The sequence below is a fragment of the Apium graveolens genome, chromosome 11 (assembly GCF_009905375.1).
Source record: "Apium graveolens cultivar Ventura chromosome 11, ASM990537v1, whole genome shotgun sequence".
In the NCBI taxonomy this organism is placed as follows: domain Eukaryota; kingdom Viridiplantae; phylum Streptophyta; class Magnoliopsida; order Apiales; family Apiaceae; genus Apium; species Apium graveolens.
In genome coordinates this window covers 76,382,562-76,454,650 of record NC_133657.1, presented here as the reverse complement: position 1 = coordinate 76,454,650, position 72,089 = coordinate 76,382,562, and the positions used below count along the sequence as shown (strand labels likewise).

The following is a 72,089-nucleotide window of genomic DNA, read 5'->3' as shown; positions in this document are numbered from 1 at the left end:
TGAATTTCTTTGTCAAGGTTTCGTTCAGTCCAAGAATGATTATTCACTTTTCATCAAAAGAACTAATTCTGATATAACTATTGTTGCTGTTTATGTTGATGATATGATCATCACGGGTTCTGATATCTCATGTATTCAGCATCTCAAGTCTCATCTTCACACTATTTTTGGAATTAAAGATCTTGGTTATTTGAATTACTTCTTAGGTTTTGAGGTTGGTTATGTTGCTGATGGAATTACTCTGACACAAGCCAAATTTACTAAGGAACTGCTTCATGATTCTGGCATTACCAAATTTAAATCTACCACTACTCCTTTACCTCTTCATCTTAAACTCAACAATGATTCTGGCCAGCTTTATTCTGATCCTTCTTTTTACAGGACCTTGGTTGGAAAATTGAATTTTCTGACAAATTCCAGGCCTGATTTAGCATTCTCTGTTCAGACGCTAAGTCAATTTATGCAAGCTCCTAGAATATAGAATTTTGAGGCTCTGCAACATGTATTACAGTATGTAGCTTCCACTGCTGGTCAAGGAATTCTACTTAATGACAGAGATTCTCTTGTTCTCAAGGCATATTCTGACTCTGATTGGGCTGCTTGCCCTAATACTAGGAGATCAGTATCTGGTTATCTGTTACTTCTTGGTTCCTCTCCTATTAGTTGGAAATCAAAGAAATAGTCTACTGTTTCTAAATCTTCTTCTGAGGCCGAATACCGTGCTATGGCTGCAGCAGCCTCAGAAGTTACTTGGATGGTTTGTTTGCTCAATGAACTTGGCCTTTCCGATCTTCAACCTGTCACATTGTATTGTGATAATCAGTCTGCTATGCATATTGCCCGCAATCCTGTGTTTCATGAACGCACAAAGCATATTGACATTGACTGTCACTTTACTCGTGATAAGGTTATGGAGGGTCTGTTACAACTTTCTTATCTACCCTCTGACCAACAGCTTGCTGACTTGTTTATAAAACCTTTACCTTCTCCTGCATTTCATTCTTTGAAATCCAAGCTTGGTCTCGTTTCAACACCAAGCTTGAGGGGGGGTGTTGATCATTCTGATCATTCGACATCCAATGTGCTCACATCAGCATAACATCTGACATCAGCATATCCAGCTGGTTCCACCTTTCTGCCAGCTGGAGAGTTTGTTATTTATTTTGTGTGTATAAAAGTTAGTTTTCTCTTCCCTCTGAGTCACTCACTTAGAATCTCTCTCTCTGTACATTTCTACATTTTTCAGTATATAAACAAAACGATTGTAAATAAACTTTGATGAGTTTTAATGGAAGATTGTGATCATTTCAACTTGATCTCTGGTAATTTGCAAACTGTAATATTGTCATCTCGGCCGGAGTAGAACCTCTAAGACAATGACAATTTCAAGACCAAACTGGAGCTCATTAGGACCATAATATTGTTACTTTCCAATCACCATTTGGATCCCCCAATATTTTCATATTTTGTTTTCCAACAACTGTCATAAACTAATAAATCTGCACATCCCCTGCTGTAAAAAAATTAGTAACACATCATACCTATTACTATTACAACCAGCTAGCACATCATACTTATTATTAACAGAAGTCGAACTCACCTCCTTTATCTTCGGTGTCCTATTTTCCTTGATCATGTACATCCTTATTTCATTACAATCTCGGAGACTATCAACAACTCCCACTGAGATAAACTGTTTAACTTTAAAAGAGGACGACTGCACCACCTTGTTGCACCTGTCTTTTAAGTTCTAAAGTTGAGTCCCCGTTCAACTGTAGATTGAAACCTTTGAGAAAACAAAAGATGTGCTATCGAATAGCGTAGTTTTTATTATAACCGCAGAAGAGATATTTAAACTGAGTACACATAGAAAGCAAGCAACTATCCTAAAAGTAAGCAACTACTTCACACCTGTAGATTGAGTCTAAACGCATGAAAATAAAATATAGCAAAACAAAATAAATACAAGTTTAGATTAAAAGAACCAACAAAATTCCCCCGTAATCTAAACTTGTTCGGCCAACTCTTTGACACCAAGAAGTCTGCGCATATTCTCGAACTTGATCAATGGAAGTGCTTTAGTTAAGATATCAGCTTGTTGTTTGTCTGTACTAACATGCTTGACAATGATTTCACCTTTCTCAACACATTCACGGATAAAATGATATGAATGTCAATATGCTTATTACGTCCGTGAAACACCGGATTTTTCGCCAAATCAATTGTAGATTTGTTGTCAATATATAATACCACTGGACCCGTGCTCTTTCCAGTAATCTGAGTAAGAAGTTTTCGCAACCAAATAGCTTGGCAAGCTGCAACAGTGGCGGCCATAAACTCGGCCTCGCAAGAAGATAATGCAACACATCTTTGTTTTTGAGAAACCCGGGTTATCAGACTTCATTCAAGTAAAAAATCATTCCCCCTGTACTTTTCCAATCTTCAATTTGGCCTGCTAAATCAATTTCTGAATATCCAGTCACCACATTATTCCCATTGTTCTTCATGTAAACTAGACCAAAATTTATAGTACCCCTGATGTAACGCATAATCCTTTTAGCAGCATCAAGATGTACTGATGTATGCTTCTCCATGAACCTGCTTATTATTCCCATAGAGAACGCGATATCTGGTCTTGTATGAACCAAGTATCTTAACCCCCCAACTAAGCTCTTAAATTGAGTTGTGTCTACAGGCTGACCACCCTCGTTTTTGCCAATGCTTTCCTTGGGGTTCATAGGATATTTGACAGGATTGCAATCGTCTAGTCCGGCTTTCTCCAGTATTTTTCTAGCATACGCCGTTTGTCTAATCTCAATGCACCCAACACTCTGTTTTACCTCCATTCCAAAGTAGTTGAAAATATATTGAGCAATGGAAATGTGCCTAGTGCAGCAGTCAACATAGTTCAGAAATATGCAAATCAAATACAAAAGAAGCTACTCATAGCTTACCAAAATAGGAAAGTCAAAGTTAGTTAGTAAAGTCAATAGTTAGTTAGTAAGATTTGTATTTTGCATATCAAGTATATATAGACTATCTGAACATTGATTGTAAACATTCAATTTAGTGAAATCATAACAAACTTTTCTTCTCTCTCTCATCTCTCTCTATCCTTCTCTCTTATCTCTCTCTCTACTCTCTCTCAAATGATCTGCAACTGTTCTTGTGTTCATGAAGGAGTTTAGTGTAGATACATGATAGATTCGAGATGCTCGTACTCTTCATGGTATCAGAACTACTGAAAGTTTTGATTCAAAGCTTGCGATCACTACGTTGAGCACGATCTTGATACTTTTAGCGATCTACAGGTTTTTTTCATAATTTCGCATCATTTTTTATCATTCTTGATCGTAATCGTATAGTTGTTTACATACTTGTGTTCTTGGTTAAGAGTTTGTGATTAAGAACCGATAGTTTGATTGTTTCTTGCTTAAGAGTGTATGGATTGATCTGTTTGAGTATGTTAAATCAAAATTTGGGAAGATCTACTCGTGTTACGTATGCTAATATGGTTACGGGCAATATAGATCATCAGAATCATGATAATAGAGCAGAGAATGATTCTAGGTCACAGAATATCAATGATGAGATTTCTGTTGAATCGAATCTTCATCCACTATATCTTCAGAATATAGATCATCCATGTCTAGTTCTTATTTCAAAGAAGTTAACTGGAACTAATAACTTTGGACCTTGGAAACGATCTATCACTATTGCTTTATCAGCTAAAAACAAGATTGGTATTGTTAATGGCACATATGCTAAGCCTGAAGAAAATTCGCCTTTAAGATCACAATGGGACAGGGTAAACGATATGGTTATAAGTTGGATTCTAAACGCTGTCTCAGATGAAATTAGTAATGGCATGGATTTTGTTACATCTGCTCAAGAAATGTGGACTGAATTACATGATCAGTTTTCTAGTGTAAATGGCCACAGAGTTTATCAGGTGTTGAGAGAAATACATGCTCTTGAACAAGGTGATAAATCTGTAGAGATTTATTTTCATAAGTTGAAAAATCTTTGGGATGAATATGCAGCTCTGGAATCTGTTATTGCCTGTAAATATGGTTGTAAATGTGGTTCTTATAAGCTGATTGAGGATAGAGAACAGAGAAAGAAGTTGCTTCAGTTCTTAATGGGGTTAAATGACAGTTATGCAGTGGCTAGAGGTCAGATTTTGATGATGAATCCTTTACCTACTATATCTCAGGCTTTTTCTTTTATTAAGCAGGATGAGAAACAGAAACAAGGATATCATACATCTATACCTTTCGTTGGTAATGTCAGTGACACATCTAAGGCTGGTAACAATGTCTTTAAGGGTTCTGGTGTCACTCAAAGACAAAAATCAACTCTGAAGTGCACTTATTGTAACATGATAGGTCACATCAGGGAGTTTTGTTACAAACTAATTGGTTATCCAGATAAGAAAAAGGGAAAATCTAAATAGGCTGCTCAAAACACTGGTTTTAGACCTTTATCTCAGAATGGTGCTGTGAATCATGTTGACACTTTATTACAGAATATGAATGCAGGTCCCAATGCTATTAGTCAGAAACAATCAGCTCAATCAGGATCTGCTCCTTCTCTTGAACAATTACAGAATCAAATCTCTCATATGAATCAAATGATGATTCTCATGATGAACAAGAAAGGCAACTTCAATTCTCCTGAAGAACAAGTTTCATCATCTATGGCAGGTATGGCTTACTGTCTTCAAGCCTCTATTAGTATTAGTAATTGGTCATCTATATAGATTATTGACACATGTGCTTCTAATCACATGTGTTGCAATAATAGTCTTTTTAGTCATCTTACTTCTTTATCTAAACCCTTCAAGGTGATATTACCAAATAAACACATCATAGACATTCATCAGATTGGTAATGTTCAACTCAATTCTCACATCATTTTAACAAATGTTCTATTTGTTCCAGATTTTAGTTGTAATCTTCTTTCAATTTCTAAATTGACACAAGATGCTGGCTGTATTGTTAATTTTTCTTCAACTCATTGTGTCTTTCAGGACCAGATTCAGCAGAAAGTTCTAGCTACTGGTGAACATTATGCTGACTTGTATTACCTCAATTCTTCTCATCTTTCAACTTCTCCAAGTATCTTTTCCAATGTTGGCACTGTGGCTTTTGTCAATGCTATGCAATCTCAATCAATTTCTTATGTATCTAGACTATGGCATGTTAGGTTGGGATATCCATCTGATGTTGTTATGAAGCATATAGCTGATATTAAAACTCTCTCTTGTAATGAGGATTGTCCCAGTTGTCCATTTTCTAAACAATGTAAATTGTCTTTTCCTAAGCAAAGTAAATCTCATTATTCTGCTATTTTTGACTTGGTACATATGGATGTGTGGGGGCCTTATGGCACTTCTACTATCAAAGGTGCTAAGTATTTTTTAACACTAGTTGACGATCATACTGAGGCCACCTGGATTTTCTTAATGCCAAATAAGCAACATGTGCTTACTATTTTCAGAAATTTTCATGCTTATACCATTAGTCAGTTTAATATTCCTATTAAAGCTAATAGAACTGATAATAGGAGTGAATTTTTTAACTCTTCTTTTAATGATTTCTTGGCCAATCTTGGCATTATTCATCAATCTTCTTGCCCTTACACTCCTCAACAAAACTCTAGGGTAGAAAGAAAACATAGACATTTGTTGGAAATGTCTAGAGCTTTAAGATTTCAATCAGGTCTACCTTTAAAATTTTGGGGGGACTGTGTTTTAACTGCAGCCTATCTTATAAATAGGTTACCAACTCCTATACTTCAGTATAAAACTCCTTATGAACTTTTGCATCACAAGCCTCCCGATTATTCATAATTAAGGGCATTTGGTTGCATATGTTATGCTTCAGTTCATGATCAGGATAAATTTTCATCTAGAGCTATAAAATCCATTTTTTTGGGATATCCTTCGCATCAGAAAGGTTATAAATTGTACAATCTGGAAACTCACTCTTTGTTTACCAGTATGCATGTCATTTTCCATGAGAATTGCTTTCCATATCAAAATTCTTCAAAACCTGCAGATTCTGCTTCAAACTTTTTAGATTGGTTAACATATAATCAATCTTCTCCTTATATAAATAATGTTCCTCATAGTTCAAGTCCAGACTTGACTTTACCTGAGGTTACAGATACTAGATCACTTCCTGATAATCACATTGATGAGCCAAGTTCTATTACTGAACCAAGTTCTAATTCACCTGATCTTAGAACTACTGAGAGTGCTCCTCACAATTCTTCAATTACTGAAGTTCCTACCAGACAATCTACTAGAGTTAGTCACAAGCCAAAATGGATGACTGATTATCATATTTCCACCATCAATAAGTCAAAGGTGCATTTAGCTAATGCTTTATTATCCACACCTGTTGTTTGTGAACCACAACATTTCTTTCAAGCTGTTTAACATCCAGAATGGATTGAGGCAATTCAAAAGGAATTGCATGCTCTAGAACAGAATAATACTTGGCAATTAGTACCTCTGCCATATGGTAAAAGGACAGTTGGCTGTAAATAGGTTTACAGGATCAAATATCATTCTGATGGCACCATTGATAGATAAAAAGCCATATTAGTGGCAAAAGGCTACACACAATCTGAAGGCATAGATTTTCAAGACACTTTTGCTCCAGTGGCAAAAATGGTAACCATTAGAACTCTCTTAGCTATAACTGCTGCAAAAGGCTGGATTGTTGAGCAACTGGATGTCAATAATGCATTTCTCCATGGAGATTTGCATGAAGAGGTTTACATGACTCTTCCTCAAGGTTACATTCAAAATTCTGGTATACCTAACCTTGTTTGCAGATTGATAAAATCCATTTATGGCTTAAGGCAAGCATCAAGATGCTGGTTTGAAAAGTTGGCTACTAGTTTACTGCAGGCTGGTTATGTTCAATCCAAAACTGATCATTCCATGTTCACTTACACTAAAGATGATATTTTTCTTGTGACAGTGATTTATGTTGATGATATCTTGATTTCTGGAAATAATCAAGAAGGTATTCAGGCACTGAAACACTTGTTGGATGTTCAATTTAGCATCAAAGATCTAGGAAGTATCAAATACTATCTTCGCCTGGAAATCATCAGGAATTAGGAAGGTATTTTTGTTACTCAACAAAAAATTATTCAAGATATGTTGGCTTCTGTTGATATGGTGGATTGTAAGCCCTTATCAGTTCCCATTGATCCTCATTTGAAACTGTTTGACAGTTCTAAGTCTGGTTGCTTACTTGATAATCCTTCACTGTATAGGGCACTAGTTGGAAAATTGTTATATCTAAATTCTTGCAGACCTGACATCAGTTTTTTAGTTTAAATGTTGAGTCAATATCTACATGCTCCCAGAAAGAAACATATGGATGCATTAACTAGAGTACTCGGGTATTTGAAATGGACTGCTAGTCATGGTCTCTTCTTTCCAGCTAACAATTCTCTTTAATTATCAATCTATAGTGATAGTGATTGGGCAAGGGATGCAAATGATAGAAAGTCAGTTGGTGCTTATTGTTTACTTCTTGGAAATGTAGCTGTTTCTTGGCGTTCTAAAAAGCAAAATGTTACTTCAAGGAGTTCTGTGGAAGCTGAATATCGAGCTATTACAGATGCCTCATGTGAAGTCATTTGGTTTCTGAATTTTTTGGCTGAACTCAATATCAAAGTTTCAGCACTAGTGCCTTTGTATTGTGATAATAAAGTTGTAGTTGACTTAACAGCTAATCCAGTTTATCATGCTCGTACAAAGCATATAGAACTCGACTGTCATTTCATTAGAGAAAAGATCAAGTTGGGTATTGTTCAGGTGCTTCAGATTCCTACTTTACAGAATACTGCAGACATACTCACTAAGGGACTTGGCAAGGTTCTACATTGGTCTTGTGCATCAAAATTGGGAATTCTCACTTTTGGATCCATTCCCATTTTTAGGGGGATATTGTGGCATCTGTCACTAGGTGGACTGAAAATATATTGAGCAATGGAAATGTGCCTAGTGCAGCAGTCAACATAGTTCAGAAATGTGCAAATCAAATACAAAAGAAGCTAATCATAGCTTACCAAAATAGGAAAGTCAAAGTTAGTTAGTAAAGTCAATAGTTAGTTAGTAAGATTTGTATTTTGCATATCAAGTATATATAGACTATCTGAACATTGATTGCAAATATTCAATTTAGTGAAATCATAACAAACTTTTCCTCTCTCTCTCATCTCTCTCATCTCTCTCTATCCTTCTCTCTTATCTCTCTCTCTCAAATGATCTGCAACTGTTCTTGTGTTCATGATGGAGTTTAGTGTAGATGTAGGATAGATTCGAGATGCTCGTACTCTTCAGTAGTATGAGAGCTTTCCAAGATCACTCATCTCAAATCTTCTATTCATTTGCTCCTTAAACTTGTTGATAACAGTAACACTTGTACCTGTTATGAGTAAATCATCGACGTAAACTCCAATAATAAGAATTTCTCCTTCAGTTTTGTTGGTGTAGACAACGTGCTCGTGAGGACATCTTTCAAACCCCAGTTCTTCAAGACATTTATTTAACTTCTCGTACTAGGCTCGGGGTACCTGCCTTAATCCATATAAAGCTTTTATAAGCCTGTACACCAAGTTCTCCTTTCCAATCTGAAAAAACCCATCAGGCTGAGACACATAAACTTCTTCCTGAATATCGCCGTTTAGAAAAGCCGTTTTAACATCAAGATGATGAACTTCCCAGCTATGTTTGACAGCGAGAGTAAGGAGTAACCTTATATTTTCAAGATGCGTGACAGGTGCGAAGATTTCTTCGAAGTCCACACCTTGTTTTTGGACGTACCCTTTGGTCACGATTCTTGCCTTATACTTCTGAATTTTCCCGTTTGCATCTCTCTTTATTTTATATATCCATTTCAAACCAGTCACCTTGTGCCCAGCTTGCAGTTCTGTAAGCTTCCAGGTTCCGTTCTTCTCAACTGCATCAATTTCCCTTTGTATTGCATCCCTCCAGTTACGATCCTTCACAGCTTGTCCATAATTCACGGGTTCATCAACATCCATAAGAAGTAACTCATCATCTTCGAGTTCAAACACCTCAGTATTAGCATATATGTCACTGAGACTTCTGTAATTTCTAGGCTCACTACTCGTTTCAGAATCTGTAACTGAAACGGAAGAACTCGATGTATGCATAGGCTCAGTATTCATCGAATTAGAGTTTGTGTCACTATCAATCTCTGTATCAAACGAGATATTATAGTCATGTTCTGTTGCATTCCCTCCTTCAACATAACTACGTGCTCCAAAAATAATGAATGTCTTCATTTGTTCTTTTGCAACTTTCTCATTTCCATCCCAGTTCCAGTGCTTTCTTTCTTCGAAAATAACATCTCTACTGACATGAACTGATTTGTTGACGGGATCATACAGCCTATAAGCCTTTGTTCCAGGCTCCTTCCCAAGATGAATGACTGGCTTGCTTTGATCTTCAAGTTTTTTAATGGAACCACTTGGAAATATCATGTATGCTAGGCATCCAAAGACACGTATATGACTGATAGATGGTTTTTTCTCAGACCAAGATTCAAATGGAGTCATTCCAGAAACAACACGTGTGGGTAGACGATTTAATATGTAAATCGTATGATGGACAACTTCACCCCAAAAAGTACTTGGCAAGTGCATTTGTTTCAACATACTTCAAGCCATCTCGATCATGGTTCTATTTCTCCGTTTCACAACACCATTTTGTTATAGCGAGTAAGGCGCTGTAAAATGCCTCTTAATGCCAACTTCGTTGCAGAAGTCTGTGAATTCTTTCGAGCAAAACTCGCCACCGCGATCCGTCCTGAAAGTTCTGATTCATTTTTCTGGCCCATCCTCGATTTGAGCTCTGAAGTTCTTAAATGCTTGAAGTGCTTCATTCTTTCTTTTTAAGAGATATGCCAACATGACCCTGCTATAATCATCAACCAAAAGGAATATATATTTGTTACCTGTTGTCATGGGTGGTGACAAAGGACCACATAAATCTCCATGAACCAGTTCTAGAAATTTCTTTGCATCAAAAATAGATAGATGGAAAGCTTTTCCTGATCTGCTTTGTCATAATGCAATCCGTGCATACATCTTTCGGGTGAGATAACTTTGGCAAAACATGCACCATTTTATTTGAATCCATTAGCATCATCGCCTTAAAGTTGACATGACCCAATCGGGAATGCCAAAGCCAAGCATCGTCATTCGTCTTAGACAGCAGACACCGTGGCTCACAGATTTCAAGAATAATTTTATACTACCTATTCATAGACCTCTTGACTTTTATAAGAAGATTTCCGCAATTATAACGTACCCACATATAGTCACCACTAATTATGATTTTATTACCTTATTCTGAAAACTGGCCAATGCTAATTATATTGCTACAAAGTGAGGGAATATAGTATACCTCTTTCAATACTCGCTCTTCTCCCGTTTTGCACTTGATTACTATAAAGCCTAGTCCCATTATGTGGACCAATGACCCATCTCCAAACTTCGCTTGCCCCGTTATTCGTTCATCCAAATCCCTGATTTTTTTTCGCTCCCCAGTTATGTGGTTACTGGCCCCGTTATCCAAATACCATAGGTTTGATTCTATCCTTTTTCCTTCTCCATCTTGAACTAGTTTAGGTGTCACCTTCTCTTCATTCAATAACATCATTTTTTTCTCCTTTGCCTTCACATTCTGTTAAAAGCAATGCTAGTTCATCTAGAATTTCAACAATGTTAGCCTCCTCCTTACTTTCTTTGTCACGTCGCGGTTTCCTGCAATCTGCAGCAAAATATCCGAGAATGTTGCAATTGAAACACCTTACGTGGCTCCTGTCACGTGTGCCTCGATTATATTCTCGTCCTCAAGACCTTTGTTCTGTTCCAACTCTATTTGATCGCCTGGCCCACTCATCTCTAGTGAGCAACAACTTGCTCTCCTCCTTCTCCTTCTTCAACCATTCCTCTTCAGTGAGAAGCAACTGACTCCCACTATTATCGCCCTGTCCTTGAAGCCTTTCCTCACGTGCTTTCAAGGAACCGATAACCCCCTCTATTGTCATTGTATCTAGATCACCAAAATGTTCAATGATGGACGCAATCTATAAGAACTTCGGGGGTACTGCTCTTAATATTTTCTTCATGAAATAAGCTTCAGCTACTGCCTCTCCAAGTGCACGAATGTTTGCCACCATGCATGTGATCTTCAGACAGAAATCATCGAGAGAGTCTGAGTCCTTCATGCTTAGTGACTCGAATTCAGCCTTGAGCGTTTGTATCTTTGCATTCTTCACACGTTCCGCACCCTGACACATTACTTTAATTGCCTCCCAAACTTCTTTTGCAGTTTCTTTCTCAGCCAGTGAAAGGAGAATGTCTTCTGGAATACTTTGATAAATGGCTGCCATAACGATTTTGTCCATCTTGTCATCGATTGGTGCCTTCGTATATTTAGGTACCACTGCATCCCAGACGCCATGGGCTTGCATATATACCTTCATTTTCAGAGCTCATGCTGTATAATTACCTCTCGTCAACATGGGGTAATTCAAACTAACCGCAACATCTTTGTTTTTTCCTGGTCCCATTGTCGACACTGCTTTTGGCATGTACTTGGGAATCAACTGTTTGAACCAAGAGCTCTGATACCAGATTGTTGGTTATACTTGTTGTGTTTGTTATGAAAACTGAGAAAAAAAATGTGTTATCAAATAGTGTAGTTTTTATTAGAACTGCAGAAGAGATATTTAAACTGAGTACACAGCGAAAGCAAGCTATAAACTAGGGAAATAACTAAACTCCTCTTAAGTCTCCACTACTGAACGTTATTCTTCTAATCTCTTAAAAGCAAGAAACTATCCTAAAAGCAAGCAACTACTTCACACCTGTAGATTGAGTCTTAACGCATGAAAACAAAATATAGCAAAACAAAACAAATACAAGTTTAGATTAAAAGAACCTACATAATTCAAATGAATCATCTACAAAATATGCACAACCATTCACCAACTTGGCCTTTGCATATCGGTGTATGATACTAGAAATATAGTCATCAACATATTCCGAGACTTTCCAATCATCTGTACTTAAACTATAGACACAAACATAGTATCTATATGAAAAAAATACAAACTTGAACACCTTGTAATCATTATCGTGATACCCAAATAACAAATAAATATTTTGTGAATACTTAATTTTTCTCAGCGGAGGAAGTTTTATCATAAAAATAGGATTCCATAAAAGTATTTTATAGTGAAATTTTTAACAGTTCTCGGTCGATGACAAACAAAATAATCCGTCACACATTCCATAATACTCGTATTATTTACCAAATATATAACAGTATATAAGGGTTTCGCTATCGACGAGATTTTTTGATTTGGAAGCATTTTGGAGGAATTTTTTTTTTGTTTGGGGTAGTGGAGGTTCTTTGTTGAGAAAAAAAGAGTTGAGTAAAATACTTACTGCTAATGATCTGATGCCAAAATTTGCAGACAGCTCTCAATATCACGAGAGTTTTCATGGGTTGTACTAATAATATAATCAACAACAATTCTTCCGGCAAGTCATTAAATGCCAACCCCATCAAAGTTAAGATATGAAGTGATGGAATGGCCGTAGGGCAGAGATTGATAGCGCGCGGCTTTTTGCCCGAGTTATTCAGATGGTCTATTTTAGGGTTTTTGTACTCGTGAACAATATTATATTTGCCCGTGTTTGCTATGCATAATGTTAATGCCTTTATCCCATATTTTTTCTTACTTATTATTTAATTAATTTGTTCAATGTTCAATTTTGGACTACCTTATAATAATGCTTATTTAATTTTCAAAATCATTTCATAAAGTTAATATTTTATTTATCTTCTTCTGGAAAAAATAATTATTCATCATAAACGTTCTTAGTGAAATAAATGACAATAATTAAAAAGTATCCATATTTTGTAGAAAAATAATCAAAATAACTAATTTTAGGAGTTCAATTATTAAAAATGACTGAAATCGCTGAATAGTGTCCAAAATAAACGTGGTATATACATGATAGACATACATATTCACCATTTTAGAAAAATTCAAAGAACATTTTTTAAGAATAGTAATGTTATAGATTTCAAAATAATTCTCAAAATAATTTTAAAAAATATATAACATATTTTAATGAGTGGAGTTTATATTAACACACGTGGGATACTTTACATTTTCGAGAAAACAATCAATTGAAAACTGACACCCTATATTTTGAGAAAAATTTGAAAAATATTTTTGAAACCTCTATAATTACACTTTTAAAAATGCGCATCCACTAGAGGACAAAACTGAAGATGGATTATTTATAAACTTTTGAAAAATTAAATATGCATCTCCCCTCCTAGATGCACACTTTGTCAGTATTTTGGACGGAAATCTCGCATTTAAGTATTTTAGACAATTGAGCCCCAAAAGTAAATATTTTGATATAAACCCTATTTTTGATAAGCAACTTCTAAAAATCGTAAGACAAAAGAAATACAACATATACGGAAATAATGTATTACAATATTGTATATGTAACATACAATAGATACTACAATCTCTACTTTTGTCGATTGATATGAGATATGAATTCGGTCTTATATGGATATCGCACATATTAAATTGGTTCGATAATGAAAAGTATAATATAAAATAAATCTTATAAACGTACTTCTAGAAATTAGTAATCTTCTATGAAAAAAGTATGGATTGTATCCAAAATATGTAGACTTGATTTTATAATCTGGACAAGTTTAGAGAGTAAAGGCTTGTCAGGGATATATGTGAGGGCAATTTAAGATAGATATCTTGTTACAGCCTGACTTTCCAGACTATTAATCTAAATACAAAAATTTAAATAGATTCTTTATTCGATAAATAAAATATCCACCAAAGTCAGTACAACGGTCAAATTTATTAAATCAAAATCATAAAATCGGAGTCGCAGCTCCACAAATCCGATAAATAAATGTCTAACGGATAATCAAATTTATTCGATAACAACGATAGTCTTTATTCAAAATAAAATAGCACAAATATCCACACAATTCACATCCTTAACTTCCAAAGCCTAAACCTGAAATTTGTTAAAACAATGAGCTGTAAAGCCCAACAATTAACCATCGATTCCAAAATATATTTTCAATAAATTCAAAAATTATGAATTTCTAAATTGATCAAAGAATCTCAAACAGTGGTTAGTTTACGCCCTCTTTAAGACAAACTTAACAATACATCTATGTATTTCGGAACGTTCGTAAAATCAGTTCTAAGTTCAATGTATCACACTACTCGGTGATTGGGTTCTGTGATTCAATGCATAATCTAAAATTGGGGAAATTCTTCAAAAAATCTTTTCTAAATTCTATGATCGATATCACAATTTTGAAAATTAAATGGATCAAAATATTTCAAAAAACAGATTTAATAATATGAGCAACGAAAGTTACTTACCTCAAAATTGACACTAAACACCAAAAAAAGTAGCACGAACAGATCCTAAGATATTTATCTAAATAACACGAATTAACAGGTTGACTACGATCTTATATACTTATTCGATATTTTCACAAACCATGATATAAATTACAGATTCAGAATTACCGTATCGACACAACATATATACAAAGATATATATACTATAACACATAACAATATCAAATATATCATCACTTATCCCAGTTTTTGATAATCAAATATACACGCATAACACACAATTTTGAAAATACTAGAAAGATCCATTGAAAACTTACCTCAAAATCTAATCAGATCTGAAATTAGCCTTTTTAACTTTCTAAACGATATTTTTTTGGAAAACACGAAAAACAAAAATTTATAAAATGAAAAGACCTTTCCGAAAAGTTCAGAATCAACGAATTCCGGCTTACGATGAATTTTCAACAAATTTTACAAGACTGCTGATTTTTATGACTTTTTACCCTACAAATTTTGGTACAAAAAGCGAAGTAGGTGAATATGATGTATTTATAATGTTTTAAAATCCCTATTTCTTAACCTACAAATTATTCATATTAAAATCTGATTTAAATTTTAGGCCCATTAGTCCAAACCAATTTTAAATCTTAATCTTTATCAAAATTTAATCTTTTTTATTATACTATTGTTATTATTATTTTAAAAATTAGGAGATATTACATAAGAACCAACAACTAATGTGTACCAAATCACTAGCTTTTTTGGACTGAACTGTGGTGGGTTGTTAAGTCCGATATACATTCGGTTGTGGGCTTAAATATTATAAATGATATCAGAGCTCTATCCGGCCGGAAGGGCAGAGGCACTGTCCGGAGTCCGTATGTGTGTTTGTGAGAATGACGAGATGTTCATCCTATAAGAGGTGGCATTTGTAACATTCCACATCGATAAGAATAAGAGTATTTGGGGTCTTTATAGATAGAAGACAACAACTAATGTTTACCAAAATCACTAGTTTTTTCGGACTGACCAGTGTGGGTTATTGGGTACAGTATACATTCGGTTATGGGTTTGGATGTTATATATTCTAAAGTGATGACTTGTGTCAAGAATCCTACTGATAATACTCAATATTTTTCGGTCAAGATAGGATTTCAACAAAAATCATCTTTAAGTCTATTTTTATTCGCAATAATAATTGATGTACTTACTAGAGGTATCCAAGATGATGTACCATGGTGTATGATTTTGCGGATGACATAATAATAATAATTATTATTAAGATAAATTTGTGACTAATGAGAAGTTAGGAAAATGGAGAATTACATTAGAGACATCGGGCTTACGTGTCACCCGTTCAAAAACTGAATATTTGTGGTGTAATTTTAGTAATGAACTAAATAAAGAGGGATTTGGTGTTTGGATTAGGGAACAATTGTTAGTTCTGAAAGAAAGTTTCAAGTATTTGGGTTCTACTATTCATATTAAGGGAGGATAGATGTTGATGGTACTCATCGCCTTCAATCAGGATAGTTAAGAATTGCCTCAGAAGTATTGTGTGATAAGAGATCCCTTTAAAATTAAAAGAAAGTTTTATCGATTATCGATTAGACCAGTTTTGTTATATGAGACTGAATATTGGGCGCTAAAGAAGGTATATTAATTATGACTGGAGGTAGGGGAAATGGGGATGTTGAGTTGGATTTGTGGTCGCATCATGTTATATAGATTGTCGATTGAATTTTTCAATAGACAACTACAAATTGCATCAATTATAAATAAAGTAAGAGAATGTAGGTTGCGATAGTTTAGACATGTCCAGAGGAGACGTATATCGGCTCTAGTATAAATGTATATAAATGTACATTTATAATTGATGCAACTTATATAACCGTAGGTTATTCTATAAATGCATCAATTGTACATTTGATATTTTATCTGATAACTAGCTTTATTACCCGTGCAAGGCACGGGCTAGCTTTATTTATAAAAAATTGCTATTTTTTGTGTACTTTTACGATATTTGTGAGTTATTTTATACAATATTGTAAGGACTACTGTACCGACGAACATCCTTAAATTTATATTGTGCCACGAATGTAAAGTTTAGAGTGCACTCTTACCATTAAAAATAATGGTTTTCTATCAAGTCTCAATGATTTTTTCAACTGGAGATACCAAAAATATTATAATGTTTAGGTGTCATGTTTATCAAAATATGGGGGTAAAATAGTAAATTTTTTGCACGATCGAACTCGAACTTCAAATTACTCGACTCATAAGGTTCACGAGTCTTATCGAGCCGATATTATTTTTTAATAGAAATATATTTTTATCTAAATATTTAATATTTTATTAATATTTTATATATTTATTAGAATCGAATTCGAGCATAACCTATCATATTTCGAGTTTTTGTCAATATTTGGTGAAATTAATTCAAGTTTTCGAGCCGAACTTGAGGCTACTGGACTATTTACGACCCGAGTTTCATGTTGATTTAAGATTCAGGTGAAACCGAGCTCTCGAGCCTGAACATTTTTAATCGAGTTCAAGTATGAAAGTTTTCGACTTGGCTCGGCTTGATTATACCCTTAGTTGTTGTAAAGTTGATATTTCGAAGTGAGTTAATTACCCAAGTCTCAATATTTAATCAACTATTATTAAATGGTAATATATTATCAATAAGTTAATATGTTAATATAATATCAACAAGTTATTTATTTAATATTTGTAATTTTTTTATAAATAAAAAAAATAATTAAAATAACGTGGTTGTACATGATTATAAAGTTAGTATATTGTAGTGAGGTAATTACTCAAGTCTCAGAATAATTTTATTATATATCAATATTAGATTATATAGGTTTAGCCATCCAATATAAAGAAAAAAAATATATAACTCGGTACTTGATGTTATCAAAATATAATCAAATGAGCCTCTAGCTCAATCGATTGAAGTCAAATGTTTGGATATAGGTGTCACAGGTTCAATTCTACAAGCCAATAATATTTTTCCATATATATTTAAATAAGGACGCAAAATATTAATTTTGAATTATATGTTTTCCCTGCAAAATTTGAACCTATCGAACTTTTAGGACCTGAATTTCGAGTTTAAAATTTATAGTTCGGTTGAACTCGAGTTCGTGCTCGAACCCGAACATTTTTAATCGAGTACGAGCCTGACAGTTTTCGGCTCGACTCGGATTGATTATACCCTTAGTTGTTACACTAGTATAAAGTTAGTATCTCGATGTGCGTTAATTATCCGATTTTTGATAATTAATATATTATTATTATATGGTAAGATATTATCAACAAGTTAATATGATAATATATTATCAACAAGAAGTTATTTATTGAATGTATAAATTAAAAAAAAATTATAATCCCGTTGTTGCACATGAGTGTAAAGTTATTATATTATAATCAGCTAATTAACCAAGTTTTAGAATAATTTTATTCTATATAAATATTGAATTATATAGGTTTAGTAACCCAAAATAAAGAAAGAAGTATGTAACTCAATACTCGATTTTATCAAAATTTAACCAAATGAGCTTCTAGCTCAATTGGTTGAAGTAATATGTTTATTATAAGTGTAAAGTTAGCATATTGAAATGAGTTATTCAATCAACTCTCAAATTATTATGTTTTATATAAATATTAAAAAATATATAAAATTTAATATAAGGCAAGACACCTCGTGTAAATAAGTAAGTTCTAACTCAATACTTAATGTTATAAAATTTTAACCAAAAGTGTCTCTAACTCAAGTGGTTGATGTGTTTAATTTGCAAATAGTTCGCATAGGTTCGATTCTTATTAGTAACAACTATTTTTAATATTTATTAAAATACATGGGCAAAACAGTAATTTCGAATAAAATATTTCCCCAAAAACTTGATATTGCAGATTATAAAGATAACAAATTTTATATAAATATTAAAATAAATATAAAATTTAATGTAAGGTAAGACACCTCGTGTAGATAAATAAGTTCTAAGTCAATACTTAATGTTATAAAAGTTTAACCACAAGTGTCTCTAGCTCAAGTGGTTGATGTGTTTAATTTGTAAATAGTTGGCATAAGTTCAATTTCTATCAACAACATCTATTTTTGATATTTATTAAAATACATGGGCAAAACAGTAATTTTGAATAAAATATTTCTCCAAAAACACGATGTATAAGTTCTAAGTCAATAGTTAATGTTATAAAAGTTTAACCACAAGTGCCTCTGGCTCAAGTGGTTGATGTGTTTAATTTGTAAATAGTTGGCATAGGTTCGTATCGACAGCAACTATTTTTGATATTTATTAAAATACATGGGCAAAATAGACCGAGACGAATTTGGGATAACCTACTTTTACTAGATTTACGAGTTTAAGGGGATATATGATATCAGATAAAAGGTCTTACAGACACCGAATTAGAGTGGCTGATTGACTTATGGATTCGATGACTCTTGTATTTTGAGATATAGTTGCATATAGTCATTATATTATTTTATTTTCATTTTGTTATTATGATTAATTTATTTATTATTATCATATGAAATGCATGTATAATTGTCCGTTGTAATTGTATTTTGTGGTAGATAAGACTTGTTATTTTTGAACATGAATTCATTTAATTTTTAAAGCAATAATTTTATTCGAGTTCTTAACCAAAATTGAGTTCGAAATATCAAAGCAAGGCTATTCAATCTTTTGGATTATGGTAAGATTGTGCGTATATCAAATCATTCCAAACCCTGTCTTATGCAGGATATACAAGGTACATTTTTATGTAATTTGGTTACAAATATTAGTTTGTATTTTACTAGAAATATGAAGTTTTATATTTAGCTAAAAAAAAGGAAATTTTGTCATTTAAATACACTTTAATTTAAAGTACCACTACAAGTTTGAAAAAAATAATTAAAATTATTGCTTTGTATCTAGTGGTTAAAATTAAATTTATCACTTAAATACACTTTAAAATGAAAAATAACATTGGCAAAAATAAAACAAAATAAAGACGGGAAAACTAAATTTTAGGTTCCTAAACCATTGGTGTTTTATTATCTTGGTCCCTGAAATAAAGATTATGTATTTCGAGTCACTTAACTTTTCTGTTTTCTGATTTAAGTCCTTTCGTCAAAAAGATTTTAACGACTTTAGATTCAGAAACTTAAGTTTCCTGGTGTTCATAAGGATCAAATCAATTTTTAAGGTGTTAGTGATACCCAAATTTAAAATTCAAGTAGTCAAATTTGATATTTGAATCACCTGTAACACTCATATGACGATAATATTCACAAATTAGGTCTGATTTAAAATTTCATAAATTTAGGCCCCTAAATTCGATAAAGCACCCAAAATATAAGGTCCAATTAATGGTCTTTTTATTTGGACCTAATTTGTGAAAATTGTTATCATATGAGTATTTGTAACAGCCCGCACTTCCGGACTATTAACTCTAAACCGAAAGTAATACAAAATATAATTTACTAATTCAAAATTCTATTATAGAGTTGACTACTACAAACGCGCAGTTAACGGAAGTCCAAAAGTCAGGCTACTTCAAACCTAAGGCCCTCAAACACTAATGCTATCAAACTCGAATCTTAGACTGAACCTGGAAATCGTAAGTAATGAGCTACACAGTCCGGCAAGAAAACAATTCATCCAACTAGTAGACCAAGTAACACATACACATATAAAAAAATACGATAATCTATATGATACGATATACAAAACAAATATTTGTAATACATATTTTTATTCTTATTCGATACACATAATACACATACCACATAAATAATAATAATAATTCAAAACCCATAATTCATGCCACGACCACTACAACCCGGTGATAACGGTCCTAAATTTTCTGAAAACTGTCACTATAATCCGGTGACCGCGATCCTAAGTTCTTATTCGGTATTTTCACAAACCATGACACAAATAATATATTCAAAATTATCGTCTAGACACTATAGAGATCCAACAATACGTATATTGTAACACATAATAATTTTTAAATATTTAATCACTTAGCCTAAATTTTGATAATCAAATATAAACGCACAACACACAATTTTGAAAACAGTAGCAAAATCGATCGAAAACTTACCTCAAAACCTAATCAGATCTGAATTTACTCTTTTTGACCCTCTCAGCGACGTTTTATTCAAAACTACAAAACACGAAAGTTGAAGAGAATGAAAAGGCCTTTCCGGAAAGTCTAGAATCAACGAATTCTGACTTACGATGAATTTTCAACGAATTTTACAAAATTGCTGATTTATATGTATAAAGCCCTACGAATTTTGATATTAAAAACGAGTAATAGAATATGGTGTATTTATAATGATACAAACCCTCTATCTTAACTTACAAGTTATCCATATTTAAGTCTGATCCTAATTTTAGACTCGTTAGTTTAGTTCAATTTTAAATCCTAGTACTTGTCTAATTTTAATACTTTTTTATATTATTCTAGTATTAATCGAATTTTAAAAATTACGGAATATTACAGTATTGATTTTGATTCAAGATTCAATTTAACTAGCTGAACTTTAAATTTGGATATTACTAATACTTCGAAATTGTTTTGATCTCTATGATCACCCAAAATACTAGTTTTATGATTTTAACGTGGTTCAAATTTTTTTAACGAAAGGATTTAAATCAAAAAATTGAAAAATTAAATAACCTGAAATATAAATTATTTAATTCAGGGACTTAAATAATAAAATACTAATAGTTTAGTGACGTATAATTTGATTTTCTCAAACAAAGAAATACATCTCCCACCGAGAAAAAAACCCGACCCATTTGCCCATTTTCCAACTGTTTAAACCACCCCACCCCCAATTTTCCCGCCACCCCCAATTCCCACCACTTTGAACATCTCCATTTTCTTGTACACTAGTCCTTAATTCTGCAACAAACATATACATACACACCCACATTATACACACATCTTTATAATTCCCAGACCCAAGATTTCTCTGATAATCTTTCACCAACCATGAATTTCTTTTCTTCAAGAACCCCATCAATCATTTTCTTGATTTTCTTGTTTTTTCTAAAGAACCCATCTTTAATCTCTGCCCAAATCACCAACTTTAACTTCCCCTCTTTCGAGTCTCACGAAAGCATCAGTTTTCTGGGAGACTCTTATCTCCGTAATGGCGTGATCGGACTCACTAAACAACTCAATGTACCATCATCAAGCTCTGGCACAATCATTTACAATCACCCAATTGAGTTCTCTAATCAAGACTTCACTCACATTGCTTCTTTCGCAACGTGTTTCTCGTTTTCGATAAGTAATGTCAATCCGGCTTCGTTTGGTGATGGGTTAGCTTTCTTTATCTCGCCTAATAATCAGACTTTAGGTAGCCCTGGTGGGTATTTAGGCCTTGTGAATTCAACTCTGCTTACTAAGAATAAGTTTGTTGCTGTCGAATTTGATACGAGATTAGATTTGCATTTTAATGATCCTAATGAGAATCATATAGGGTTAGATATTGATAGTCTTAATTCAATCAAGACTGCTGATCTTTTCTCAATTGGGATTGATTTGAAAAGTGGGAATTTGATTACTGCTTGGATTGATTATAAGAATGTTGATAAGAGTTTAAAGGTTTTCTTGAGTTATTCTAGTGCTAAACCTGTAGAGCCAGTTTTGGTGGTTGATGTTGATCTTTCTGAGTATCTTAGGGAGTTTAGGTATGTGGGGTTTTCAGCTTCTACTGAAGGAAGTACAGAAATTCATCTTCTTGAAAATTGGAGTTTTTCGACTTATGGGGTTAGGCCAAGTAGGCCAAGATTTCCTCCTTTTAATGTGTCTGATAATTCTGTGACCAAAAGTCCTCCGAGAATGCGTGTTTCTGGTTCGGGTAGTAAACATCATAAGAGGCTTGGTTGGGGTCTTGGGATTGCTGGACCAGCATTATTTTGTGTTTTTGTTGGATTGTTTGGTTATCTTTTTGTAAAAAAATGGAAGGGGATGAGAATGGATAAGTCTTTCGAGGCTGAGCTTGGTCCTAGACAATTTAGTTACAAAGAATTGAAGGCTGCTACTAAAGGGTTTCATGCTAGTAGGATTGTAGGTCATGGAGCATTTGGGACTGTTTATAAGGCATTTTTTACATCATTAGGTACGATGTCTGCGGTTAAAAGATCGAAGCATTCTCATGAAGGTAAAACTGAATTTCTTTCTGAGTTGTCGATTATAGCTTGTCTGAGGCACAAGAATTTAGTTCAGCTTCAGGGCTGGTGTGCTGAAAAGGGAGAGTTATTACTTGTCTATGAGTTTATGCCCAATGGGAGTCTTGATGATGCGTTGTATCCAGTATCTGACCAAGGGTTGACACTAAAATGGCCATACAGATACAATATCGCTCTTGGATTGGCCTCTGTTTTGACTTATTTGCATCAAGAATGTGAGCAACAAGTGATTCACAGAGACATCAAGACTAGTAACATAATGCTGGATGCGAATTTCAATGCCAGGCTTGGGGATTTTGGTTTGGCGAGGCTAATGGATCATGACAAGAGCCCTGTCTCTACACTGACAGCTGGAACAATGGGGTACCTTGCTCCTGAGTATCTTCAGTATGGAAAAGCAACTGAGAAAACTGATGCTTATAGCTTTGGTGTGGTTATACTTGAACTGGCCTGTGGAAGGAGGCCTATTGATAAAGAAATAGAGGGTCAAAGGATGGTCAATGTGGTTGATTGGGTTTGGGAGTTGCACTCTGAGGGAAGGCTTGCTGAAGCTGTCGATAGACGCTTAAATGGCGTGTTTAATGTGGAAGAAGCTAAGATGTTGTTGCTTGTTGGTTTGAGCTGTGCTAATCCAGATAGTGCTGAGAGGCCTTCAATGAGGAGAGTGTTTCAGATTCTGAATGGTGAGGCAGAGCCTGTGTTGCTGCCAAAAATAAAACCAACTCTCTCCTTTTCTAATCATTTGCTAAGTCTTGAGGACATTGTTTCTGGTAGTGAAAGTCAGACCCCAGATCACATGTTCGAGATCAAAGTTGTGTGACCAAAAGCAAAATACAAGTGTAATAACCCTTGTTCTTTTAATTTTTTTCCCTCATATTTGCGTAGCTAGTATAAAAGTTGAAAGATTATAATAGTCCTATGGTGAAAGTTCAATGTGTGATCGAACTGTTTGTTTTGTTGTTTATTGTATCTTGAATACTTGCACTGCAAATTAGTCTCAAATTATCTTTATTTTGTTTACATGGCAATTTTTCTGTAAGTATATTCAACGCAAACCATATATCTAATGTTTGAGAAACTGTAACAACTGCTCTGAGGCACAAATGATGATGATAAGTTTTTGCATATTTTACTGGGATTTGTCTTCGGAAAATATAGACTTAACTCAAAATTTGTGTAGAAACACCGTGCATTATTAGAAACTGTCTTTTAAACTCATACTGCAGTAGTCTGACTTCTGAGCACCCTGTCGCCTAGCCAAGGATCTCTGGAACATTGCAAACCTGACCTACGTTTAGTTTTTGTTAAGTGACCGAGGATTTAGTTATACATTGCTTACAACAGGGCTCAAGTAAAGTTTATATGTTAGGAAAAACCTAAAGGTAGCAGAGTCCTTGACTTGCTTCTTGAACGAATGATGCAAAGCAGAAGTGCATATAGGCATACTTCTCAGACGCAGAAAAGAGTAGGGCATAGCCTGGCGATTGGTAGTGATCTGGTATTATCATTCAGGTACGTGGAGATCTACAAGACAAAGAAGAGATATAAGGGAGTTATGTAATGATAAATACTCACACTGTCATCCAAGTTTATGCAGCAATGTGAAACGTTATTTAGCAAAAGAAGAGAAACTACAATATGAAATGTGGAGCCAAAATCAACATAGTGAAAACCTCAAGGAAAAGAGAAAAGAACATAAGGGCTTTGCATGCAATTATAGTTGTTGCAAAATGGATTTTCTTAGACTAAATAAAGTAGCAGCAACTCTAATCTGGACATGATTCATATGCTTATTTTATTAACATATGTACATTTATGCAAATCCGAGATACTATAAGACCAGGAAGGAGAGTAGCGTTGTACACGAAGCGGAGATGGATGGATATGGCGATAGAAGAGAATGAGCACAGTCCGACAATAAACTAACTGTATAGCTTAATGGCAAGTCTGTGCTCTTTCTCTTCTGTCAACATGTAGAATATCTACCCGGTTCCATAGATCTCTCCTCTCCTTCCCTTAGTTCCCTAGCTTATATGTGTTAAATCACACATTGCACAAAATCATGAAATGCGCATATCTTATTCATCTTATCGTCACGTTTTCAGACCTATTAAACATGCACAATGATGCAAAATAGCTTTGATCAATGTGTGTGTGTGTGGTGAAAGAAGGAGCTGACAATATGCAGTACTGAAGAGGATGAAGAAACTAGTACACATGCTGCCAATTTATAGGCATAAAAGAAAGAGAAGATCATGAACAGCAATGTAGTACTAGTAACACATGGTTTGCAGCTTCAATTACCTAATACTAATTAATAGAAGGGAATCTGATATGTTCTTTAGTTGGAAAAATCTTTCACTTTCATATATTATGTTGCTCCTACTTTCCATTACTAAAACCAGCATCAAATCCTGCAAATGCTGTGACCATTATTGTATCATGAAAGCACAACCATTACTACAAATCTACTCTGTGTTAGTAAAAGTTCCAGTGTTCGATACTGACCATACATATTATGTAAAAATTTACACCATTCCTTATTCAGTAAGTGAAAATTGAAATTCGATGGCTCGATAGATAAAATAATATTCTAACTGTCAAGGCAAATGGGACAGTCTCTTATGCAAATGGGACAGTCCCTTTACAAATGAGACAGGGTATGGGACAGTCTCAATTACACTGCAGAAAATAAATAACAGAAATAAAATGCAGAATGCTGAAAACTGAAAAGTAAAAACACCAGAAGTTTTCACTTGGTTCGGCCCCTACACCTAGTCTATGGCCTACATCCAAGTCCCCATGCCAACTAGCATAGAGAATGTATTATATCAACTTTAATAAAAGAACTTACAATCTTTTCCTTGATTACAAATATAGCACCTGAAAGAAACCCTTTCCCAAGCTACCTTGCTACCTAGCCCACTGCTATTCCTTAGCCTTCTAGCTACCTTGCTATACTTTGAAATCAAGCTTGCCACAACCCGGCACAAAGTTGATATGAATACACAAGGATAAGAATAAACAAATTGATTACAACTCAAACTAGGTTTCTTGTTTTTCTGGATATGAATATCTCGGGTATGAAACAAGAAAATGATTTCAGATGATGAAAGATTCTCGTGAAAGTGTTAGCTACAAATCTGAAATGAAGAGTTGTATTTATAAGCAAAGTTCTAACAGATTTATTTTCAAACACAAGATAAGATTGGAAGATAAGTTTGTTTGAAAATATTTGAATGAAACTTTGAAACTAATCTGTTAGTACATTTGAAAAAGATAAATCAAGTAAAGAGATAAGGCTTGAGAAATTTAAACTTGATTTATAAGATAAGGTGGTGAGTTTGTTTGAGATAAGGTTTATCCAGATAAACAAGATTTACACAAAACCCTAACAAACCTAATCCTGAGAAATAGCCACTGCTGGAAAATCTGAACAAACTGCAAAGCTTGAATCTCGTTTACTTGCATTCTGTTTATCTTCTGTTTATCTGCAATCATCATAAACCTGAGCATCTAACATTCTCCCCCTTTTATGATGATGACAAAGAAAGCATAAATGCTCCCCCTATCAAAAACACTAAAGGCCTGTAAAACAAAGTTAGAACCAACAGAATATATTGCAGTTTATAATACATGCAATTATATGAGAATGAGACAACTAAAGAGTGAATGAGACACCAGAACAATATGCATAAAACCGTCTCAATCATTAAATACTAAAAACGTAACAACCCATCCCTAAACCAGGATGTCCAGTTGTAACAAATCCACAAATCCAGAATATCAGTCAATCACAAAGTCATCCACAAAACATCCATCAAAAAACACCCATTCAGAAACATAGTCTTAACCAAATAAACCCATCATCGTCTAAAAAATATAATATCAAACATCTTAAATTTCTCCCCCTTCATCATAAAAGGGTCCTTCAATCAGAATCGTCAACGTTAACTGGAGCTTTCCCCTTGCCTGAACCAGAAGCTCTGTTCTGGGATGAAGGAAACACCGGAGCTGAGCCATACTCTGAAAAGAGCTTGTCAAAAACATCTTTAGCTGGTGCCTTCCCGTCCCTTTCACGGAGCCAGTCAAAAATCTTAGCCTTGTATTCTTCTCTGGTCATACCAAAAACTGAAGGTGGAGGAATGGCAGGGAGTGGCAGAGGAGCAGTGATTTCTTCTAAAGTACAATCTCCAATCCAGTCTCTTTTCTTGTGCCAATACATCTTGCTCTTGTCTTGCATGGCTGACAACTGCTGAGATAGAAATTTAGTCTCTGACCCAAGCTTAAAAAACAACTTAACAAATTCCTTTTCCCATGCCTTAGCAGAGGAAACCATCCCTTCCTGCAGAGTCCCAAACTCAAAATCTATGGTCTTAGACAACTTGACATCAGAAGTATGCAAAACAGAGAGTTTAGCATTGATATCATCCAAAGATGAACAAACATACTTCCTAAACAACTCAAAAGAAGCATTTAGAATACTAACTTTAGAAGTTAGTGATCCAAGAGTTTTGACAGAAGCAAAATGCTGATTAAGATTAGCCAAAGCAACAGAATTTTCATGTAATTTGATCAACAGAGAATTAAGAAGAGTATTGGTAGGCTGATCAAAGGGGTCTGAGGCATAATTAGGAGACTTAGGAATACCACCAACATTCCTAGAAGCATCATCAAACAACAAATCATTTGATTCAGTAACTACGAGACCATTCGCAGTTAACACAGACAAGTCAAAAACAACATTCAAACTTTCTGATTTAGCAGTCTCAAAAGGAACACGAAAATACTGAAAAATCTTTGTTAACAAAGCAGGGTATGGAAGATGCATGGATTCATGTTTAGCACAATGATTCATGTTGGAAATAATCAATGAAGCCAAATTACAAGGGGTTTTCTTAACAAACACTGACAGAAGAATAGAATCCTGAAATGTGACTCTATCACGACCAGATTTACGAGGCAAAACATTCGAATGAAACAGTTTAAACAATAATAAGCACATAGGAGTTAAATCAGTTACCAATGGTTTGACAGACACAGAAACAAAGTTGTCACCGAGAATAGCTTTGAGTTGTTCCTCATATTGCAATCCAGGAATCTCGTCAAACGCCTGATGAGTGGTAAACGGGCAGGGACCTTGATCGGATATGGCTGTGAGTCTGGCCAGTAAATCCGCCTTAAAACAAACTGGACTACCTTTCACCGAAGAGAACACAATATTGTCGGCCAAAATCGAAAAATTCGCATAGAACTCCTTCACCAAATCTGGATAGATTACATCTGACGGCGATAATAACCCAGCACACCCAACAGCTTCAAACAATGATGATACGCCAATCCTGGAGAGAAGATCAGTATCACACAACCTTTCTTTTAGAATGGACTTGTTCCATGCCTTAGTAGTGCTTTCCTTTGCATGGCGTTCGGAAGAATTAGGAGATGCTTCACTAGATGCTTCGGAGACGACTGTGGCCATACGACGACGCTTCGAACCAGACGGACCAGGGGTCGGGGTTTGGTTAGCGGTGGATCTCGAACGGCGAGCCATGGAAGAAAAAAAAGATTTTAGGGTAGAATTTTGAGAGAATGAGAGAGTAGAGTGAGAAAAGAAAATGAAAAGATTAAGAAAGAGAGTTTAAAAAGAAGTAGAAACTGAAGAGTTAGAGATGGAAGAGGAGATGAAGAGGTGCAATACAGAAGTGATGTATTGAATGAATGATACATGCACGAGTTTCAAGGAAATGAAAAGTCTAATCAAAAGATTTACAAAATCTAATGCTATATACACGCATAAACACACGGACAAATAAAATAACAAACCACAAATTTATAAACAGGAACCTAATAACTCAAATAATAAACACACAACATATATTTAAGTATTATGACATAATTCATATTTAAACACATAAATTACATAAAATCACGTAATAAATTACAGAGAACACATACCTAATTCACGACGCATTTTACAAAATCTATCTTCAGCTAAAGGCTTAGTGAAGATATCTGCACGCTGTTTCTCAGTAGAAATATAAATAAGCTCAATATTACCTTTAGAAACATTATCTCGTAGAAAATGGTGACGAACATCAATATGCTTAGTACGAGAATGCATAACAGGATTTTTAGAGATATTAATTGCAGAGGTATTATCACAATATATAGGAATATTTGAGTAAGAAATACCAAAATCCTGCAATGTTTGTTGCATCCACAAAATTTGAGCACAGCAACTTCCAGCTGCAATGTACTCTCCTTCAGCTGTAGAGAGAGCTACTGAAGTTTGCTTTTTACTATGCCATGCAACTAAACAATCTCCTAAAAATTCACAAGCACCACTTGTGCTTTTTCTATCAACCTGTGACCCTGCATAGTCAGCATCTGAAAAACCGATTAAGTCAAAGGAAGAGGAGCTTGGATAAAATAATCCCAAGTCACTCGTACCTTTCAAATATTTAAAAATACGTTTAACGGCATTCAAATGAGATTCTTTAGGTTGAGATTGAAAACGAGCACACAAGCATACACTATACATAATGTCAGGTCGTGAGGCAGTTAAATATAACAATGAACCAATCATACCTCGAAATTTAGTGACATCTACAGGTGTACCTTGTTCATCCTTAGTGAGCTTAACTGAAGTACTCATCGGAGTTGATTTAGGTGTGACATGATCAAGTGCAAATCTTTTGAGTAAATCCTTTATGTACTTGCCTTGGTGAATAAATATTCCTGCATAAGACTGATTAATTTGCAAACCTAGAAAGTACTGCAATTCACCCATCAAACTCATATCGAATTCCTTATGCATGCAATCAGAAAACCACTTACACAAAGATTCGTTAGAAGATCCAAATACTATATCATCAACGTAAACTTATACTAAAAGAAAGTTATCACGTTTATGAAAAATAAAGAGAGTTGGATCGAGTGTACCACGAATGAAACCATTGTTCACAAGAAATTGACTGAGACGTTCATACCAACAGCGAGGAGACTGTCTCAATCCATAGACAGATTTCTTGAGCTTGTAAACATAGTTAGGGTACTTCTCGTGAATGAAACCTGGAGGCTGCTTCACGTAGACTTCTTCCTTGAGATAGCCATTTAGAAAAGCGCTTTTGACGTCCATCTGATAGAGCTTGAACTTCTTGTGAGCTGCAAAGGCCATTAAGATTCGAATAGCTTCTAAACGAGCTACTGGAGCATATGTCTCGTCGTAATCGATTCCTTCCTGCTGGTTGTATCCCTGAGCAACCAACCGAGCTTTATTTCGAATGATATTTCCATCTTCATCTTTCTTATTCTTGAAAACCCAACGAGTTCCAATGATCTTGGCATCCTGAGGAGGTGGGACGAGTTCCCAAACATCACACCGCTCGAACTGGTTCAATTCCTCCTGCATTGCAACAGACCAGTGTTCGTCTGCAACTGCTTCTTGAGCATTCTTTGGTTCGAACTCAGCAACAAAAGCACAGAATGCACATAGATTATGAAGTCTGCTTCGAGTAGAAATCCCTTGATCTAAATCAGTGAGAAGATTATCTGGTGGATGATTCTTCACAGTCCTAGAAGACTTAGGAAGTTGAATATTACTCATTTCTTCCTCATTATAATTGTCTGCCTGGAAATGAATAGGAGTTGTCTCATTCAAAAGAGACTGCCTCATTTCCGCTTGTGAAGATTTATCCAGAGTAACATAATTCAAATTTGAAACACTATCGGGAGTCTTTGGAGAGCCAGAAGATTCAACTGAAGCTTGAGTAGATCCTGCAGAATTATCAGAAGACTGAGATGGACCTGGAGAGTCTTGACTGTTTGATTTGTCAGAATGAGACTGACTCTTTTCAGAATGAGACTGTCTCATTTGGGAATGAGACGCTAGATCCGCAGTGTCTTCATCAATTTGAGATATATTCCTTGAAGATTCATTGAATGAAATATTGATGGATTCTTCTACTTTGTTCTTGACTGAATTATAAACACGATAAGCTTTGCTTGTTGTAGAATATCCCAAGAAGATTCCTTCCGTAGATTTCGCATCGAACTTGCCTCGATTATTTTGAGTATCTAAAATAAAACACTTGGAACCAAATACTCGAAAATAACTAATGTTAGGAGTCCTTTTCTTAAGCAATTCATACGGAGTTTTAAGCAAAATAGGACGAATAAGCACTCTATTTAAAACATAACAGGAAGTGTGTACCGCTTCAGCCCAAAATTTTCTTGGAAGCTTACTCTCATGCAGTAGAGTTCTGGCAGTTTCCTGTAGAGTCCTGTTCTTGCGTTCTACTACTCCGTTTTGCTGAGGAGTTCGAGGAGCTGAGAATTCATGAGTGATTCCTCTTGATTTACAGAAGGTTATGAAATCCTTCTCGAATTCACCTCCATGATCACTACGAATAGTCTTGAGCTTAAATGAATACTTAGTCTCAAGGTTAGTAATAAGATCCTTAAACTCAATAAAAGCTTCATCCTTAGTTCGTAAAAATAATACCCAAGTGAAACGAGAATAATCATCAACTATAACAAAAGCATAATTCTTACCTCCTAAGCTTACATACCTTTCTGGACCAAAAAGATCTAGATGAAGGAGCTGCAAAGGAACATAAGTTGATACTTTATTCTTAGCAGTAAAGGAAGTTTTCACCTGTTTTCCAAGTTGGCAAGCTGAACAAGGTTCTATTTTCTTGTACTTCAGCTTTGGTAGACCTCGAACCAGATCATGAGAAGATATCTTCCGAAGAAGATCCATGTGAACATGGCCAAGACGTCGATGCCAAAGATACTGTTGATCTTGAACAGTAGCAAGACAAATTTCTTCTTGCTGTTCATCAAAATCTAATACGAAAATATTTCCTTTTCTTTTGGCAACTAAAGCAAACTCGTTAGTATGAGTACCAATATAGCATACATCTTTATCGAACTTAACCTTATGACCAGCATCAGTAAGTTGACTTACACTAATAAGATTATATTTCAAACCATCAACTAAACGAACATTAGAAATGGCAAACCTGTCATTACCAATGGTGCCTTTTCCAATAATTCGGACGGTGTTTGAATCTCCAAGAGTAACTAAGCCACCTTCCTTGGCAACTAGAGATAGAAACTTGGATTTATCACCTGTCATGTGACGTGAACAACCACTGTCGATGATCCATTTATTTCGCGGAACATGGACCTTCAAACAAACCTGCAAGAATTGCTTTATCCCTTAGGTACCCACTTAAACTTGGGTCCTGGTTGGTTAGTATCACAAATCTTATATAAATGTCTATCTGATTTCTTAATCCACATCTGAACAATATTAACAGAAGTATTAGCAGATTTATATCTAGTAGAAGATTTATAAGATGAGTTAGAAGAGTGGCCCTTGATACCACATAATCTAGATTCAGATGTAGGATGGCCAGCTTTGCCACAATCTCGACATTTCTCATAAGGCATCTTATATTTCATAGGAGCTCGCTTATAACCGCCTTGAAATGCACGTTTCTTGATTGACTCACATCCTAAACCTCCTTTATCAAGAGAAGATTTTTGTTCACCAAGAAGAGCATTCAAAGTTCCTTCTCCATGAAAACATTTAGCTAAATCTTTTTCAAGCTGTTCGACTTTCTGCTTTAATTCAGGAACAAGGGGATCAGGAGCACTGTCTTCTTTAACGGTTTCTGAATCAACAGATATTGACTCTTTCTTCAAGGCTTCAAGGCATACATCCTTCATCTCAATCTCATTTTTGAGATATTGATTTTCTTCAGTAAGTTTTGAAACCCTTTCAAGCAATGATTTGTTCTCAGCAACTAGGGCTTCTTCCTTCATGGGATCATCCATTTCACTAAGAACTTCACTTAAAGCTTGCTTTAAATAAGCATTCTTTTCTTTTAACTTTTTAACCTGGACCTGCAAATTCAACATAGATGAAGATATATTTGAATTATACTTAATATTCTGTACCTCGTCATTGTCACTGGAGTTGTCCTCTAGTCCAGCAAAGCAAAGTTGAGCAACTTCATCGTCTGAATCGATCTCCACGTCAGATTCATCATCACTCCAAGTAATTAATGCCTTCTTTTTGTTCTTCAGCTTGTAACAGTCCTTTTTGAAGTGCCCTTTCTTTCCACACTCAAAGCAAGTATCTTTGCTTTGATTCACTTTAACCTCCTTGCTCGGATTAGATTTGAAGTCCTTCTTCATAAACTGCGATTTCACAAGTCGTTTGGAGGCATTCCGTTTGGCAAGAAATTTATGAAACTTCTTTGTTAGAAGAGCAATATCTTCATCAGAATCGTCAGGAGACTCATCTGCATCTGCATTAAGTGCAAGAGTTTTCTTACGAGGAGCTTCATCTTCTTCATCATATCTACGTAGCTGATTTTCGAATTCCTCCAATTCACTGAACAGTGTTAGAGTATCCATAGTCGAAAGCAGTGTTGAATCCTGCAGAATGGTAACCTTTGGAGCAAACTTCTTTGGCATTGCTCTGAGGATTTTTCTATTTATCTCAGATTGAGGAATGATCCGTTCCAGAAGTGAGATGGAGTTCATCAATGTCAGAAACCTCCCTTGAGCATCTCGCACGCTTTCATCTCTTTCCAACCTGAAACCTTCATAGTCACTCATTAGCATACTTAATTTTACTTCACGTACCTTAGACGTGCCTTCGTGGCTGACTTTGATCGTATCCCAAATCTGTTTGGCAGTAGTACATGCTGAGACTTTTCTTAATTCTGTAGCTACCATGCCATTGAGAAGTGAATTCATAGCTTTAGCATTGGAATTCATTGCGTTCACTTCTTCGGGAGAGAGATCCTTGAGAGATTTTGGCTTCCCTTCTTTCATAGGAATTGTGAAACCATTTTCTACAGCATCCCATTCAAATGCATCACGCTGGAGAAAGATTTTCATTCGAAACTTCCAGTCATTGTAGTTTTCAGCACCATGAAGCAGTGGTGGATAATTGTTTGAATACCTATCTGGTTGAGCCATGGATCGCTAGCAAAATAAACACTAAAAAGAGAATTAAATGCACCTGCTCTGATACCAAATGAAATTCGATGGCTCGATAGATAAAATAATATTCTAACTGTCAAGGCAAATGGGACAGTCTCTTATGCAAATGGGACAGTCCCTTTACAAATGAGACAGGGTATGGGACAGTCTCAATTACACTGCAGAAAATAAATAACAGAAATAAAATGCAGAATGCTGAAAACTGAAAAGTAAAAACACCAGAAGTTTTCACTTGGTTCGGCCCCTACACCTAGTCTATGGCCTACATCCAAGTCCCCATGCCAACTAGCATAGAGAATGTATTATATCAACTTTAATAAAAGAACTTACAATCTTTTCCTTGATTACAAATATAGCACCTGAAAGAAACCCTTTCCCAAGCTACCTTGCTACCTAGCCCACTGCTATTCCTTAGCCTTCTAGCTACCTTGCTATACTTTGAAATCAAGCTTGCCACAACCCGGCACAAAGTTGATATGAATACACAAGGATAAGAATAAACAAATTGATTACAACTCAAACTAGGTTTCTTGTTTTTCTGGATATGAATATCTCGGGTATGAAACAAGAAAATGATTTCAGATGATGAAAGATTCTCGTGAAAGTGTTAGCTACAAATCTGAAATGAAGAGTTGTATTTATAAGCAAAGTTCTAACAGATTTATTTTCAAACACAAGATAAGATTGGAAGATAAGTTTGTTTGAAAATATTTGAATGAAACTTTGAAACTAATCTGTTAGTACGTTTGAAAAAGATAAATCAAGTAAAGAGATAAGGCTTGAGAAATTTAAACTTGATTTATAAGATAAGGTGGTGAGTTTGTTTGAGATAAGGTTTATCCAGATAAACAAGATTTACACAAAACCCTAACAAACCTAATCCTGAGAAATAGCCACTGCTGGAAAATCTGAACAAACTGCAAAGCTTGAATCTCGTTTACTTGCATTCTGTTTATCTTCTGTTTATCTGCAATCATCATAAACCTGAGCATCTAACAAAAATGAACCAAGATCAAGTATAAATGACACACATGTATGTATGTATTCAGCAGTGTGCAGAGTTATCAAGCAAGCTTATACATTTATGATTTATTAGGCTAATGCAAAGCTGTTGGAGCAATACAAGTAGAACAGCTAGCTTTGAGACGTACTCATAATCAATTTTGTGCTGAAGTTGTATAGCACAACCAAAAAAATATTTAGGCAATTTGGGTACAAAATAAAAATAAATAATAAGACTATAGAATATTAATTATTTCGCCTTTTATTCCAAAGGACTTATTAACTTTTAATACTCCCCATGTTCTATAGTCTATAATATAAGTAGCTTGACAGGTATTTGAATGTGCACTGAATATATAGTTAAAATTACTATTTTTTCTTTTGTTTTTTCTGAATAAAATATATATGTCAAACTTTAATTTAGAATAGAAAATTTTATGAAATATTAATTTTAACTATATATTCAAGTTATTTGAAGGAAGTGAAAAAAGAAAAAAAGTCATAACGTCTATGGACCAATGGGGGCATACCATAAAAAAATCTATTATTGCATTGTAATATTCCTATATATTATTATCATTATTATTGATATAATCCTAGATTATAACATTTATATAAGAACAAACAAAATTAAAACTGCTAAGACTTATTGCCAAAATTAAAACAAAATAAGGAAAGTGCCTCCACTCCTCCACTCGCTCACAGTTAGGTAACTGCCAAATTCCCACTTCCTCCACTCCCTAAAATTCAATAACCCCTCACTCCCCACTCTCTCCGTACTCTCCTTATATATACCACATGCACCCTCTACTTTTCTTTACTCACCTTTCACTATTTTTCTCTGCATTTCTTGCTCATAACAAAGCTCCATTCAACCACACCCTATCCCAATGGCTCTCTCCAACTCTAAACTCATTTTCTTCCTCAACTTTGCTATTCTTTTCTCTTGCGTCTTTTCCTACCAATTCGAAGTTGGAGGCGATGAAGGCTGGATTGAGCCTTCCTCTGCCAACTTCACTAGTGATATCGATGATCCTTATAATGTCTGGGCTGCACAAAACAGATTCCGCATTGGCGATTCTATTCGTAAGTTTTGTCAATTTTACTCCTTTTTGCCCCTGTTAAATAGATGTTACTTGTCGAATGCAATGTTACAACACTTTTCTTATGCAACTTAACTTGTACATTTGATAGTTAGCAAAAAAAAGGAAAAAAAACTTGTACATTATATTGATTGTGAAGTTTCTGCATCTTTCAGATTTCAGGTACCAGAATGACTCTGTACTGGAGGTTGCCTACGAGGATTACCAGAACTGCACTACGACAAACGCAATCTCTGAATTCGACGATGGAGACACCGTTTTCGAATTTAAACGGTCCGGGTTCTTTTATTTCATCAGTGGCCAACCTGACCACTGCACAGCAGGACAGAAAATGATCATTGATGTAATGCATCCATCCCAATCCACTCATTCTCCTCATCAGCAGCCTCATCCACCTGAGTCCGCGCCATCGCCTGGTGTTCATGCTTTCGGGCCGTCTAGTATTTTTCATAGCTCTACTACCAGGATTGAAGTAGTTTCAACTTTTGTTGCAGCTGCTCTAGCCAGCCTTCTGGTCATCCTCTCTTTATTCATCTAGGAACCATGTAGTTTTATGATTCATTCTTGTTAGTTTTCCAGTTTTTTCGACATTTTATTTGTTGCTTCATTGTTGAAGATTAGTTTGATTTCGTTTGCTATTGTGTTTGACATTGCTAGATGATTTGTTTTTTTAGTACTATTGATCTTGTGTGTTGTTCCATTAATTACATCACAGTATTGTTCTGTTTTCGTCTATAGAATGAACGAATTACTAATCAGATTATAATTACTTTCAATTGGCCCTACCCTTTATAATTAGCTCTTGCCACTCATTTGCATAAACAACACCATTACTCCTCATTAATCAATTTATTAGTATATTTTTCATGATTATTGGAATTATGCAAAGATAAAATCGAATATAGATGGAAAAAATTGAGAAGTATATAATTTCTTAACAGAATTTAGAATCAAAATAATTATATATTAATTTTGTAATATAAATTTGAAATATATTCAACCAATACTCCAAATAATTATTTCCACTTTTTAACACTTTTACCATTACAAAATAAACTCAACATATAAATTGTAAACTGCTATAATTGGAATTTAAGTAATTATTATTGACCTGTTTTTCTAAATTATTTCATTATTTTTCTGTAATATCAAATTTTATTCATACATTATAAACACTTCAGTGTGTGTATCTCTTCTTCCCTGCGAGGCCATTAATGGATATAAATTAATATTTTTGTTTATAATTTTGGTGAAGAAGTGTAGATGAAATGATGTTTACACACAAAACTTGTTCAATTGCCAAAAGATTCAATCTTTTTTCTCCAAGAAGCCCCAAGTTTCCAGCTTTATCTCAAATGGGCTTTTCCACAAATTTCAAGAACTTGAAAGAAAACAATCCAACTGCAAAACCCGACCCACAAATCTCTGGTATGTTCTTTTTTGTAATTCTTAATAGCCCATTTCACAGATTTATTAATTTTTTCTTGTAATTGTGTTTGATTTTAGTTTATTTGTGTGTGTAGGTTTGGAGCTTGAGAATAGTATTTATTCAGTTCTTACAGTTAATAGGTGGGAGTCTTTGAACTTTATGAACTATAAAATGTCTTCACTTAGGCCAGTTCATGGGAGGTTAGCTTTGAAATTTCTTAAATGGTTTGTTAAGCAACCTGGTATTGAACTTAGTCATGTTACTCAAATGTATTGTATAACTGCCCATATTCTTGTTAGAGCTAGAATGTATGATTCCGCCAAGTCGATTCTTGGACATTTATGTGAAATGGGTATTGGGTCGCATTCGGTTTTTAGGCATCTTATGGGAACGTACTCGCTTTGTAATTCGAGTCCTGCAGTTTTTGATGTTTTGATTAGGATTTATGTTAGGAAATTGATGGTTGAGGAAGCGTTGGAGATTTATCGTTTGGTGGGGAAGAGGGGGTTTAGGCCATCAGTGTACACTTGTAATATGTTGTTAAGGGCGATGGCGAAGAGCGAGTGTGGAGGGTCTGCATGGTCATTTTTTAGAGAAATGCTTGCGGGGAATGTTTGCCCTAATGTTGTTACATTTAACATACTTTTGCATATTTTGTGTGTTGAAGGAAAGCTCAAGGAAGCTGGATATCTCCTTAAAAAGATGGAAGATAGTGGTTATAGTCCTACTGTAGTTACCTATAATACTTTGCTCAACTGGTACTGCAAGAAGGGAAGATATAAAGCAGCTTTTGAGCTTATTGATCAGATGGGCCGTAGGGGTCTCAAGGCTGATTTGTGTACATATAACATGCTTATAGATGATCTATGTAAACACTGTAGGAGTTCAAAAGGTTATTTGTTATTAAAAAAGATGAGGAAAAAGATGTTATATCCTAATGTAGTCACCTATAATACTCTCATTAACGGGTTTGTGAAGGAAGGGAAGGTTGGTGTTGCTAATCGAATTTTTGAGGAGATGTTGGAATGCAATGTATTACCTAACCGTGTCAGTTATAATTCCTTGATTTATGGGCACTGTCAGGAAGGCAGATTTGTAGAAGCGTCAGAATTTCTGACAAAAATGGAATGCCGTGGTTTGAAACCTAATGAAATTAGTTATGGGAGTGTCTTGGATGGGCTATGTAGGCATGCAAAATTAGATTTAGCAAAAAGTCTTTTTGAGAGGATGAAAGTGAATGACATAAAAGTCAATAAAATTGTGTATACAATGTTGATAGATGGGTTATGCAAGGGGGGATTGCCTGAGGAAGGTGTTCAGTTGCTTGTTAACATGTCCAAAGATGGTCTAAATCCTGATGTCATAACATATTCCGTACTTGTGAATGGATTTTGCAAGGCAATGAAAGTAAGTAGTACGAAGGAACTCATATGCAAGATGTATAGAACTGGAGTTGAACCTAATGGTGTCATATACTCCACACTAATCTACAATTCTTGTAAGCAAGACAGCTTGAATGAAGCAATAAAAGTATTTTCAGTGATGAGTCATAGTGGTCATCAGGCAGACCTTTTCACGTGTAATGCTCTTGTTTCTTGCCTTACTAGAGCTGGAAGGCCAGGAGAGGCAGTAAATTTCATGCATCACATGAGAGAAATCCATCAGGTTCCAAGTGCAGTCACTTTTGATTCTATTATAAATGGATATGCAAATGAAGGCAAGCCATTAGAAGCAATTTCCCTTTTTGATGAAATGATAAAATCTGGTCATCACCCTAGCCTTTATACATACGGAGCTCTACTAAAAGGACTATGCAAAGGAGGAAACTTTAAGGAGGCTTTGGAATTCTTCTCGAAAATTCAACACATTCCTGGTGTGGTAGATATTTTTGCGTATAACACGTTAGTGGCTGAAACTTGTAGATTTGGTAACCTGCGAGTGGCTCTGATGCTTGTAGATGAGATGGTACGAAATAATGTGCTTCCTGATAATTATACGTACACCAGTATTCTTGCAGGATTGTGTAGGAAGGGGAGGGTGGTCACTGCAATTCGCATGTTCGAAGATTTGATAAAAAAAGGATCTTTCTTCCCTAATCAAGTTATGTACACATGTCTAATGGATGGACTTTTTAAGGCAGGCGAGTCAAAGGTTGCTGCATATTACTGTCAGCAGATGATAGAGAAAGGCCTTTATCCTGATAATATTGCATTTAATGCGATGATAGATGGCTACTCAAGAATGGGGAAAATGAATAATATGCAGGCCTCATTTTCAATGATGAAAGGTGGATATTCATACCCAAATTTGGTTACATATAATATTATCTTACACGGATACTCTCAACAAAGAGATATATCAAGGTGCCTTACAGTTTATAATACCCTTGTCAGAAAAGGGTTTGTTCCGGATAATTTGACTGCTCATTCTCTTATAAATGGGCTTTGCAAGTCGGGCATGCTAGACATTGCAATTAAAATTTTGAAAAAGATTATTACTGAAGGTACACTGGTTGATAGAAGAACATTTAATATGCTAATAGCTGAATGTTGTAATAAACATGACATGGTGAAAGCCTTTGATTTGCTAAACATAATGAGTTTAGTTGGAGAGTTTCCTAATGAGGATACTTATGCTTCATTACTTCTTGGGTTCAATAAGAAACAAGATTTTTTTAGGTCTCATAATATATTGCATGAGATGCTAAATAAAGGTTTTACTCCAACAGAAAAACAGTATGTTTCTCTTATTACCGGTATGTGTAGAATCGGAGACTCTCAAAGAGCATTTAAACTGAAGGATGAAATGGAAGCCCTTGGTGTTGGCTCAAGAGAGGTAGCTGAGAGTGCTATGGTTAGAGGACTAGTGCAACGGGGTAAGATGGAAGAAGCAGCATTTGTTCTCGATTGTATGCTTAGGGGTAAACTAGTTCCAACTATTGCTACTTTTACAAGTTTAATGCATCTGTTCTGCAAGAAGCATAAATTCAATGAAGCACTTAATTTGAAAGATGCTATGGAACTTCATGGTGTAAAGCTTGATGTTGTTGTTTACAATGTAATTATTACTGGGCTTTGTGCCATCGGAGAAACTGGGTATGCTATTGAGCTGTATGAAGAGATGAAACAAAGGGGTATGTGCCCTAATACAACATCTTTTTATGTTCTCCTTAAGGCTGTTTCCGAAGATAACAGTTCTTCTAAGGGTGAAATGCTCCTGATGGATATGCAGAAAAGGGGATTGATATATGAAGATAGTAGTACACAAGGTCTGCAGGAAGGTTTAGTGGTTGCCATGAAGAAGTTGCAAAGTTTAAGGCGTAGAAGACGGATACCTAATGCCAAGAGTGGGTAAGAAAACTGTGTCATGTTACAGATCCGGTGTTAGAACAGTTTTTTTAATTCCTATAGTTTCTCGAGTTACTTGATGGGATTTCAACTACAAGCAATATCAGGTATTCTAAGTAGACCAGTTGCCTTATTATAATCCAAATCTGTTATCTTTTACCTTTGTACTCCCTCTCTTTTCATTTAATAGCGTCTAAGGTTGGGACACACTATTATGAACAATCATTATTACACTTTAACACCAACATTGCATTTATTATAGTAGTCCTTTATATTTTTACCCTGAATTTTATAAAGGGTCTTGATTTTTTATGAATAGTGTTGTGTTAATAAGTTAAGTAATATAATTAGGATGTGTATATGAATTAATTTATCTAGTACTCCTTGAAAGTTCTGAACGAACTTAAAAAGAATAAAGTTCTGAACGACATGTATATAAAAACAAACACATTTTTTTCTAAAATGTTTTTTTTTTTGAAAAACAGAGTGAGTACTATTTTTGATGGTTTACCTTAACTATTTCCGTTTAATAGTGTTTTTCTTTAAGAAAAAAGTTTAAATGATCTTCATGCCTGTGCAGCTCAATAAATGGATATCGCCAGCATCGTGAATTTCTTCAGTTCAAATTGTGATTTTGTTGCTTAGCATTACAATGCCATGAGCAAGATTAAGGCAATGTTACAATAAGCTTGCTGGAACGAGAGAATACACATGCCAAGTAAGGTAATGCATTTATGTATCATATTTGCTCTATATATACTTGTAAATAGGGTTGTCAAAAAAATTTGAAAAATCCGATATTCGTCCGAAAAATCCGCATCCATATCCGAGAAAAAGCGGATATTATCCGTATCCGAGAAAAAACGGATATTATCCGTATCCGAATTCGGGATATTCAAATCCGAAACTAAATACATATATGATATTTAAATTATATAAATAAAAAATTATATATAATTTAAAATTTATTTTTTTAGTTTATAGTGTTTGTAAATGTATTAAATAATACGTTTATACAAATTTTATGTAATTGTACACTTACTTTATACATATATAAATATATTATGTGTATTTAATAGTAGAAAATGTTCTATAATCATCGTTAAAACGGTAGGGGCAACAACAAAATTTTAAAAATCCGATATTCGTCCGAAATATCTGCATTCGTTTCCGAGAAAAGGCGGATATTATCCGTATCCGAAATAAAGCGGATATTATCCGTATTCGAATCCGATGATTGCGGATACGAATATAGGCATATCCGTATCCGAATTATCCGTTTGACAGCCCTACTTGTAAACCTGCCAAGATGAAACCAGCATTTTTATTCACGTGTTAATGTCAAAGTTTGTGTACTTTCCCAAAACAATCACCTATAGGCCCTCCTATCTCATAAGAATTTGTTGTTATTTTAATTGTTGTCGAGTCATGAATAAATAGATAAATTGTATTCCTAGTAACTGCACTTGTTTTGGAACAGGTTATCTGTTTATACCTATTGACAAACTGAAACATACAGAAATTTTTATTCATTATCTCTGAAAATAATCGGTATCTTTGTGTATTCATTGTGTTACATGTATTTAATCATGTGATTTTGGTGAAACCGAGAAGTTGTAAGACATGATATAAGCTTAAGAAGCGTTGCAAGATAATACTTTCTCCTTCTCCATCTCGTATTATACTGTATAACTAATTTTAATCATGTTGCAGAGATTACAGTATGCCAAACGTATTTCATATGATACTTAATTATTTTTAAACATAATTAAATAGTAGTATAGCATTTCAAGTAATACCGATAAAAATAGTAATTTGTAAACATGATCTTATATATTTGATACTAATAAAATTAAATTCGATAGAAGTGTTGCAATTGTTATCAGCAGAATATAAGAAAGTTCCGGAACTTCTTAATCCTTGTCACAAGAATATTGTTTTGTTAGACAACAGCAGTCTAGTTAGTCCACAGTGAACAGTATATATGGTGCACTGGCCTTTTTACTCCATTTTCTGTATGTCCGTTGATCACTCCAGTTTCATGAAAAATGTTACTGCATTGCTCAATAGATGGGTGTGCCATTGTCTCCGAGTGAGGCTACTGCATTGCTCAATAGATGGGTGTGCCATTGTCTCCGAGTGAGGCCAATATTCATATGACGGTATCTATGTTAAAGATGATAATGGTATGCACAGCAAATGAGTAAACACGGTTCATGTGTGGATATCCTTATCAGGTTGCGGAAAATAACAGATTTCTTTATTTTCATGTGCTGGTGAAGAGTATTAGATATCAACTAGGTCTTCTGTTAAATGTCTGATATGGGAGGTTTCATTTTTGTAATTATCTTTTTCAGTGTTCAGGAATCGAGGGGAATGTAGCATGGAACATGGATAGATGAGCAAAAAATTGTTCAGACAATCAGACCTGAAAACAGGTCATATACACAGCCGTATAATCAGATTCACTTTGGCACTGAAAGTTCAAAGTGACATGCAACTGAAAGGTCAAGCTCTTCCTCGTTAATATAATGTATATGTGTAAACGCATAATTGATTAACCCATCCAACCATTATGCATCAGATTTTGGCACTGTAATAATCTGCATATATGCTCTGTTATTATATCTTATTATATGAAATCTTTTATTAAGCTGACTACCTATAGGAGGCAATTGTGGATCTCAGATGTTACAAATTTGCAAGAGATATTGGAGTCTCATGAAAGCTGGTGGATTGGCATTTCAAAATGATCAGTATTTACAATTACATAGCTTGATGGTACTCGTGGTACATAAAGATTTAACGAGGAATCTATGCTCACTCTCCGGGAAAACAGACACAATTTCAGTGCCTAGATAGTTATTATTATGGTTTTTGCAGATCTAGTGCTCTGTGAAGGGTACATTTCCGAGAGGGGTGACCTATAAATTTCAAGAATCAGCACCCATCAAGGGAGGCACAAAGATTAAGCTGTCTTGAAAGAAGTTCTAAATGGGGGATATTCTCATGATATTGGTTGGTTTCTTTCATTACTCTGAATTAATCTATAGGATTGCCATCCGCATGGCAGACAGAATATAACAATTTTATTAGGACTTGGCTTCCTTAAGTTGACATTGGAAGGTATATTTTTAAAAATTTGCTACCATAAATTGTATTCTTCTGCCATTTTTTTTTATTTTTTGTGTGTTGTTGTCACCTGCTCGTAATAATTCATAGGATTCCTATTTATCTGTAGTTTCGTTTTTATTGTTATTTTGCTGATGAGCGTCCTTGTTAGCTTGATCATTCTCTACTGCTGTACTGCATGTTTATATTACTTACTGTTTGTTTGATTTACTTCAACTAAATATCCTTTTCTCACAAAAGATATCTCAGAAAATGTAGCTCTTTGTATAACAATATACACTACCCCAGTGTTTCAGAAACTTTTTTTGGAAAGAAAAGAAATGAAATGTAAAGAATATATTTTCAGCTTGTTCCTGAACAACTTTTATGAAAGAAAGAAAAAGAAAGCTACAAATTTTGGAAGAAGTTTTTTTTTAGTTTTATCTTCAAAATCTTCTTCTCACTTTTGGAAAGATTAGAAAAATTAGTTATTTTCTTTTCTTTTAAATAAGTGATAAGTTGATAAATACTTATAAATTTTATAAGTATTTGGATAAATTTACTTATAAGTCAGATTTTTTTTTACTTAAAAGGATTAAAATAAATAATTATTAAATACAATTATATAAATTCATGAATTTTAAATTAAAAAATATTTTAAAATTTTATTTTAAACTCAAATTTTTTTAAAAAAAGTGAAAAAATACAAATAAGTTGAAAAAAAGTATGTCACTGCTAACATTCAACATAAGCTGTTATCAGTTTATAAGTTGTAAATTTAACTTCAATAAGTTGTTGCGGATATAAGCCAATAAATTAACTTATTTGAATTCCCAAACAGGTCTAATAATATTCTGAATCTCTGCTTAATTGCTTATTTACCTTATTATGTTTATGTATGTTATGCTTTATCATTGATGGAATCATGGAACAGCCTAATAATAAACGTCCATCCTGATTATTCGTGATGCATATAAACTTAATTATTAAAAAAATAGATTAAATACCCGCTCCATTGATAAGAGCGATTTTTTTTTGTCACTTTTTCATTAATATAAGTAAATCATATTTTTGTATTATATAAAATTTTAAATAGTTATTCCATTCTTATGTCCTTCATTCCAGCTATGCCTAGCTACAACACGAAAAATGAGAAATGCCAATGGGATTTTTATTAAACATTATAATTAGAAGTCTTTGTTGTGAGTCAGAATCTGTAAATGGTACAGAGATGTAATTAGACATTCTTTTTTTTTCATGCTTTGTAATAAAAAAATTATGGTATGTTTTGTATAATTTTTATTTATTTTATAACTTATATGTTTAAAAATTAGCTCTGGTTCAAGTTCATTTTTCAAATGGCACAAATATTATGATAACTTATTTACAGAAAAGAATAGCTGTTGAAATTAACCAAAACCCCAAAAATAAATGACTAAAAGCCACCTTGAATTTTGTTTGTTGACCTAACATCATACTACATCAACTTGTTTTTCCCCTTCACTACCTTGGCCTAATTATACAAGTACAGATTTGAAAAGTGGATGCCTCCTCCAAATTATTATATCAAGTCAGTAGTCATAATTATATAGATTTTTAAAAATCAGAACTAATATGTACCGATATGTTCAAAAAAAAATATCGGAATATTAAATTGAAATAAATATCAAATAAAATTTTATATTTTAATTTTTTTTTAATATATTAGCTTGTTTGTAATGGAATACATAATTTCAAAATGACTCATAGTCATAACAATAAATCAGATTTTAAAATTGAATCCATCAAATATTATTTAAAGACAATTCGGCAATTTATTGGGAGTGATTTGCAGAACAGTACACTATTTTAATTTTAAAAATACAAATTTTCTAGCATGTACACTTGCAGGCATATGTTGAGATTATCTCCTACCCAACATTTATTCTGGTGCAAAACTTTTTTCCAAGCCAACTTTAACAATTACAAGATTTTGGCGTCATATAAAAAATTACAACAAATTTGGTATCAACGACATGAAATTTTACGAATATTTAATTTTTTTTTATATTACCATGTTGTTTTTATATTCCTTTATTGAAAACAAGGTTGTTCCTTTGTATCCCACTACTTTATTACTTTTAACTTTATTTTCGTATTTTTAATAATAAAATTTCTTAAACTATCTTGGTTAAGAATTACATCAAAATAATATAATATGTTGGATATACTCTACCAATCTGTATTTAATTAGTTGTTAAAATTTTATAGATGGAGAGTTTATTAATAACAGTGGAGAAATCTTATCCAATAAATTTTTGATAAATTATCAAATACGGATTCTCGTGTGTCATTGGACACACATTAAAAAAATTATTATAACATATTTCTCTTTCTAATAAGTCCGATAATTTTCTCTTAGAAAATGTAATTAGATACTATTATCTTTATCCCATTAATTTTATTACGTTACTTTTTTTAATACTCATTTAAAATATAACTCTACAATATTTTTTTAAAATTTTTCCCCTGAATAAAAATTTGATATTTAAATTTTATTTAAAAAAAATTAAAAAATATTAAGAAACTATACTTTATAAAAATTTCCAACGTTCTTCACGATTTCTGAGCAAGGCTTGCACACTTTGCTGTACATATATACAAAATACATACACGTCTCTCCAAGTCTCCATTGATTACTCTCTCATCATCTTTTCTCTTTTTCTTGTTCTCAGCTACTGCGTTCAACTTTTTTTTATCTTCCCAAGAAAAAGCAAACCCCCCTTCCTCTCCTCCTACAGATTCATGTCGGTATGTCATCTTTTTTCTACTCCTCTAATACACTCTTTTTTCTTTCAGGAACCCTTTTTTTTGCTGTTTGTGATGCTTTTTTTACTTGTTTTTGGACTTTTTAGTATTAAAGTTTTGATCTTTTGTGTGATTATGTACTAATTAACAAAACCCTGATCTCATTTTTTTGTATGTTTGTGATTTTGTTTTTATGGGTGTTTCTTTTTTGATTTTTTTTCAATTTCTTGCTTTTATTTCTTGTTCTTGACAGTAATTTGTTAATTGAATAAGTATGTTAAAGTCTTATTTTGGAGTTTTTCTTTTCCAGCTGTAGTTTAAAGTTTGATTGATGACTTAAAAAATTGTTGCTTATTACCGATTAGTGTGTACTTGATACTTTATCGGATCTTCTTTGTTTTTTAGTAAGGCTCAAAATGTTATAGCTGTATGATACCCAATTTTTCATGGTACGAGATGTTGAGGGTTTAAGTGTACTGCAATTTTATAGTTCCCACTTAGTATTGTCTTTGTAATAAGTGAAGGTTTCAGAGTTTAAATGGAAATCATGTGTTTTGTTATTTCATTATCCGTAATTATAAGACATGTAAAAGGTGAAGGTGATCAATTGATGATTTGTAAACACTTGGTGCATTACCTCAATGACTTGATTTTGTCCTACTAGGTTTATGTTGTTCACAAAAGTCTCATCTTGGTGGTGTAAATGTATATTGATTGCATATTGTTTATATAGGGGCGCATATACATGATATGCATTTGGTAGCAAAGACAACAAGTACTGTTTTAAATGTTTATTAAGATTTTAAGAGATTATTTTTTTGACGGATTGATAAATTCAGAAATATTTGCTTTCAAAGTATATGAGAATTATGTTTGCGTAAAGTTAAGTGAAGAACAAGCAGGCTTCCACAAACAATATTTGGAACTCTGCTAAGCAGTTATATATTTGAGTAAAATTTCTTCCAAAAAAATATATTTGTTGAGCTCATTTATTTAAACCCTCTAACTTTGTAACTTATATCACATATTTAAGATTATCTTCTTTTGTTTTGCAGGAGAAGGGCAGACCATTGCCGAAGTTTGGTGAATGGGATGTGAATGATCCTGCTTCAGCTGAGGGATTCACTGTTATATTCAACAAGGCTAGAGATGAAAAAAAGACTGGAGGAAAGCCCGATTCACCCTCCAAAGCAGATCCAAACATTAAGTATGCAGTGGATCCTTCGAAGCCTCAGGTTGTAAGCTTTCTCTCTCTTGCTCCCCATCCTTGGCTCCCACACCGCACACATAGTGATGCTTCACTAATCCTTGTTTGATGTAACATGGCTGTGAATGAAATTTAAAAGAAACTTTTATATTTATTTGTAGATACTTGAGTTGAATTTGTTTAGATATTTATGTTTATGTACTTAGTTTTTATATGATCTCTGGTTGGTTATATATACAGATGTGTGTGTGTGTGTGTGATAATTTTTATTAGATTATTGATTTTAGCTCACTTGTTTTGGGCCCTAATGCATTAAGGTTCTATTTTCCTTTGTGGATAATTATTCTCTGCTCTTGATGTTATATGCACTCAAATCACTAGGACCACACCATTCTTAAGACCAATCCTGGACCTCTACAAGTCCCATATTTGAGAGGAAAGCCAATCCACGACTCTTTTGTAGGTCCTTACGTACCTCCTACCTATATCCTTAAAGAAATAAAGATACGTAGAAACACAGTATATCAACCCACTTATTCTTAAGACAATCTAACCAACTTATTAAATCCATCTGATAGTGAAGATTACAACTCTATACATTCAAAGACACAGCCACCCTCACTAGCTTCCAACTACCATAACTTTAAAATAAATATCTAATCGTAAATCAATTAAATTGCTACATTAACTTACCTGCTTGCAAGTAATTCATCCCTACACCTAATTATATAATAACCAAAAAAAATAATATTTTGGAATTTGTGCCCCTATGCCCTATGAAGTACCAAAGAGCTCCAACACTCCTACCTACCCCTTAAAGAATTGACACATTTGATACACATCACCATTTTTAAATTCTAGACCAAGGTCGGTTCTTATATGGAATTGGAGAAATCTTGCTAGGGAGTGAGATAGATATGAAGCTGGAAATATTGTCGGGAGATGAGATATGGGTTAAAACTGACTAGACACATTTTTGTTGCTAGGGATTTTTCGAGAAAAATATAAATTCTCTAGGAACTTCTAAAAGGATGAATTATTTTAAATTCACCTAGCTTTTAAATGGAAATTCGCACCACTTTGTCAAGAATTTACATCTTTTACATGTTGCTTTTTGTCAAGTATATTGAGAAATCAGGTTGTGTTGTCACTATAGCTTTGTGCCTTTGTCTACAACAAAAGCTTATACTTGTATTAAATTCTCTCGATTTGGTAAGAAATAGCCAAATCAGCTATCCATCCCTGCCTACGAGAAATGTAGTAATTAGTAAGAGACCTTACATTCTTAAAAGAAAAATTAATTTTCTTTTGGTGAGGAGTACGAGTGTAGTTTAAAAAGTGAGCATTTAAAATAAATAGTTTTCTTAACCTAAGATCTAAAATAGTTCAGCAGTAAGTAGGGAGTGAAGGACCTTTTTTCCGAAAAAATTTTGTGGACAGAATTTGGACAATATTAACTTGAATATTTGTCCAAAATTACTGATCTATTTCTTTAAATTGCTTGGTGAAGCCTGAAAAGTTTAATATGTAAATATTAACAAGTGCCTGCTCGATGTTCATTATTTTTTTTACATGGTTTGGCACCATAATGATGTGGCATAATGGAAAATAATATAGGAAACTGCATAAATGTGTCATGTTATGTCTGTATCAGTGTATGCTTGTGTGTTTTTGTACAAAAGATGTAAAACATAGATAATACATTGTTATGAAGAAAATACAATGCCTCCAGAAAATTGACTCTAGGTGAATACCATATTCTGAGACCCAACCGACCAAATACACTAGGAAAATAATTGATTAAGCAGAATCAACATTTGTACATTAAATGGACCAAAACAAGCACGCATATGCCAGTAATACCCCAAAGTTTAATCACTTCTTAATATATTTAGTAATAAAGAATGTTTACTATAGTCGAACTCATAGTTGGTTGCCACTTGTAGATGCCAATAGATAATCATCTGTAAAATAGCACTAAGAATTATTACAGGGATATATCTTTGTTAAAAACCTCAAATTTACGACTTCCTTGTACTAGTTTATAACTGATACTTCAACTTCAGAGTATAGTAATGGTTCTGATTTGTTAATATATAGTGGTGTACGGATTTTGTTGGTTTTTAAGGGCAGTGCTTACTACTTAACAAGTTGTTTGAGTTGGAAATATTATATGTATGCATTCTCTATCATACTCCTAGAGTTGTTATTAAATGATATATGAATGAATGAAATTTCTTGTGGATATTTAGTGCTGTGACTCATAGGTACCAGCTGTTTCTCTCTAAAACCAGCTGTATTTTGGTACAGAGGAAAGTATTATATATCCAAAAAGATTCCCCTGACCTGTTTTGTGATTAAAATTTACTTGGTTGATTAGTTTCCTTGGTTGTATTCTCACAAGTCTTTGGATCTTTAATTGGATGTAGAAATTAAGGTAAAAGGACACCCATCTCTGGTTGTAAATAGGCTATGTATTCTGTTGCTTCGCCCCCGTTAAAACAGTGGAAGATCTCTGCCTCTCGGATCCTCTAATGTTTAAGACATCTCTTTTTAGTTGTCATCTGATTAATCCTGCCAATACACAATAACTGGAAAATAGCTCTAGTAGCTATTAAGTGGCATAGCTGATTTATATTTATCTTTATTACACACCTGCCTGTTCATAGTTGACTAATTGGTTTTACCTGCATGCAGAAGAAGTGGTTTTGCTGCCTAAATACCCCACGGGCAGAATCTTGATCCGACCGAGCTCCAAGAAGAGAATAGCTCATGCAGTAGGAGCTGTAAAGTGGTAATGGGCACTCGTGGGATCCATATATGTGTGTCGTAAAATTTGATTTGTTGGGGAAAAAAAGATGATGGAAGACCGATAATACTTTTAAAGTATACTAGTTTTGCGGGTTTTTTACTCAAGCCCTTGTTTGTCTCCTGCCTTGTAAATTATCCTGTCACTACTGTGTTTTTTCGCATAACACACAAATTATATGATTGATTGGGTTTGCAACTGTGCATGTGCTTCTCTATTTTTGGCTCGAAAACAAGTGAATTGCTGCTAGAGTACAGAGAGCATAAGGTAAATATAAATGAAAGTCGTTAGTAATTAAGTTCAAATTGTTAAAATAAAGACCAATTGACCAATTACATCATTCCTAACTTTCCAAATTATATATATATTTTAAAAGTTGATAGCTTTTGAATTACTTACACATTATTAATTGAATTGTTAAAATGAAGAACAAATGACTAATGAAAATATTTATATATTAAAAATGAATTAGATTCCGCCGATCAACAACAGCAACACACAAATTCATGATGAATTATTTTATTCTCTTGCAGTAAATTCAATCAATGAACAAAAGCTTCCATTAGGATGTTTCGATTCACAATTTTATAAAATAGGCTGCATCTTTTCTCCGAAAAAGGTTCTTTTTAATTTAAATTATACTAGCTTACGCCCCGTACGATGCACGGGTCTTGATTAATATTTATATTTTTTATTTTTATTTTATATAATTTTATTAAAATTCTATAAAAAAAATACTAAATAATGATTATATTATTATGCTTTTTATTATGTATAATTCCAAGTTAAGTTTAAATTGTATATCATTGATGAGATCTTATTCATAAATAATAATGTAAATATTTGTTATTGATGAGATTAGAACCTCAAAACTTATATGCATATTTATAAATATTAATATAAATATTTGTTGTTAACGGAATTCGAACCTAAGAATTTATATGTATCTTTATAATAATAATAATATAAATGTTTGTTGTTGACGGGATTCGAACCTGAGAACTTGTGGAGGGTATTTTTTAGTATTTAAATCTGACGGCTCTTATTATTTGATGAAGAAGATCCGACGGTCGTGATGGAAAGAGATAACCAAAATAAGGGGTTAACAAAACTACAAATTATACCTCATTCCGGTTATTACAGTATAGTATAGATTAAATTTACGGGGAATTAAATGTCAACCCATAACTTTTTTGATTCAATTTGTTAGCTTCAGTTCTCCACCCAAAAGAATTTTTGTCAGGTCCCCAAAATTTTTTTAGTTGGCTTGTCCCTGCTATATGTTTCCGAAACATAACATTTTATTACGATGAGTACATGCGTGCCCAATGTATTTTCACCACTTGGTTTCACGGGTGAAGCTACCTAAAATGCTCAACATTTTCACCTAGGAAGAGGTTCCGGAAGTTCAAAAAAAATCAGCTAATGACGATGCCAGATGAATTTGCTTGGAGGTGCATGTAAATCCACAGAGGACTAGGAAATGCCATAATTTCAGTAATGCCAATATGCCATTACTACATAACACATTCTATGTATCATTCCTCTGCTTAATAACTTACAAGTGAAATGTGACATAAAATGTTAAAAACCAGACATCTCCAGCCTCCGATTGAAAAGTCGACGTAAGAGATAAACTTGGAGACCACTTGCACCGATAAGACCTGCTGATTCAAACACAGCTTTGTACATTGCTCTCTTGCCCATTTTTTCATTCACTGCATTTTCCCATTTCAGATTCCACAACTTAACTATTTGATGAAAGAAACAGGACTTCATTCATAACGATATATCTCTAATATTTGGTACTTCACAATGCCGAGGATAAATTCAGTGATAATATTTGGTGTGACAAGGTTTTTTTTGTTTTCTAAAAGGAACTCAACAGCAGCAACAGATTGCTCACATCAAATGTTTTATGTTTGGTCAAAACCTTAAAAATCTGGCGATTATTTGCTAGATTCAATAATAGTATGGTTAAAATATTAAAGAAGCATAGTATCTTAAAATGAAAGCTAGTAGTCATAATAGAAATCTAAAACTTACCTATAGCCTGGCGATCAGTCTGAGCCCATAGCCAATGCTGTTCATATCGAATCTTATACAAAGCATCCCGTAACGTTGATATTGCTTCCAAGAGAGGCTTAAAATGCTCTGTGATTGCATATGACAATCGCAAGCGATTTTGAAAATAAAAAATAAATAAATCAGATCTATATATAAGAAAACAGAAAGCAAATAAGACAACATCTGCATAAGCCTTGTTACCATCTTTTGCGTGCTCCTCATAATGAAAGAAATAACTTGAATGGACGTCAAAGTCTATGGTTTCGTAAAAAGGTGATTTGTTAGTAAAGCAGAAGCGGTAGACTCCATCTTTATTAGACACAAACTCAAACATCTCGCTTGTCTTGTCACGAAAATCACGAATCTGCTCACCAGATGGCCCTGTTACCTGTTGATATCAAAACACTTTGTTTCTACATCGATTTCCCTTCAACGAACAAATCACTATGCATGTTCTAACCTAGGATTCGCAAGACAAACTAAGAAATATAGATTTTGCAAACAGATAAATGTGTATTTATTAGCCTAGGTAGGGATTACATTCTTACCGAACAAAAAGTAATTTTATAATTTTACTGTGCTGAGGGATGAACAATTATTTGATAGCAGGGATGAACATTTAACATAAACAAGAAGTGAAGATTCCACTTCCAGACCCCCTCCCCCCTCATGTCCCGTAGTAAGAAAATTAATCGTATGTGGAAGCTTTAAAGCCAAAATCATATCAAAATATAAATCGGGCTACATAGAAGATTTCGGATTTTGAGTATCATCACAATTCACAACCATCAGGTTTTAGACCTTCTCAAAATCAGAAAAAAGAACCTTGTATCGATGTAATTGAAAGATCACTACTAATAAAAGCTAAAAAAACAATTCTATGTCGAAATGTTCTTTTAATTTCAGTTAAAAATCTAATATCCTGGTGACCAAACATCAAATGTAATGCATTCATACAGTATGAAGACAGATCACAGATTTTTACTCACAACAAGATCAGCACCAGCATTCATAGACTGACGCCAGCCATGAACCTTAACAACGACAAAAGACGCGCGAACAGTAGCTCCATGATCAGCCTTATGTGACAAACACTCTTCTTTCTCCAACATAAATCTCAGTCCAACCACTCCTCCCATAATTTCCGATAAAACCATTACTATTACCGCCACCCCGGCAATTTGCTCAACAATCTTCCCCATCTGATCAACAAAATCAATCGAAAATCGACAAAAAGTGCATTCATTATTACTATCACAAACAATTAATTCATACAGGTGAAATGAAACACACTCAACATCAACATCAACATCTTAAACAGAGATTAAAAGAAAAAAAAATCATACCTACAGTTGTCTGATCAATTCTACCAACACAAACTAATGCTAACAAGAATTGTTACAATTGAGAAGAGAAAAAATCACAAATTTCTAAACAAAGAATTAATGAAAGAAGAAGAAAAATGTAACCGAATGAAAATAAAAGATTTATAGTATCAGGGAGATTATCACATACAAAAAAAAAGAGATTTTATTATCAATACCTTTTCGGGATTTTATTATTCTTCCCTTTTACGCTTTAAGAACAGGAGTAAATTAGTACACTCAGTTGTCTGAAACTCTGAATTACTGAAATTACCAGAAATAAATATTAGTACATCTTCCCTAGGAATATGCCCCGCACGGATTGTGTGTCCTGTCCTCTTTTTAAGGTTAGTAGATTTTGCTGACTACCTACCCCTTAATAATATCTATGTATTAATTATGTTAAATTAAATCCGATACTCCCGTCCTATACTCGAGTTCCGGTTAATATTTAAATATTTTTAAAATTTTATTTATTTATTTATATAATATTTTTAATATGTCTATATAAATATATAATAATTATAGATTTAAAATAAAAATAATAAAATAATTAGTAAGAAAACGTGTTGTGTTATTAATTTAGCGGAATTAGTTGGGTCGTAGTTTAGCACGAAAAAGAGACTCTCCTGTGTCTTGTAGTTTAGCAATTTATTACTTTTACATGTGTATAATAATATTTATTTATTTATTTATTTTAATAATCAAAATAAGGGTATAATATTTGAAACAAAATATATTCCATTCCGGTTATTATATTATAATATAGATATTTTTTTAAAAAAACACAATATCACCTAGGAACAAAATTTTAGATATCATTTGATTGTGCATATTTTTCTTTAGATTTTAATAGTTTTTAAATATATTATCCAATTTTAAAATAAATGAACTGTGTCGGTTATTAAATAAATGAGTTCGAATTCAGGTGTTTTTAAACGAGTCGAGCCGCTTGTTTAAGATAAACAAGCTGAATTTACGAACGAACTCTCGTTTAAGAGAAGAACCTACTCGAGTATACTCACGACTTAAACGAGTCAGGTTTAAACGAATCGCGTCGAGGCTCGCGAGCACACCACTTAAAAAATAAAAAAAATAAAAAAAAATCAAAGTCAAATTCAAATTTAAAGAAAAAACGAGCCGAGTTTTCGAGTTTCGAGCCTTTGCACTCCACTGAGTTCGTTTAGTTAAACGAGCTCAATCTCCGTTAGTACGAGCCCGAGCAGAGCCGACCTGAGCGAGCTGGAGCTAGAATTACAGCCTTGGATATGAGTAGTTGCCCATCATGTACTATACTTGAGCAGAGATGGCATAGATCCAGAAGTCGAAACTCTGGTTGTTTAAAACTTTGCGTTGTCAATGAATATGTATGTTACGCGACAACTTTTCCTCTGGTTATAATCCTTCACATTGCTCCGTTAAATCCATGCGAGGACATTGTTAGAGCTACTCATTCTTCCGGTGATTTTGTTGTCAAGTCAGGGATGCCAGCTCAGCAGATGGATATCTCAGTATGATGACTCAGCAAGATACAACAGCTCAGCAACAGCTCAACAAAGTTGTCAAGAATTTGTTAGTCTGTTAGGATCAATATATATACTCTGCTATAACTTCTCTGTGATATAACAAAAATAATTTTATCTCTCATTTGAAATAGATTCTAATTTCTATCATGGTATCAGAGCTTTATGCTCAAGTTATGACTTCATCTTCTCCGTAAATCTACAGTCGTAACACATCTTCTCTTCGGATTACTCTAATTTCATCAGTTAATTCACATTTTCCGTAAATTTCATCATGACTTCTGCATCGTATTCATCAGCTGCTACTGGTTCAACATCGTCGTTTTCGACTACTAGTGTGGATGTTAATCATCCATACTATCTGCATCCTTCAGATAATTCAGGAATGCAGATTATAGCTATGAATCTCAGTGAGAATAATTACAATCAATGGTGCAGATCTATGGAAATTGCACTTTCGTCTAAGTTGAAGCTAGGGTTCGTGGATGGATCGTATCTCAAACCAGCAGCAAATTCTCCACTACTTGTTCACTGGACTCGTTGCAACAATATGGTAACTTCATGGATTCTTAACTCGGTTTCAATTGAAATTCGAAATAGTGTTGTTTACATGAAAACTGCATTTGATATTTGGAAAGATCTAGCAATTCGATATTCTCAAAGTAATGTTCCTAGATTCTTTCAACTTCGATCCGAGATCTCGCATTTGACTCAAGTAAATCAATCAATTGCTAGTTATTTCTCTAAGTTTCGTGTTGTTCATGATGAATTGAACTGTATGAGTACTAGACCTAGGTGTACATGTACGTTATGCACCTGTTCTGTTAATAGTAAACTGGAGCTTTATGAACAAGATATTCAATTGGCACAATTTCTAATGAGATTGAATGAGCAGTTTACTGGAATTCGAGGTCAAATTTTGCTTATGAAACCATTACCTTCCTTAAGTCAGTGTTATTCATTACTTTTTCAAGAAGAGAATCGGCGTTCACTTGCTTTAGCTACACCAACTCCATCTGAATCTCTAGCTATGTCTGTTAAGGCTTCTGGCAATAAGTTCAGTGCTACTAAAGGTGTACGAAGGACTCAGGAAAACAAGGATCAATTAGTCTGCGATTTTTGTCACATGTCAGGTCATACCAGAGATCGATGCTACTGTATTCATGGTTTTCCTTCATGGAACAAATTATTTGGTAAACCTAAACCCAAACCTCGTCTCAATACTGGTTCTGGTGGTAGTGTGAAGCCTTATGCAGCTCAAGTTGTTGGTGATGTGACTAAGGATCAGACTTTATCTGTTTGTGATATGATCCAAGGTCCTAATATAAGTGCACCCGAATCTGAATCTATTACTCTAATCAGAGGACAGTGTCAACAGCTTATTCAATTGCTTAAGCAATCTACTACTTCATCAAATTATGTTCCTGAGGTGAATTCTACTAACTGGTATTCATCTATACATGGTACACAATTTGCCGGGACAAGTTTGCATCTTGCAAATAGTGTTTATCCTGACAAGGCTTATGCAGTTGATACTTGGATTGTGGACACAGGTGCCATAGATCATATTACACCTTATGAACATCTTTTATCAGATATTGCCTCATTCACTTATGTCTTACATTTTCCCAATTGAGCCACTGCAAAGGTTACGCATATTGGGAGTATCAAACTAAGCTAAGAGATTGTGTTAGCTAATGTCCTTTGTGTGCCATCATTTGATTATAATCTCTTATCTGTCTCAAAGTTGTTAAGTGACAACAAGTGTGTTGCTACATTCACTCCTGATTGTTGTTCTTTGAATGCACCTCATTGGCACAAATCTCTTGACATAGGAAAAGAGAGTAATGGTCTTTATTTACTTAGTTAAAAGCAACTAGCTATGCACACTGCTTATGCTGCTTTTCAAACAGTGACATGTGCTGGTAGTATCAATAAAACTCTTCTCTGGCATAACAGACTTGGGCATGTTCCTCCTGCAGTCTTAAAGTTGTTACCTATGGATGGTCTTACTCATGATATATCTCCCTGTGACAGTTGTTTGATGGCCAAACAAACCAGACTTTCATTCCCTAACAGTCACACTACTTCTTTAGCTATCTTTGAGTTGGTGCATATCGACTTGTGGGGTCCATATCGTTATAAGACACATGGTACATGTACTATGTTCCTTACCATTGTTGATGACAGGTCCAAGGCTACTTGGGTTTCTTTGCTGTCTGATAAGTCAATGGTACCCAAATTGCTGACTGATTTTCTACAGTTTATCGAAAATCATTTTGCTACTACTATCAAGACAGTGCGCTCCGATAATGGCTCAGAATTCTTGAACAAAACTTTGGCCTCTATTTTTGCTGCTCGAGGTATTTTGCATCAAACCACATGTGTCTACACGCCACAACAAAATGGTCTAGTAGAACGCAAGCACAGGACTTTGCTTAATGTTGCTAGATCCTTACGGTTTCATTCCAGTGTGCCCATTGACTTTTAGGGTGATTGTTTATTAATTGCTTGCTATGTGTTAAACAAAACTCCTTCTTCTCTATTAGGTGGCTTGACTTCTTATGAGATTTTACATAAGACTGCACCTGATTTTCTGGAGCTGCGTGTGTTCGGAAGTTTATGCTTTGCTACTGTTGTTCCACATCCAACGGACAAATTTGCACCTCGTGCAATTAAAGGGGTTTTTGTGGGTTACCCCTTTGGTAAGAAAGGTTATAAAGTGTATGATTTACATACTAGACAGATTTTTGTTGCCAGGGATCTGTCCTTCTATGAGGATATTTTTCCGTTCAAGGATTTTCCTACATCTCCTCCCTCTCAGTTGTTTCCTGTCAATGATAGTTTTGTTGACAGTGATCCATTGTCTACTGTTGGTTTAATCTTGCCAACAACAAGGTCTGGTTCTGGTTCTGTACCAGCTAGGGAGGGTTCTCAGGATTCTTCTAATACCTTATATTCATCTAGACCCACTCGTACTAGGACCTTACCTTCTAAGTTTGCTGACTATACACGTCTCCATGCTAGTCTTTGTGCTAGTATTCAACTACAACCTGGTTCTTCTTTACATGGATATGTAGATTGTCTTCCATTTTATCCAATATCCGTTTCATTTGTAGCTCACTTTCTTTCAGAATTTTGCATCAAGGCATAGTTCACCTCACTTTCAGAATCTGAAGTGTCTGTCCAGCTTTTCTTCTTTGTGACAAGAGCCTTGCCTTTGTCACTCTTCACTTTCTTGCAATCAGGAGATATATGGCCTTTCTCACCACAGTTGTAGCACTTGACATTTGAGTAATCTCCTCTGTCAGACTTTCCTCCTTTGCCTTCAGATTTTCTGAAACCCTTCTTATCAGAACTTGCACCTTTCCTGGAAAATTTCTTTCCCTTTCTGAATTTCCTGTATACAATCCTTGTGATTCCTTTCACCATAAGAGCACACAACTTCATAATCTCTTCATCAATATCCATCTCAGGTAAGCTTTCAGTTTCTGAGTCGTCATCACTATCAGAACTTGATGACTCAGTATCAGACTTTGTGATGAGAGCTTTTCCTTTGCCTTTTCTTGAGGCAACTTCTTTGAGGGATTCCTCCTCAGCCTTTAGAGCAACTGTCCTTGACTTTCTTCCATTCTTCTTGCTTCTTTGTTCCATCTCAAGTTCATGAGTCTTGAGCATACCATAAATTTCATCAAGAGTTGTTTCTTCAAGATTATAGTTATCTCTTATAGTGGTGGCCTTCAAATCCCAACTTTCAGGAAGAGCTAACAGGAATTTAAGATTTGAATCTTCAAGATCATATTCCTTGTCAACTAGTGACAAATCATTCAAGAGTTTGACAAATCTGTCATATAAACCATTCAATGACTCATCAGGTTTTGAGTCAAAGTGCTCATACTCTTGAGTGAGTATAGTCTTCATGTTCTTCTTAATTGAATCAGTTCCCTGGAATCTTGTCTCCAAGGCATCCCATATCTCTTTTGCAGTCTTGCAGTTAATTACCCTATTTGACATGACATTATCAATGGCACTATGCAGCAAGTGTCGTACCTTAGCATCCTTAGCAATCGATGAGATATCTTCAGCAGTGTAATCACTCTTCTCCTTTGGAACAAACTTTGCTGGTTCACCTGCAACTACAACTAGGGTTGTCAAACGGATAATTCAGATACGGATCTGCCTATATCCATATCTGGATCCGAATCCGGAAATCCATATCTGTATCCGTATCCGAATCCGGAAATATATAAAGAATAATATCCGAATCCGGATCCGACGGATACTATCCGGATACGGATAATATCCGGATCCGATTTTCAATCAGATTTTTTATTTTATATTAAAAATTAAAAAAAATGAAAAATTATTAAAAAAATAGTAAAAATTAAAAATTCATTTTAAAAAATTAAAATAAGAGATAAAGTGATTTAATCATATTTTAATTTTTCAAAAAATTAATTTTATTTATCTTTTCAATATATTTGTTATCTTTAAATTGTTGAACTCAAATGATTTTTTTCTATATGTCTATAAAATTTTATAAACATAATATATCTGTATATATAACACATAAACATACTATAAATTTAATATAATATATATTTAAATTATTTAAATATTTAAATATAAAATATATTTATTCGGATACGGATATTATCGAATACGAATATGCCTATATCCGTATCCGTATCCGCAATCGTCGAATTCGAATACGGATAATATCCGCTTTATTTCAGATACGGATAATATTCGCTTTATTTCGGATACGAATGCGGATTTTTCGGACGAATATCGGATTTTTTGAATTTTTTTGACAGCCCTAACTACAACAGAGAGTTTGGTTGGCTTGTGTGGTCCTTCATTGATTCTGTCAAGGTATTCTGGATCTGTAGCTTCCAGAAACATAGACATCCTCACCTTCCATATGAGATATTCAGATGGTTTCAGTATGGGAACTCTAATAGTCTCATATCGACTATGGATTTGAGTCTTTGGAGGTTCTTGAGTTTTGGTGGGCTTGATTGGAGTTTGTTCTTCTTCAGACATGATTTTTTTTTGATCTTAAATTGTTTGTGTGTTAACAGATCTGCTCTGATACCACTTGTTAGGTCTCACACACTGTAGAAGGGGGTTGAATACAGTGTTTATCACAATCAAATCGAATATAAGAACATAGAAAAAAGATTTTATTTAACACAATAAACTCTGTTACAATATGGAACTGTCCTCTCTCAGTGATAAACAACTTATCACGAGAGTTGCTAGGGTTACAATAAATAATAACTTCGATTATGATAATACTTATAGTGTAAGTAAACCCTATGTATGTGTTTATATACTACACACTTACAAGATAAATTCTAATTGATATAAAATATAATTCTGCTTCCTAAAATATATCAACCGTTTATCTTTTCTTCCAAGTATTCTATTCTACATAGAATTCCTTCTTCATGCATATCTCTTCTTGCGTTTATCTTTATCTTCTTTCCTTTCAATCAGCCGCCTTCCTTATTTGAAAGTCTCCTTAAGTCCTGATATTATCTCCTGATAAATATCTCCTGATAAATTAAGTTCTGACAACTTAAGTTCTGATATCTTAAGTTCTGACTTCAGTATAAGTGCTGATTTCCAGTTAAGTACTGATTTGTCATGTTAAGTAAGATCTGAAAACTAAACACAAATCATATTAGTCATGACATTATCAAATATATCTAACATACTGCACCAAACATCCTACGGAACAGCTGGTCGTTTCCTACACATTTCCAGGCCGTGAGTTTCATGATAGGCATCTTGATTCACTATTCTGTTGTGTCAATTTCAGAAAACAAGTGTGAGCTATAATACCCAGCATAATAATGTACAGTATGAAAAGACTGTATGAGAAATTTATGACTGATTCCATATACCATCAATATATTTGTTTAGAAATAGTTCTTCTCGGTGATACACCTTCTTTCAAAATAATTTTTTTGTTGACTTATTAGTCTGCAAACACCTTAATGGTAAACCTAGCACCTAGGTTTGGGTTACGGTATTGCATCTCAATTCCAACTGGAAGAATATGACATTCATCGGAGCCCCCGAGATACGATGATCAATCGTATAACGGTAAATATTTATTGTTCTCTACATGTAGAAGGACGACTTCCTTACTCATGGTTGTCACCTTAGCCGCATTCGGGCTTTATATGCTTCCCCTTTCTTCCGTGTATGTTTTGCATCCTTAGTATGTCCTTCAGTACACATGGTACCTTCACATATGAAAATTATAATAGTAGTCTCCCCAATTCAGGAAGTACTGGATCTCTACCCCTCCCTTGTCCTTTTAAGAATCCTATTATATACTTGGAACATCGAACTAGATCGAAGTTCCCCAGGCGTTTTGTTTGTTAATAGGCACAACTCATCTCATATATGTATATATGTACTTCCGAGAATTTTTGGAGGAAGTACTAAGATAATGTGAGTTGATCATTGTCAACAGATAAATAAATAAGGGGGAGTTTCTTTTGAAACTATATTCAAAATATTTAAAATACGTCGAGATAATATTTTTGACGATTCAAAATAAGTAGAATGATTTTCTGAATCTTCAAAAAATATTATAAAATAGGTTTTATGAATTTTACATCATATTAAATAATTTAATAAATATTTAATAATTAAATAATGATTATTAAAAAATTAAAATTCGAATAATTATATTTAAAAGAATATTTGAATTAATATTCATCAACTAATTTATGTTTAAATAATTAAAGTAATCTTTAATAGGTATAAATAATCGAGTTTGAAATAAATTATTGTTGGAGTGTACTTCTCCTATTTAAAATGAATATTCGAAATAATATTCATTATTTGAGTGATTAAATATAGTTGAGAGAATACGATCTTTGGAAATCATTTTAAATAAACTCGAGGTATTTAATACTTCGCAAGTGGACATCGAGTCACTTGGAATAAAATAAATACAGACTTTTGATCGTCCAAAACATCACCGGGATGATTCCCAGGTTTTCATTTCATAACTCCGACCGACTCTCGGTCTTATGATTTATACATCATGCTTTAGGATAGAGTTAAAATATTCTATGATGTATACATCGTATCTCAATCGTTATTGATGCGTAAAAACTCCTAATGTTATTATCATGGCAAACATGACATTTGTACGAAATACAGTAAATCAACTTCTCAAACCACAATAGTACATGGAGTCAGGTTCGTAAACTTTCCGGGTACTTTGAAGTGGAGGGTGCTCTAGGGTCCGCCCAGACATCTATAATTATAAACAATTATTGTTTCGTTAGATTCCGTTCGTATTTATCGTTATTTGTACATACGCGATACTTTATTAATCGTTTACGCAACTCACTTTACTATTATTATTCCAATAAGTACAAGTACTTTTCATATTCGCTTTCTTTCCGAAATCCCTTATGTTCGTTAATGTCTTTTACATATTGACCCTTGGCCCCACTCGCGATTCTTAAGGGTTTCTATTCGCGCGGTCTCGACTCCGACATTTTTTATAAAATTTTAAAAATCCATATTTCTACTTGAAATTTTTATGGCATTTAATAAACTCTATTTCTTGCTCTTTGTAAAAATTTCATGATTTTTGAATATTCTTAAGTCGATCATTTCTATTTCCAAAGTTCGTAATTCGTAGAAGTTTTTATCGTGTAAATCGCTTTTACTAAAACGGTCGTAACTTTTGATCCGTAAATCAAAATTAAGCGATTCAAGCGCCTAAATGATCCTCATAAAATTTTATATCATAATCAAGTCTTACTTTCCAATAATCTACAGTTTATACTTTCCGTAACTCTGCAGAAATCTCTGTTTACAATTTGTTCGCTTTAAGGACATTACGACTACGATCCGAGTTTTGTGTACGCTCTAAATCATTATTCAACCATCAACAACCACCATACCATCATCTCAACACTAAATCCTCTCAAAACATCATGTTTTTGAGGCAACAAACATCAACCTTAATACTAACTAACTAAACATCAAGAAAATAACAAAATAACAAAATAACTACCAAAACTAGGTTTATAGCTAAGATCTTAAAGTTTCTTGAAATTTAAATCTTAAACAAAGTTTGGTCAAGAATTTATTCCTTTCTTGAAAGCTTGGGATATGTTCTTCTTGATGTTGGAATCTTGGGGATGCTTGGTTGTGCTTAATAACCCTAAATCATGCCTTGAAAATCAAGAAATCAAGAAAAGTTACTATTCCTCACTATTCATCGTCACTTTCATGAATTTATTTCACCAATCAAACCTTAATGAAATGCTCTCAAAAATTTATCTTACCTTTTTTTAGGATGTAGGAAACTTAGGATTTAATTGTAGAATTTTACCATGGCTAGATATTGAATTTTTTATTTTGATTTCTTCCTTTTTCTTGATTTTGCCGAATGGAAGCTTCAAGAGAGAGAAGAGAGTATTTTTGTGGTTTTTTCTTGGATGCTTCTTGTGAAATATATGTTTATGTGTGTATATATCATCCTAGTATTGTCATATCTTGTCATATCTTCCTAGGTTTCCTATTTTCCAAGCTATAACAGTAGCTTAAGTACCTTGGTTACTATTCAAGCCACTATTCACTAGCTACGCAATCATATTCTCTAGCTAGGATACTATTTGGTTATTAACCATGGTTAGTTTCTTACCATAGTTAGCTTGTATGGTTAGCTTGGATTGATACATTTATTTATTCGCTTACGCGTTCACTCGGTCGCTTATTCGTTTTCATAATAAACCTTCGTAAATGGTTCGCGGGGTAAATCCTTTCTTATACATCCTTTACGTTTTGAAGCCTCGTACTTGGGTTTGAATTTGTAGGATTTTAGATTGGTAATTATATCGTGATTCTCGTATTCCTTGACAGTTCGTAGATACGATCGTTTTCCAAAGTTCGTTTTCTTCGAAAACTAATAGCGTTTACATATACTTATTTGGTACGTATAATCATGTTATCGACTCGGAAAGTAAATTTCTCATGCACAACATAGTGTCGGCTAAAAAGTTTTCTCCGATTGTCAGGGTTACTATTCATCAAGCGTTTTATAAAGTCTGAAAAATTCGAGTTATTACAGTGATTATCTATATTGTATGCATCGAATAAGAATATGAAAATTTATCGAAAGTGTTTGTTTCGAATATCGTATCATATAGATTATCGTATTTTTTGATATGTGTATATTTTACTTGACCATCTAGTTGGATTGATTGGTTTCTTACTAGGATGTATATCTTATTACTTACAATTTTCATATTTCGTATAAAATTCGAGTTGGATAGCATTGGAATTCGAGGACCTAAATTTTGGAGTAGATTGACTTTTGAATTGCTGTTAGCTGCGCTTTTGTAATAGTCACATTTGTAATATAATTTTTTATTAGTAAATTATATTTTGTATTAGTTTTGATTTATCTTTAATAGTCCAAAAAACCAGGTTGTTACGGTTTTAGTTTTAGGTTTGGAGTGATAATATTATTACGAAGAGAGATGTTAAAATTGGGAGAGGGAATTACAAAGCTCTGTTTTAAGTAACTTGCACTAAATATTTTAATATCATATAGTCATTAAATACCATAATTTTTTTTTTCTAAGCATGCATAATATTATATAATTTTTACCTTTCAAAAAATTAGCTCAGCTTGTGCACACAAAAATCCGACATTTCAAAAAATCCTCTCCCTGTTTAGTCCTTGCTCAACCACTACTCATGCTGCTCAACCACGCTCTCAAGTTGCTCAACCACTTCATGTTGTTCCCATCCATGTTCATAGCTACGAGAGCGAATCATGTCACTAATTTTTTTACATTTACATAAATAGAAGACATGAGATTGTCAAATAGTAAATCTCAATACAAAAGTTCAATCTTGATATAATAATTCATTCGGCCAGAGTTAATAAATAACGAAAATAGAAGTTCACACTCATCTTTTTCCACTATAATGAAAAACATAAAATAATAAATGATGTCAAAACTATAATAAGAAAATTAAGGGAGACATACTTATACTTACAAATACAAACTCATGCAAGACTATGATTATCTGGATGAGAACCCAAATTTAGTTTCCTACACCGTACTATAAAATTTGGTACAACACTCTGCCCACCTCCTACCATAAACTTGAAATAAAAGCATGACACTTGTTTCGGATGAAAGCCCAATATATCCCATGTTAAGCTCTATATGCCCAAAATATCAAAAAGCTAGATGTTCCGTCAAAAATGTTCATAGATATTCAATGGGTTAAATCTCAAAATGGTCACTGAATCCAGGGGCAGATATCTAAATCTTCATCAATCTTTTTGGAGACTCATTTATACCACTTAAGTTGACAGTAATGACACGACAGTTAACCCGTTTCTGTTGACCAGACGGAAAAAGGTTTGACCCCTTACGTGCAGAGCCGTGCCTGAAATTTTAATTGACCTGTTTAAAATCTAAAAAAGTGTCATACTATTTTAAAAAAAAAACAATTACATGAAATAATAAAAAACTAAAGTTTATAAACAAAATATAATAATTAAAGTACAAAAAGTAATTTTATTATATAATAAAAATTAACTAAAAAATAGTTCTACATGTAAATTTTAATATGTTATACTATATTTTAGAAGTTAAATATTTATCTTAAAGAGATAAGTTATACGTGTGACTTATGATATATTATTTTATAAAAAAGTAAGATATAATATTGATAAATAAAAAATATAATCAAATAAAAACTAATTTATACATAAACTTGTAATTTAGATCTTCGCAACCCATTATTTAATTCTTTTGATAGAAAATTGACTTGTTTCATATAATATATACATTAAAATGGATATATTTAAGATGAATAATATACCTGAAATTTGAATCATTATTTGAATGACATAATAATGTATATATTGTCACCAATAGAAAATAAGTATATATAATTATATTAGTTAACTATAATTTTTTCATTAAAAGTGGTAGTTTACCTCGTCAAACTAGGGCATTCATGGTGATTTACAATGAAATTTTCAATTTTAAATGATTTTTATATTAGTATTTTTAGAAGTAATATAATTTATTCAATATAATAATTTAAAATTATTTAAATGTATAATATTTTTCATTAAAAAATTTTAACATTAAATAATTTATTTTTTTTTACTGAACATTCTTAATCCTATTTTAGTATACATATATATGTATACACACTGTATATAGAAAAATGTGCCCTGTCATATTTTAGGGCCCTGTGCGGTGGCACCACTCGCACACCCTCAGGCACGGCTCTGCTTACGTGTTCTAAAGGCAACATAGTTGGCATCTGACTATCAGACGTGACTATACACGTAGACATGACACGTAATAAGGGAACGGAACCCAATTTTCTATGTATTAATAAAGGGGGAAAACAAATCTAATTACACAATTAGACGGGAACGGGGAGAGAGAAAATGAATTGGGGAAAAACCCTAGACGACGATTTCTTTTATCAGACAGAAAAATCATCTTCGACTTCTTCGTAGTAGTGATATATTACACCGTTAACTGAATTGCAGGTATATTCTTTGCTCTCAAACTAAATTTTAACATATATGTTTCTGTATGATAGTGATTGTGATATTTGTGTGGTGAAATCTTGGTAGTAATTGATGCATAAGGTCGTGTATTCTGTGTTATGTATGCATAGTGGTGACTTATATATTGCATGTTTGTTCTTATTGATAGTATTTCTATGTTAGTCCCTAACAATGCAACAAGAATTACAGAAGGGGGGTTGAATGGAATTCTTGAAACTTTTTCTGAATTAAGAAATGTTCTAACTTAAAATATATATGTCAGTGTTTGATTTGCAAAGTGTGGAATGACAAGTTAAATATGAATCAAAACACAAAGTAATAAAAATACAAGTCTTTAAAACTTTCTGGTGGATTTGAATGTATCCACCAGATATATATCAAGAGAACTCTTTGAAGCTTGAATAGCTCACAATTGCTTACAAATAAGAACAACTAAACTTTACAGCTAAAGGATTCCGCTTACAATAGTTTCTCTGAAAAAATACTTGTTTAGTCTTCTGTTTATTCTACTTGCTACTCTTGGTTTATATATCACCAAGATTACACAGTAATAAGACAAGATAATAAAACAAAACCTATCAAGTCTAATATTATGTTATTTCATTACTCTATTCCAGCATCTTTGAATATCTTTATTATAGCATGGAAATGGCAATGCTTATTTGTTCTCAAAAACCCAGTTGAATAGGCTTCCACATTCCTTTTGCATACACTCGACGCATGTGACTGTGTTGTCACTATCAACAGATGTTTGAATTGATCATCCGTCGGGTACATGATCATTCATCGGGTTGTCTTGTTGATCATTCGTCGGGTAGCTTTGTTGATCATCCGTCGGGTAGCTTTTTTGATCATCCGTCGGGTAGCTATTTGGCACTTGACTTCATTTTATTTATGCAGAATTACAAGGCATCATCTATGTACAATTAATCAACCTATTCTGCATATCTAATTAAAGTCAATATGACTTATATGCTACTACAGAATCTATACAAAGGTGTTTGCAGAAATGTGCTACATGACTTATTGTTACATAAGCTACTCACTTGATGTATGTCAAATCATCATCTGTCGGGACTGTATTGAGTCATCCGTCGGGACTATATTTGCTTATCCGTCGAGTGCTACATAATACACTAAGTTGAATCTACTAAGGTGTTTTGTTAATGAAATCATCAAGTTCACAATATATCCCCAACAATCTCCCCCAATTTATGTCTACTAGAATTGTAGCCATAAATTAAGAGAAACTTGATGATAACAAAACACCAAAAAAAAATACAAATTTAAATGAAAGTAGATAAAACTGTAAAGTGCTGCAAATAACAAAATGTAAAAAGACTTGCTCACTGTTATTTTCAAGGTGCTCCTCTAGCCTGAGCAGATTGATCTATTTCCTTGATGATCTGGATCTCTTTCCAAGCTTTCTGTTGTTTTCTTCTATCTGATTTTGGAGCTGTCTGTGGAATTCCAGTTCATCAGATTCTGAGAGATTTAGCATTCCTTGCATTTCCAAAAGAGTCTCATTGCTAGAGATGCTCAACTGGTCTTCTAATCTGAAGAATCTTCTAACTCCCTTATCATCCATGAATTTTATTAGCCAGTAGGGCCTTAGATGCACTCTACTTCCAGTGTAAGGAATAGTTAGAGTCTTTGGGAGTGCATCTTTGGCTCTAATACTCCTCCGTTCTTCAATCTTCTTTAGAATCAGTCTTCTAGCTATCACATTGAATCCAAAGTTCTTCTTAAATGATGAATAAACCTTTATCAGCACAGATTGGCTTTCTTGAAGGATCCTGTGAAGTGGACATTGTATCTATTTTCCTCCCTTGTACTTGAATACTAACCTTTCAGGTAGATTCTTGTAAGCATCAATCCCTCTAACTTCTTCCAGTTCATCTAGATAGAGGTTTAAATCTGAGAATTCCTTGATGTCACAGATGTACATAATATCTCCCTTGTTGACTTTGGTTTGAGCTTTGGTTAGGGACTTGGATCTGAGAGATGAGGGCTTCACTTTCTTGACTGCTCTGGTCTTTGTCATCTTTGGCTTCATGAAGTGAGGTAGATTGAGTTCAGGTATTGGTAGACTATCCCAGTCTATTGGCTCATCCTTTGGAATGATAGTGTTAGGTCACACACACTGTAGAAGGGGGTTGAATACAGTGTATAGCACAATCAAATCGAATACAAGTAACAGAAAACAGACTTTATTCAATGCAATAAACTCTGTTACAATATGGAACTGTCCTCTCTCAGTGATGAGCAAATATCACGAGAGCTGCTAGGGTTACAATGAATAATATTCTCGATAATGATAACACTTATAGTGTAAACCCTATGTCTGTGTTTATATATCATACAGTTACAAGATAATCGCTAATTGATATGGAATATAATTCTGCTTCCTAAAATATATCAATCAGATATCTTTTCTTCCAAGTATTCCATTCTTCATAGAATTCCTTCTTCATGCATATCTCTTCTTACGTTTGTCTCGATCTTCTTTCCTTTCAATCAGCCGCCTTCCTTATCTGAAAGTTTCCTTTAAGTTCTGATATTATCTCCTGATAAATATCTCCTGAACCTTAAGTACTGATAACTTAAGTTCTGACTTCAGTATAAGTGCTGATTTCAGCTAAGTACTGATTTATCCTGTTTAAGTAAGATCTGAAAACTAAACATAAATCATATTAGTCATGACATTATCAAATATATCTAACAATCTCCCTCAACTTGTAAATTAGCATAATATACAAGTTTAACAGATATTTGATGATGTCAAAAACATTAAGTACAAATGCATGAAAATTTGACTAGATAACTACAACTTACAGTCCTTGTAGCTTTACCAACTTTAACTTCTGATAACAACTTCAGTCTGTATACATATCAGAATTTGAGAAGTTGTAGATCTTGACTTGGCTTCACTTTCTGATCTCTTTGATATCAGGAGTTGTTCTGAGATAGTTCTTTAACAAACATCTCTCAGCATATCTGAGTTCATCAATCATCCTCCTTTTAGCATCTTTGAGTTCTGCAGTATCTTCACCAGTTTGGAAGATAGCAACCCTGAGATTATTTATTCTAGCTTTCCTTATGTCCTCATCCAGTCTGATCAAATATGCCTTGTCAGACTCAAGATTGAATTCTACAGCCTTATAACCCAGAAGGGTAGTTATAATCTTAGCAGAGTTAGGCTTCATCTTAACAATATCACCCTTGTGATCTCTGTACTTTGGACAGTATGTGTTGTCAGAATTTATAGAATAAAGCCTTTTTTGTCTCTGAATTTGAGTCTTCAAATAGTTTGCAGCACTTTATGTTATTCTGTCATTCACTTGAAGTAAGAATAAAACATGTTCTAGTTCTTCAAAATACTTCAGTGGTATAGCATTTTCCCTTATATGGTAAACCCTATCATCTGTCATGAAATATAACAAGATATGTTTTTTGAAGAAGGTATGATAGACCATCTGTACAGATTCTAGTTGATTCAATCTTTCAGGAGTTGCTCCAACACCTGGTTCACTTAAGGAAGTTGGATCATTGGTTATGTTCTGCACTCTTCTTTCATCAGCACTACCCAATTCAGATTTATCTCTTGCTTCCTTTCCAGTAACCACTCTTGCTTCAAAACCACTTGCTGCAGTCTTCAAAGGTTGAGTCTATTTTGGCTTTAGTGAATCCTAGTAGGAGTAACTTTGAGGATTTAACATGAGCAATGTCAGAGGTTTCCTTTGATTTATCTTCTGATATCAAGTCAACTTGAGCTATGTCAGAGGTTGCTTGCTTCATTGTTATATCAGAACTAACTATATCTTGACTCTGAACAACTTGAGCCATGTCAGAGGTTATCTTAGAAATCTTCCTTGAAGTCAGAGTAAGATCAGCATCTTCAACAGAAATTTCTTCATCCATCGGAGGCACATAAACCTTTATAGGTTCACCAACTTTTTCTTTGCCCTTGGACCTTGGATCTATCTACAATTATGATTTGGCCTTAGTTGCCACATGATTTGTCCTTTCTTTTATCACAATGCCTTTAGCCATAGGAAGTTTCTTTTTACCAACAGAAGCTTCAGATTTGGAGTTGACTTTTTCTGACTTAAGTCTAGCTTCTTCTTCCATTAGACTCTCAAAGTCCATTCCTGGATTTTCTTTCAGAAATAACTGTCTTGAAATTTCTTCATCAAGATCCAAAAGTTCATCAGAACTTATCCTTTTACCAGTATTAGAAGTTATTCTTCTCCCAGTATCAGAACTTGTTCTATGACTTGTAGTTCCAGCTCTTCTTGATGAGAGACCTCTACCTTGACCATGACCTCCACCCATTCCAGAGTTTCCCGGGTCATCTTTTCCATCATCTTTTCCCTTCAGTGTCTTGATAGTTTTGCATTTGGACTTAATTACTTTCTCCCCCTGTTTGGCATCAGCAGGTAAAAGAAGAGAGAGAGAAGCAATTCCACTGAGGATTGGATTTCATCGAGTTGAGATTGCTGAGAAGCTTGATTTTTTAAAATTTCATCAATCTGAGATTGTTGCTTCTCTTGGGTTTTCTCAATATAGGCAACTCTGTCAAAGGTAGGTTGGAAAAAACTTTTCTTTTCAAGTTTCATAGTCATTTCTTGCTTGAGTAAAGCTTTTTGAATTTTATGCACCTCGACATGAGTTGTTGAGTGTTGACCTTGAAGGTGTCTAGTACTTAATGCAGTAACTCTCAGCTGTGTCTTGAAATCATCATTAACTAGCATCTCATCAGCTTTTGCCAAGTGCTCAGCAAGAATTCTTTCATTTGGAACAAAGGTAACCGTGTTCCACTCCTTAGTCCACTCCTGTCCTCTAGGAGTTTCAATCCAAGGTACTGGTGCATCTCCTCTAACAGACTTTTTAACTAGTTCAGCTTTTGACGGAGCTTGTAGAGGTGCATGGTCAGAAGGACCAGCTTCATCAGCATCTGCATCTATAGCAGCATCACCAGTATCATCAGCATTTG

General features: G+C 33.9%; 5 protein-coding genes across 13 annotated transcripts; 4 read left to right on the top strand and 1 right to left on the bottom strand.

Moving 5' to 3' along the window:
- The first annotated feature begins 21,391 nt into the window (after nucleotides 1–21,391).
- On the top strand, nucleotides 21,392–23,732 carry LOC141698136 (putative L-type lectin-domain containing receptor kinase S.7). Its single transcript, XM_074502758.1, has one exon. It carries the CDS (start codon nucleotides 21,519–21,521, stop codon nucleotides 23,541–23,543), a length of 2,025 nt encoding a protein of 674 aa, XP_074358859.1. The 5' UTR covers nucleotides 21,392–21,518; the 3' UTR covers nucleotides 23,544–23,732.
- Nucleotides 23,733–35,560: 11,828 nt separating this feature from the next.
- On the top strand, nucleotides 35,561–36,554 carry LOC141698325 (early nodulin-like protein 5). Its single transcript, XM_074503010.1, has 2 exons — nucleotides 35,561–35,833; nucleotides 36,006–36,554. Exons 1-2 carry the CDS (start codon nucleotides 35,638–35,640, stop codon nucleotides 36,386–36,388), a joined length of 579 nt encoding a protein of 192 aa, XP_074359111.1. The 5' UTR covers nucleotides 35,561–35,637; the 3' UTR covers nucleotides 36,389–36,554.
- Nucleotides 36,555–37,008: 454 nt separating this feature from the next.
- On the top strand, nucleotides 37,009–43,866 carry LOC141697178 (uncharacterized). Of its 7 annotated transcripts, none has more exons than XM_074501442.1 (5): nucleotides 37,009–37,278; nucleotides 37,374–40,629; nucleotides 41,207–41,349; nucleotides 42,984–43,133; nucleotides 43,315–43,866. In XM_074501442.1, exons 1-3 carry the CDS (start codon nucleotides 37,119–37,121, stop codon nucleotides 41,256–41,258), a joined length of 3,468 nt encoding a protein of 1,155 aa, XP_074357543.1. In that variant the 5' UTR covers nucleotides 37,009–37,118; the 3' UTR covers nucleotides 41,259–41,349; nucleotides 42,984–43,133; nucleotides 43,315–43,866. The 7 variants fall into 7 exon arrangements, with proteins under 7 accessions (XP_074357543.1, XP_074357542.1, XP_074357546.1 ...); XM_074501441.1 differs by having other exon boundaries at nucleotides 43,295–43,866; XM_074501445.1 differs by having other exon boundaries at nucleotides 41,207–41,344; nucleotides 42,991–43,866.
- Nucleotides 43,867–46,358: 2,492 nt separating this feature from the next.
- On the top strand, nucleotides 46,359–50,739 carry LOC141697952 (protein NOI4). 2 transcript variants are annotated; one of them, XM_074502528.1, is made up of 3 exons: nucleotides 46,359–46,527; nucleotides 47,580–47,759; nucleotides 50,432–50,739. In XM_074502528.1, the coding sequence occupies exons 1-3, from the start codon at nucleotides 46,522–46,524 to the stop codon at nucleotides 50,471–50,473; spliced, it is 228 nt and encodes a 75-aa protein (XP_074358629.1). In that variant the 5' UTR covers nucleotides 46,359–46,521; the 3' UTR covers nucleotides 50,474–50,739. The 2 variants fall into 2 exon arrangements, with proteins under 2 accessions (XP_074358629.1, XP_074358628.1); XM_074502527.1 differs by having other exon boundaries at nucleotides 46,370–46,527; nucleotides 50,429–50,739.
- A 1,120-nt stretch (nucleotides 50,740–51,859) lies between these two features.
- Nucleotides 51,860–54,298, bottom strand: LOC141697934 (transmembrane emp24 domain-containing protein p24beta2-like). Of its 2 annotated transcripts, none has more exons than XM_074502501.1 (5): nucleotides 53,954–54,105; nucleotides 53,597–53,809; nucleotides 52,809–52,995; nucleotides 52,587–52,694; nucleotides 51,860–52,258 (listed from the first exon to the last, which is right to left on the bottom strand). In XM_074502501.1, the coding sequence occupies exons 2-5, from the start codon at nucleotides 53,807–53,809 to the stop codon at nucleotides 52,125–52,127; spliced, it is 642 nt and encodes a 213-aa protein (XP_074358602.1). In that variant the 5' UTR covers nucleotides 53,954–54,105; the 3' UTR covers nucleotides 51,860–52,124. The 2 variants fall into 2 exon arrangements, with proteins under 2 accessions (XP_074358602.1, XP_074358601.1); XM_074502500.1 differs by lacking the exon at nucleotides 53,954–54,105 and adding an exon at nucleotides 54,151–54,298 and having other exon boundaries at nucleotides 51,862–52,258.
- Nucleotides 54,299–72,089: the final 17,791 nt, after the last annotated feature.

Excerpts from the sequence above, each read along its gene's own strand:
- LOC141697178 (XM_074501445.1), top strand. The coding sequence starts at position 37,119 with ATGATGTTTACACACAAAACTTGTTCAATTGCCAAAAGATTCAATCTT. Across the intron at positions 37,279-37,373 it reads ACCCGACCCACAAATCTCTG|GTTTGGAGCTTGAGAATAGT; the intron begins GTATGTTCTTTT and ends TTGTGTGTGTAG. Across the intron at positions 40,630-41,206 it reads ATACCTAATGCCAAGAGTGG|CTCAATAAATGGATATCGCC; the intron begins GTAAGAAAACTG and ends ATGCCTGTGCAG.
- LOC141697952 (XM_074502527.1), top strand. Across the intron at positions 47,760-50,428 it reads TGGATCCTTCGAAGCCTCAG|AAGAAGTGGTTTTGCTGCCT; the intron begins GTTGTAAGCTTT and ends ACCTGCATGCAG.
- LOC141697934 (XM_074502500.1), bottom strand. The coding sequence starts at position 53,809 with ATGGGGAAGATTGTTGAGCAAATTGCCGGGGTGGCGGTAATAGTAATG. Across the intron at positions 52,996-53,596 it reads ATGCTGGTGCTGATCTTGTT|GTAACAGGGCCATCTGGTGA; the intron begins GTGAGTAAAAAT and ends TGATATCAACAG. Across the intron at positions 52,695-52,808 it reads TGAGGAGCACGCAAAAGATG|AGCATTTTAAGCCTCTCTTG; the intron begins GTAACAAGGCTT and ends ATGCAATCACAG.
- LOC141698325 (XM_074503010.1), top strand. The coding sequence starts at position 35,638 with ATGGCTCTCTCCAACTCTAAACTCATTTTCTTCCTCAACTTTGCTATT. Across the intron at positions 35,834-36,005 it reads CCGCATTGGCGATTCTATTC|ATTTCAGGTACCAGAATGAC; the intron begins GTAAGTTTTGTC and ends TGCATCTTTCAG.
- LOC141698136 (XM_074502758.1), top strand. The coding sequence starts at position 21,519 with ATGAATTTCTTTTCTTCAAGAACCCCATCAATCATTTTCTTGATTTTC.